Raw genomic sequence first — 72089 nt, 5'->3', positions numbered from 1 at the left:
CATATCACTCACTCCCTCAGTTGTTACATACAGATGGATTTTCAGTCACTCCTGTTTCTCAAGCCAAAATGTCCTCCCCCTTCTCCAATTTTCAATTTGTCCTAAATTGATTAAAAAATCCCCACGGGTCCTGTTCTTCCTCCACAGACATTACCGATTCATTTGTGGGGGTGGGACCCTTCTCTGTTGACTCTTTACAATAATTGCATTTTCAGATGGTCCCTCCATATGGGGCTTTTGTCGCTATCTCCCTCCAAAGGGAAATAGAAGAGTGCGTCACACAATGTCCAGCTGCTCTTTTAGTCTTTGGATTACCTAGAGGTGACCCTTGTGGCTGTTTTACATATTCATCAACAGTCAGCCATCATCTTTACCCCCCTACTTCAGGCAAAGAGCTATTCTTAGGCTACTCAAACTTGACATGCAGCAGCAGAATGAAAACAGACGCTTATTTGCACACAGACGTTGGTGTATGCTAATTTCGCATGAGCAGTCATCAAAATACGTGTTGTTCTCTTTAACTTCTGGGTTTAAAAAAGTTGCCAAAGACAAAATGTAACGTTCTTGTTCATTAGTCTGGAAGCTAATCCAACCCATTGAGATTCCATGGTGTATGGTTTTTGGGACTGAAATCTTGCCAAGGTAATGTTAGCGACGACCGAGATGTTAATCCTCTACTGTACAGGTGTGATGTGTGATTTGAAGAAAGTGGCCTTATTCTCTTGATGGGACACATTTCAAAGCACTGACCCGCTGTGTTCCTCTGTCTTCACAGCACCATCTGGTACGAGTTACACGCACGTGAGTGGCCTTACAAGAGTCAGCCAGCAGAGGTGATCATATGGCAGATTGGCAGCGGACTGAAGCCCAACCTCGCCCAAGCCGGCATGGGGAAGGAGATATCAGTAAGAGCGAACTCTTTTCTTTTTAATTTGTCACAATTCATGAGCGACTCTATTTCTCCAACTTAATTGAATGGCTGCACATTTTTTCATTTTGAAACGCTCATTGAATCCCGGAGTCATTTTGCTCTAACTCATTTTATAATCTTTGAAAAATGAACCTCGCACGACAAAGACAATAAGCAGTCTGCGGTGGGATTAACTGAGGTGCTTCCTGAAGAGGATCTCAACACGACACATAAGAACAAAGAAGAATGCTCATACATTATGTTGCAAACGGAAAAAAAAACTTTCTAAAGAAAGGATTAGAAACTTTTTAGCCACCATTATAAAACCAAGACGAGACATTAAAAAAGTTGCATCAAGACAGATGTTGAGCACTACAACACTGACATCAAGTTGTCTGGTAATGATCATAAGTCTTTTAGAATAGCAATTCTCAATCCGACCCCAGATCAGGAAAATGGTGACAACCAAACCTCTCTCCAGTTGGTATATTGATTTTTCAACATGGTTTCTTTCTTGAAGTATGTGATCAAATTTGAAAAGCCTGGTTTTTACAATCAATATCTCTTTCTTTTCTCCAGGACATTCTGCTTCTGTGCTGGGCGTACGAGCAGGACGAGCGGCCCAGCTTCTCCAAACTGGTGGATCTACTGGAAAAGTTGCCAAAACGGAACCGTCGCCTTTCCCACCCCGGGCACTTCTGGAAGTCAGCTGAGTATGTCAAATGAGTTAGGGACACAAAACAGAAAAACAATCAGCAACAATTTAAAATAAATTAAATCAAATTTGTTTTTAAATTAGCCGCCATAACTCTACATAAATAGCCCAGCCCCCTTAAAGAGTGCACTGAATCCAAATGCCAGCCCCCAGTGATGAAAAACTGCCCGTGCTGTGTGTGTATTTTCATGGAATGTCGGCATGTGTGTGTACAGATAAGTCGACTGCCCAGCTTTTTGTCCAAGCAGTCAGGACTCATATTTTTCCATGGTTTGCCATAACAGGATATTTTTCCTTTTTGTCTTTTACTATTGACTTGATCCCCTCATGACATTTGATTTATTCACTGGATGTATCTTGCTTGTTAACTTTTGAATGATCACATCATCCTGGACTTAAGAAAAAACATGTTTGAGTACAAATGTAGAATTGTTTTCCCCATGTCTTTTTTGTTTGTTTGATTGTTTTGAATGAATGTAACTGTTGTACACTGCACTCATTGTATATGTTTTACAACATTGTCTTTCCATTCCTTATGTCTGTCAACAATGTGTACCATTTTGTCACTGTTACCTCATGGACTTGTGTCATGTGTGGATGTCTGTACGGGTTACACATTTGTCTCAAAAAGCTTTATTTAACTTTAAAAATGTCCTCTTATTTACACCGTACCATTTGAATGTGAAGACACCAGCGCCCCTTGTTTGTTTGGGGATGTGTTGGCATGGTTTCTTTGATGGGAGACTGCTCTCTGGTCAGTCTGGGCTTTTGAATATTGCATGTGAACATAAGCGAGACGGTTGAACAATGACTTTTTTTGGGGCCGAAAAAAGCTGCTGATCAGACCAGGACTCCCTCACTATAGCGCTGTTATGTGAAATCGCGGACACTTGAAATGTATCTCATCAACAGAACTAAATACCCTTCAGAAATGCTATCACCAATTTCCTGAACAAAATGTATTTCATCTCATTTTAAATGATAATTACAGAACACAAAAGATACAGATACAAATCTAAAGCTTGCGACGGTATGGTCAGTGCAGTAAACGGGAAACACACACAGGAAAAAGAGGTGTTAATGTCATGTTGATGTGACTGTTAAATACGTAGAGGTAGAGCACACAACTTAAAAAAGAGAGGCGAAACAAAGACTTTGAGTTTGTTTTTGTCTACTTAAAAAAACAGTTTGAATTGCTGGAAAGCAGTGTCTTGGTCACTTGATTAAGAAATCTTCAAATTAAACTTTAACCCCCAAAAAAGACATTGATTAATTGTCTTGGTACAATTTTGAGAGTCCGTATATTTCATTGACATCTCAAAACACAACACACACAAGTTAAAGTTGGATTTTGATTTAAATAAAGGAGCCTGCACTACATTGTTAGCATAGAAAACACCACTGGATAATAACAGTAGTAAACACTCAAGGTCTACTGGTTTAAGCAGACTCCACACAGCAGCCTTCTGCATGTTGTTAGCTAGCTACACCTACTGTATGTAGCCTACTTATAAAGTGAGGTGAAACTTCGTAGTGTAGAACTTGTGAAATAGGAGATGACAAAGTGTCCTTTCCTGTCAAAAGTGTTATTGAAGGGAACTTTTTCTAGCTCCTATTTCTGCTGAGCTAAGTGCTACTTGTTAGCGCTGTAACCCTATATTATACTCTGAACAGATAATGAATGTTAGTTTTTCTCTTTGCATGATTTTTTTTAACATTACAACTATTGTTTAAAATATTAGTAATTTATTTGAACACAAATAGTTTGTTTTGGTTTGAACTGGGCTAGTGCTGACCACAACACTGCTGAAAGGGTGATTGTGGAGGGCAAATGAATCTTGACAGATATTTATTTTACACAAACCTAAGGTGTCATTTATCGAGTTCTTGGATCTGAAAGTCAACGTAATGAGCAAGTAACTTAAATCTGGCAGGAGTGTCCCTTTAACATATCATAAAACACATATCAGGATGCTGAAGACCACCCCAGGCCATATTTCTACTTCATACGTGTATATCATAAAATATTTTAAATGTGTATTTTAGAGATATTAGAAAAATCAAAGTCATATCGTCATGAATTGGATGATCTGTGGCGTCTTTCGATAGCTGTATACTGCTTTTGATTATCTCTTGCCACGTCGTATAGATAGAGACAATCCAATCATGTTAAATAGCCATTTTCCATCTCATTATATATACACCTGTGTGTTGGAAAATGCATATAAACAATCTGCTGCTGTTTTTTGGAGTCTTTTCTGTCTATTTTGGAATTGCTGGGATTCAAATATTGTAAGTGGATCATTTATATTTGTACTGTTTACAAACGTTCAAGTGCATGAGATGGACTATCGGAGATTGATTATTGTTATGAAAAAAAGAAAATCCTTCTACACTATATATATATAAAAAGGTTTGTGAGTATTTTATCGGTCCATCGAGCAGTTTGATCTCGATACCTAATGAAGTTTTACGTCAGGCTTTGCGAAACTTTTCAACAGTTTTGTTTGAGGGAGTGATTGTTTTAGAATATTCATAGATTATATAAATTATTAGACTAGCATTTAAAAAAAAATAATTGTATTGCACAGGCTAGAGTTGACAACAGCCTGACTTGACAACAATTAAAGATCTAACATTAGTGCCAAGTGTACATAACAGATTGTAGACTATGTTTTATCGTCACTTGCCGTAATATCGATATTCCCTCTGAAATTTTGACTTCTTTATCTTTTGAATGTACAAATTGTGTTGTGTTTCTTTTTGTTGTTTCTGTTCATTTAAACTATTATTTTTCCTCCATGTTTCCTTCTAATTGCATTGGCATTGATGCTGTGTTGTTTCTTTTCCTTGATTGCGTCCTTGTATTGTAGATGATAGCTCCACAAAGCTTGTATTTAATGATGCCTTATGGTTCATGGCTTAGTGATGAGTAGGTTTTTTTGATCACAAGCTCTTTTATTTGCACTCATCCTTTACAAAGTGTATGACAATAAAAAAAGATGTTTTCATTTTGGACGTTTTCTGTTTCTTTTATGTCATCAAATCAAAACCCTTCTCCATATTTTACTTTGGCCGAACATTTAAATACGTCTTTAAAGAGAAGAATAAGTGCCGAGTCTGCAGTTTCATAAGAAATGAATTGTGCCAAACATTTATGATTAAATTAATTAAAAGAAATCTGTTAATTCAAGTTTTATTCACCTCAAGTGATCCTCCCAACACATTCTAGTTAACCATGAAACACCTACCAGCTATAGGCTTCAACAGTGGCTATTAAAAGGCTATTACTCATCTTTTACAGAGAACAGTGGCTTTAGTTGATTTTGTCTCCCCATCATCACATGGCCAGAATAAACAATAACAATGATCACGGGGGCAACAGAGGCAACAATCCTGAGGTCTGATGAATGTTTGTCTCTAAACCATTCTGTAAAAGAGCTTGTATCCTGATGACAGTGTGTGCATCTAGATGTGTGTATTTGTGTGTGTGTGTGTGTGACAAAGAAAGAGATAGAGTTAGGACACGGACTGTGAGAAAGGAACGATAGATAGATAGATAGATAGATAGATAGATAGATAGATAGATAGATAGATAGATAGATAGACAGATAGATAGACAGATAGATAGACAGATAGATAGACAGATAGATAGACAGATAGATAAACAGATAGACAGATAAGAGATATGCCTGCAGTCTGCACAGACAGTTTTCTCCTTTATTTGTCTTCTTCATCTGTACCCTCCAAAGTCCAGCCTCAGCCACTGAGGTGTTAAATCTCCCCATCACCCAATCTCAGGGAGGCTGACGTCCAACAGACCATGAGTGTTTGGTTACTTTGGAGAGTCTGAAAAGTTTAAAAATGGTTGAGGTTCAGTGCATTTCTTGTTATGTAGTACAGACGAAAATAACAAACCTTTAAACTAGGGCTGTCAAGCGATTAAAAAAAGTAATCTAATTAATTACAGGCTCTATGATTAATTAATCTAATTTAATCGAATACTTATATGACACTTTTATGCCTGTTTATAAACAACTGTAGGCCTATGGGCTACCGTTCGTTTCTCTCTCTCTCTCTCTCTCTCTCTCTCTGTCTCTCTCTCTCTCTCTCTCTCTCTCTCTCTCGTAACTTCTGTCTCCTCCGCCTCAGCCAGGTTACATTAAATATATTTAGGAACTATAGCGCCGAAAAAAAACACACAAAAAAACAAGCAGGCTAAATGAGGCACACACACACACACACACACACACACACACACACACACAAAGGAGGAAAAAAGACAGGCATATGCTAGAAAGAGTGAGAGGGGGCGGGTGTCCGTTTGCGGGAGACGATCGCAACTAGCAAACAAAAGTGAGACACAGAGGAAGATTGAGAGATAGGCCTATACTGTTTGAACCTACATTGTTAATTAGGCACTCACTAAATCAATAATGCACAGACACTGCGGAGAATAACATAAGACGTATTCCTACCTTCATGCTTATGAGCCCTCGGCCCCTTTACCCTGCTTCTTTCTTTACTCTTTAATCCCGTGCGGGCCGTGTCAGCAAGCTACAGGTGCAGCTCCGCTATCGTCTCACCTCTTTTGCACCGGGTCAAAGGGCAATATAGAAGTGCGATTAATCTGCGTTAATTATTTTAATCGTGTTAATTTTTCTGTGATTAATTAATCGAAATTAACGCGTTAATTTGACAGCCCTACTTTAAACATTAGGGCAAATTAAACCAGATATTACAATAACAGGCTGAGTGTATACAGGGATACAAATGTTGACATGCTCCAGAAGAAATAAAAATACAAGTGTAGAAAGTAAGTTTTCGAACAAATTCCAAGGAATCAAAAGATTAAGTGGCTCCACAGTGTCCCAAATGAACGCTCTGGTTCATGGACAAACTGTGCTGAGATCTTTTCAGCTCTCGGTATTTACTGCTGTAGTTATATAATAATTAGAGGTCAATGAAAAAACTTAAGCATAAAGCAAAAAAGAACCTTCCAAATGAGAAAGAAAGAAAGAAGGAAAGAAAGAAAGAAAGAAAGAAAGAAAGAAATTAACTGTTCTTGATCATTTTAAAAGAAACTAAATCAAAGCAAAACACTTAAAGTTCATTCAGAATACATTTATTTCTGTTTGCACATGACCTTTTAGTTCAAACCTTTTCGATCTCTTTATATTATTTCTCCATCATCACCATTTTTCCTTTAATCCATTTATACATTGTTGAACTGTCTGAGCGGAAAGGAAACACAAAAAAGCAGCTAATCTCTGAATGCTGCTCATGTACCGGTAACTGTGGGTTTTTGGTCGTCGTGGCACAACAAAAAAGAAGTGTAACATTTTTAAAAGAGAATCGAAGAAAAAAAAGCACACAATACAGACAGCTGTCAAATACTTACTACAATACAATACAGTCAGGGATGGGAATCAGAATTTCAATCAAGGTAAACTGCAGAAAAAAGATTCTGATCTCTAAAATGCCAGTGGTAAATGGAAGCATTTTGGTGCTAACCATTCAATAATCTTTGAAGAAAACGAAAATGTCTGTTTGGCCAATGATGGAAAATCTGCTGCCGACAGTGAATTTAATTGACCAGAATGCATTGCTGCCACTGGTTATGTTGTAAAAAGATGTGACTATGGACGTTTTACAAGAACATCAGTTAAATGAGTTACCATACATTTTGTAAAAAACATAGAAACAAAGAAGTAAAACCATGTCTCCTGTAAACTCATTCTCAAAGTGATAGAAGAAATGTTGATTCAATTAAATTGTTCGCTGTAAAGCAAATGTTATGTAGTTTTGCTTTAATAACAATGATAGATTTAGCAGAATTCAGCAGAATTATTTTGCTGTTGTTGCAGTACTGTGTTTGGCCACTAGGGAAGCAAAGCAATTTTAATCGGCAGCTGTCCTGACTTATCCCATCAGTGTCTTTATGTTGCTCTTACTTTGTTGTGATTGTCGCCCTCTCTGCCTAACATGTACTGTAATAACTCTTATCTGAGTGCTATAACCTCTTGAAAAGGTTTTTAATGAGGTGTTCTGGGAAATGTAGTAAAAACCGCTATGTCATACAGAGGTAGGCAAGGCAAGTTGTTAGAAATGACACCTAAAGAAACCCAACTAGCACCACATCAGGGAATAGCCCAGTATGCATTGAACATTGAAGATAAAACAATCTCAGACTATTGTCTTCTTCCTCTTGGGCCTTGATGAGATTAGTGAGGCTAATTAAATCAACACAGTGTTCACCTTCACAAACATAATGCAGGTCATCGAAAACACACACAATGTATACAGTATGTCTTTGGAAATGGCCAATTTAGAGCAGCACCTAGCTCTGCCATACAGCCTCAAAGGACTGTGGGCTTCTCTTTATTCATTTAAAGACACCCACGTGGCTAGTTAAGCTGGAGATGTATTTCATTAGACCAGGGCTTTGGAAGGTAGACAGAGAAAGAGAGAGAGAGAGGGCATAAGCGCTATGGAGTGGGCCATATTAAGGAGGATATCCTAAAGGTTCAGCTTTACCGAGCCCATAGCTTTGTCTGTGGGGAAATGCCTGTTAAGCCTTGAGGCTTGGAAACATGTTGGCAACACCTGTACGCACATCGCAATAAATCCCACACAGCTGTTGGCCTGATTCTCGAGGAACAAAACAATATGAAACACTATTGTTAGAAATGTTATCAAATCAGGTGAAAAATGTCTTGACTGAGTGAATACATGAGACCAACGAGGCAGCCTGTGGGACATATTTGGAGGAGAAGTTTTTGGCGGTCAAAACCTTTGTCTTTATTTGACATCATGTTCAGGAGAATGAGAAGAGTGAACTGTCTGAACGCCACTTGGCAAACCCAACACTGGTTTGAACTGTACATCCCAAAAATAAACCTTACATAATGCAAGAGGATGGAGGCTGTGACCCTGTCTTCCCCTGCAGCAGGCCCTATGTCGGCCCATCTGGCAGAGAATGTGCAACGACACAACCACAGTGACACTCACACTCGCTAAGATCCGCTATTGTTTCCTTTGATGCAACGCTTTGAGCTCTGTTCTGCACTGACAGATACTGTAGACTTCTAACAGCAAGTCAAGTCAAGTTTCTTTTCTTTTAAGAAATGAATGCTACTGTATTATGTTCTTTGTTTTGTGTCATATGAGCAATTTGTTTTTGGTGATGTGTGAACCTCATTAGAGAGCTTGTGCTGCAGGCATCTCATCTTCTCACGTGGCTTTATTCAGACAACAGGCAAAAACTCTTGTTTCTTTTTCTAAATCTGACCTCAAAGGCCCTCAAAAAATAAGATATTCTTGGTTATTATTTATTAGAAATTTAAAGGAGCAGTTAAACATTTGAAGAAGTGTGCTTCGTTGCTTTCTTCTTGAGAGTTAGACGAGAAGGTTAGGTCCATGCACTATCATATCTTTCATATTTGATAGTAGCTATTGTAAATATTTTCATATTATCTAATATTATTTTGTGTTATTTTAAACCGTTTTTATTTTATTTAAATGTGTTTTTATGTTATTTTAAATTGTGCTCATGTATACAATATTTTATATTCTAGCCTCCTGCCCCTTCCGCTAAAGTGGCTTTTGTCACTACAGGCCGCCATTGCAAATGACAACTTGCCTCTTAAAATGAAGGTGAAAAATAAAAAATCAATTAAATAAAATAAAGGTTCAAATACAGCCAGGAGCCAGCAGGTTAGCTTGGCTTATCATAGCGGCTGAAGTGGGAAAACAGATTGCCTGGCTCCTGTTAGAAGGATAACAAATACGCCTACCAGTTTCTCTAAATCTCAAAAATTAACCAGTTACTGTATTATCTTGTTTGTTCAATATGTACATAAAGTTGCCAGACAGCCAGTGGAGACGCTTTCCGCGCCTGGCAGATTTGACAGGCAGTACTGGTGATATAAGCAAACAACTCTTCAGCTGTCAACAGATTCCATTCAAGTATTGCTAAATTGTTATTGGTACATACACAGTGACACAGGTTTCTCCAAACTGAGCCCCATCTCCTTCAAATCAGTGAGAGGAGCTCGGGCGAAAACAGACACAATACAAAAATCAGCTCTGACTGGCAGAATGTCAAGATTTCACTACTCAAGTATGGAGACTGATTAAGAAAATATTGTGTCTTTATAGGTGCATTGTGTAAATGGAGTTGACATTTTTCAGAACTTTGTAGAAATGGAACATACTGTACTATTCACAAGTAGGTTTAAATCAGTTCATAATCACTTGAAATGTACCTTACGTAGAATGAGCGTTTTATATTTAGTAACTAGCTTATTCTCCTTGAAGCGTGTGTCCGTAGCGTCTGTAGCGTCTGTAAATTATCTGATGGGAAGGGTGAAGATGGAGCGTTGCAACCTAGAACTTTCACCACTAGATGGTGCCAAAATACATCTAAATTTATATTACACACCGTATCTTTAAAGACGATCATATGGTTTGACAGTAGAGTATATATATATCAGTAAGGTTTTGAAAGAAATTATAATCACACTAAAAATCGTTTTTTCTGCAGTTCAGTGTCTGTGATCACATTTTCCACTCTCAGTGCAGAACATATTAATGTTTCATCTCCAGCTTTTCTCTTCACTTGGCTAAATTAAAGGACACCAGATGTTTTAAAGGTGCAGTCAGTGATTCTGGAGAAAGCTTGTTGTCCAAATCACTTTTTGTCAAAATCAGTGAATATCTTCTCACAATCCATTACTGTGTGTGTGCACTGAAAAAGAGTTCAGTGTTAATAACCAGCCTACGATTTCTTGCCACGTTGGGCCCGCTTTGTTTACATACACTTTGTTTACATACCAGTAAACAGAGCCTACTCTACGTACTAACACCTTTCAGCAACACACACACACACACACACACACACACACACACACACACACACACACACACACACACACACACACACACACACACACTGTACGGACAGGTAGCTGATCCTTAAGAGATATTTCAATGATTTTGACAAAAAGTTATTTTTGACAAACAAGCATTCTCCAGGATCGCTGACTGCACCTTTAACAGCATGGTGTCCTTTCGGGGCTGTGTGCTCTAATAAAACGGCTTCCAATTTAACGTTGTTTCTGTCTTCCTTCCCTCCCCCTCCCTGCTCCAGGCTGTAACGGAGGCATCGATGGGACTGTGTCTTTGCGTGAAGCTTGGTCCTCAGCTCTGCTCACATCTGCTCCACCGCCTGCCTTTCTCTTGCCCCACCCTGCTTACACAATCCCTCCTTCCCTATACCTATCTGCTTTACCTTCTCGCTCCAGCTCTGACACATGCCTACATGTCCCCCCCCTAAATGCCTGATTGGACCCTTTAGCGGTCAGTATATTGGCCCACTTTTGCCAGAGTGGGTGACAAAACACTACGCCGCAGACTTTCAAAACAGAGAGGCCTTTCTCCGCTCTATGCCTGAAGCCCTTCCCCCAAAACGAAGAATTTTTCAACATACACACGATGCCATTCATGCCCATGCTGCAACTCATCTGTGTTTTTAAAGACCATGATTGTGCAATATGTCATTCTCAGCTTCTTCTTTTTTTCTTTTTTTAGGGAGCCCTTGAGAGATATTTTCATAACAGCTACAAAAGAATGAATTCTGGAGTGTGCAAATTATGCAAAGCAGTCATTTTGACATTTAGATTTTGTTACAGCATGTTGAACACAGCATTTTTGAAGCCCTTGTATCTCCACAATGTTGATTTAGAATATTCTAAGAAAAGGCTTGTTTGAAGGTTGTGTCACAAAATCCATTTGGAATATTGGCATGATCCACAGTCTAATGTTTTTCTATACTTTTTTTCATCCCTGAAAGTATAAGATTATCCGAAAACATAAAAGGTCACCAGATTTGGAGATTCAAAGTGAAGCATGCTTACTGTGCTTCAAAATATGTATTTCTGTAAACACTGTTTATTTTTTAATTCATTTTAAAATTTTTATTTTATTTTTACGGCACCCTTGACCAAAAACATCCCCCCCCCCACACCAAAATTTCAAGGAGGAAGGGTCAACGTGACATTTCTGCTGTTGTGTGAATGCTACACATCATACACAGCTACACAGACAAGCTGACCAGCACATCAAGAGACTTCTAATGGTGGCCTCAGTTCGGTGGTTAAGTGCCTTGATCAAGGGCACCTCAGCAGCAAGTTATTAAGGACAAAAAAAAAACACTTTTTATTTTGGTCCCCGAGATTTTGTTCCAGTCTACTCCCAGAATTTGAACTATTTTTTTTTGTTTGTTTTTAACTTCTGAAATCGCTTAGATATGATTCTTTAAATTCTCTGCTTCCACAATGCCCCCAATTGATAGAAGACATGCCAGCAATTCCCTGCAGTGTTATCCGCTCACACTGAAAGTCATTTTGTCAAGTCGTTTTCTTTTTCTTTTTCTTTCCCCCAAGAGAAAGCGTTGAACTGGAGCAAAAAGCTGTTTATCTCACTCCATCTACTTTAAACTCTGAACCGAAACTTCTCGACTTTAGCGGACAAGCTCCAGCAAATCCTGAAGATGGAGAGGTATTTACTGCTGGTGGAGGGAATCAAAACCTTCCGAGGAGAATATCTGACTTTAATTGATTCTATTACATGGTCTGCTAACTCTAAAAATAGACACACCCCTTTTGTCTGGACTGACAATTTTTTATTTATTTACCATAGTTGGTGAAATGAATTCCCAAAACCCCTGTACCCACCAGACGAATGTAAAAAAAAAATATATATATATCTCTGTCGATATTGGCATCCTGTGAATGTGAGTTTTGTCTGAGGGATTTTGCTTCTGAAATATTAAGTATCGAAGTGGCAAGAGATGTTTTTGGGTGAATCACAGAGCGCATCCTGTTTGAAGAAAATTACACAGGGCCCTAAAATACAGATAATTAGGAAAGGAAATATTTGTATGCGTGTTTGAGAGACAGTCTGCCAATATATTATTCAAACTCTTACCCCACAGATGAACTCAAGACTATGCAACCAAAATAGATAAAGCATACAGTTTCATTACATTAAAAAAGATCAAATGTTTTACGTGACCTTCCAACCAGGTTCTATTTTGTTATGCTAATGAAGATGGAATATTAAAGGTGCTGTAAGCGGAATGGTTCTTTTAGCTAACTTCCTGTCAGTTGCTGCAGTTAGCAGTCCCCTAGCTCGTCCCTACGTCACCACATTAATGCACTGTGGTCTTCAAGCAGCGAGTTAACTAGCATCATCTCAGATCCATAAGTGTGATAAAACATGATAAAAACCATCAAAACAGACATTGGGAAGGATTTTTACCTGCTCCACCATTGTAGGCGCATACACATTCACCCATCTGTTGCTCTGGCGTGCACCAGGAGTGAGACCATGAGTGAGACGGGTGTCGGTTTGTATCCTTCTCTCTTGTGATCAGATGAAAATTTGGGGATCCTTCAATAAGTTTATTTGTCGATTACATGCAGAGCAGCTGACTGAGAGATCGGCTTTATGAGACGCTCACATTATGTAAGTGATCACTGTATGAATAAAGAGCGATTTAACACTTATATTAGCATAAATAAACCGCTTACTTCACCTTTAAATATATTAAACCTACGTAGACTTTTTTTTCTTAACAGTCGACAGCTATAGCCTACAAATCACTGATTTCTGAATTAGGGTTGGTCTGTACCTTTTAATTTACAGCCACAGTCAGTAACACATGGTGAAATACACCCACGCTGTCCCCTTTGCAGAGAATTCCCATGTAAACGTGCCAATGCTTGGACAGAGTGAATTAGAAAAGCTCTGGTTTTGTCATTGCCCTGCAGCTATTTGTTAGAACAAGCACACACAATAATGCAACTATATTACCAATAACAGGAAGAGCCTGACTGTAACAACTCCCTTCAGTTAATAATACCATGTTCACGAGGCATGTTATTTTATTTTTTATTTTTTAAATTGCCCTTCCTGACAGCATTCAAATTAAAATTGACTACAGCTTTTTATTTTACACAACAAATTCAAAATGTCTCATTACAGCTCAACAACTCTTAATCACTGGACATGGAAGAGGACATGTTGAGCGACGTTACCAAAATGCACCCCCGGGGATAAATAAAGTATCTGTGATTTTATGAGGGTTTTTTCTTTAAAAGCTCCAGGCAAGAGCACACAATACAGACATGGGGAGATTACTGCGCTTTGTGCTATTTCTGTAGTTTTAAAAACTCTTGCTACCTGCAGCCTAAACAATTATGCTTCACATGAGTTACTGGCTTTAAAAGATAAGACTTTTCTTTATTTACAACAAAAAAAAACATGAAAACGCAGCAACTAAAAAATGGTGGTAATCAGTCCCTCAAGACATGCATCTTTAAAAACAGGTTGGGAATAAACTTTCATTTTTTTAACAATGGTTTCCCCGAAAACTGCCGGTCATTGTATTTTTTCAGCTGCAGATTTGGAGGTCTTAAAATAAATGACAGGTCCAATGTTGATAGTAATGAGGGAACATGGCTCAGTGATTTGTTTATTACACTTTTCAGAAAACAATGGAGGTCTATGGGTCAAAGGAAAAGGATATACAGTATCAATACTTGTTGGTAGGATATATTCAATGCTGGCTTTGGTCTTTTCATGGGATTTGGATTGCATGTTATGTTAGACATTATGACATTTGTACATGCCCTGCTCACATAAGTGTCCCAATCACATGTTTGATGTGAATGTAAAAATGTTGTTGTAAATTGTGGCGGAAAGGAAACTTTTCTCATTTGCAAATACTACTTAATATTTTTGATTATGATACCAATATCATTTTACTTGGTGGCATATTAGTTTAAACATTTTTCAAATTCCTTTCCTAACTAGATTGTGCCTGATAATAACAGTTGTTTTCAAAGTGTGCATTCTGTATGAGTGTATACACAGAGTGGGCAGAGGGCAAACCCCCGTTAGACGTTTTTCTCTGCCATTCCTGTTAACCTGCCCACATGCACTTGGCCCCTTGGAGATCAAAAGCGGTGGCAGGACATAAAAAAAAAACGCAAGTAATTCAAAGCTCTGGACTGCTAAACGAGCTGTTCTCAGCTTCCCCTGCTTGCCTGATTCCCTCTAGCACAAAAACAAAATATTGACACAAGTATATGGTGTCACACAGCCCTCCGTGGGAAAAAACAGCTTTCCATGACAAACGCAGACAGACACGAGAGCGGTAATCGATCTTCACGTTTGACAACTGGAAGGAAGGAGAATAAGCACACGAACGTATTTGCCAAAATATCGAACTCCGTGAATCTTTTGTGCCAATTGGGGGCTAAGAAACCCCAACAAAATAGTTCACAATTTGACTGTTATACAAAGGAACGCAGTGAAAGGGCTTCTCACAAAGGTTTTGTCTGAATCATTTTTTTTCTCTCCCAGTTGTTTGGAAAGGTTTCAAATGTGACTTGTGGTCATGAAATCACAGTCATGAGAATGTACATGATGAGTTGATCCAAAATAATCAGATTAGCCTAAAATATACAGTACATTCTCCTTTTCCGATGACAACCTCTCCCAACTGCTATACATATACATATATATATATATATTGATCTACGGTCCTATTGCTGATTCAAGTATGCTCTGAATCTGCTTGCTTTGAATGAGTATTGTGTGCTGTGTACAAGGAGTATTTTTGGGCTCATCCCATTGTAAACCCATGTCAGTTTGTCCTCCTTCGTTGTCATTTTGATTCTACAATGCTTTGCTGCAGCATACTCATAATGCGACGCCATGATGGTTTCTCCCCTTTAGGTTGGCGAGTTTGATTTTGACCTTTCCTCAACCCTCGTCATCAAAATCACTTCTTCATCAGCATCCTCATCATCATCATCTTCCTCATCACAACACAATAGCGCTGTCTTTACTCAAAAAGTGCATATCTACCATTCAAGCTTGTGATGGACCTTCATTTGTATAATTTGTACAGTAAAGTTTATAAAAAAAAAAAAAAGTTTTCTACCCTTCCAGAAATGATTTTGTTTCTGCTGTTCAACTGAATGTCGATGACTTACGATTTGAAGGCCTTGTTATAAAGTTTGTGTTTTTTGTGCAACATTTGGGTTTGTTCTACTGTCCAGAAGAGAAGAATAATTGTCAATAAAAAAACTTTAAGTGATCATTTCATTTTTGTTGTTGTCGTGTGATGATTGTGTCCCCTCTTTTTGTGTTGGTAAACTCCAAATGGTCTGACTCAAATGATACATTTAGAAAAGTCAGAGAAGATAAGAATACCTGAGCTTCACCTAATGCAGTGCACTTTATTGACCTCCTTTCATATCGGTTCTGTGAGGACAAGATTGTTGTACTTTAAAAAAAACAGTTTGACTCATATTGTGCCGCGAGACATCATTAACTGATGTTGCTATATTAATGCAGTGCATGTTGCCTTCGTATTAAATTTAGAAAGCTGATTTATTATTCCCTTGATATTGACCAAAGGAAGGCCACATGAACTCATTTGAGGATTTTCTGTTGTCGCTCATGGCAACAATTTCAAGAATCGCACGCACTGTGCATCTTAATTTAGTTAGATACATATTGAACCACAGCATTCAGAACGTGCTCCTACCTTGGCAGAGGAAAAGATACGCTAACTTTTGAGATACTTTTTTTCTCAATTAGCTTTTTACCCATTTCTTCAGTGTTCCTTTCAGTAAGTCAACTAATCCCAAAGATTCTGTTTCAACTCTGTAGTGTGGTGACTGTGCAAGATTAACCGGGATGGCAGCCGGTGTGACGCTACATGTTGCACCTCATTCAGAAATTGGAGCCAAGATGGGGAGGTGGTCATCACACTTATGAGATTTGATTTTTTTTATTTATCTTGAACAATCAACATATTGTAAAAGAACAAAAACAAAAATCAAACAATTATGAGAAGTGTGCTGAAAAGAGTGTTTGGCTTATGAAAGTCCCTCATGGCTATACTCAGTGTAGTTTCAGATTTCAAAGGAGGTATCCAAATCAGTGGACATGAAAGAAGTCGATCCACATCCCCTCTTTTGTGGACTCCCATCTTAAATGTTACAATAAGTAAACATCCATTTGCCCTCTGACCAACAACAACTGATGGATCAATTTGCTTTTGAGTATAAACAATGCGGGTGGGTAAATTGATTCTAAATTAAGAACCTTTCAACTGGTCACTATACTTGAAAACAGAAGGGATGTATAAGAGAGCAAGTGCACTTTACTCATCATTTGACAGAAACTACAGAGAATTATTTTCAATTCGTCTGATTGTCAGTAATTGATTGTTAATGAGTGTAGCAAAAACACCCGAATGAGTGATCTTTTATATAAAGTACATATTCTCTGCTTGGTCTAGTTAAGGAAAGATCTTAGGAGCCAAATAGAGAGAGACAGAGAGAGAGACAGAGAGAGAGAGGGAAAGAGAAGAGAGAGAGAGAGAGATGCATAGGACGAGAGGAAAGGGTGGAGTCATTTATTTCACCAAACAGGACCCCCCAGCAGCATTTTAAGGAGTGTGCAACTACTCAACTGCCACATCTCGGCCCAAAATACATAGACATAACTACAGTAAATATAGTTTTGAAAAAAATACATTTGGGACCTGATGACTGTGAGCCCTCACACAGCAGAATAGCAGCATGTGTCTATCAGTGTAAAAAAACATACATTTTAATTATTTTTGTTTTTTCATGAAATAACAGAACGGACACATGGGAGTGATAAAAACAGCTATGGTCTGTCTAGGGCTACATGCTCTAAATAAAATGTACAGCCTTATTATAAGTTGTATTGTCTGATTTTTTTTCAGACTCAGGCTAATATTAACGAATGGATAATAATAGTGATAATGACGAGGTTATGTTCGTAAATGGTGGATGGCTGTAATGTTCTGGAATGAGTTCCGATTACTTTGGAATAAAAATAGAAGAAAAGCTAGACAATGTTTTTTTGTTATATACGTACAATATTGTACATTTTACAGTTATGCTGTTTTGTTGTATTTTGTTATATTCAATAAGTTAACACAGAGCACACTGAGATCTTTCAAAGCTGTGGGACAGGCGTCCACTCGCCGCAAAGTGGCCAAGGAGTCTGACCCTAATTCACAGTATCTATGTTTACACAATGTCAGAGGGTTTTCAGTTTAGTCATTAACCCCTAACAAAGGTTGCTCTTTATCTGTTAGGACCAACAGCTATTTACCACTCCTCTCAAACCACCCCCCAACAATCGGCCAAATAGCTTTAGTATACCTCATCCAACAAACAGCCTAACAGCTCACCCAACAGTTCTTACCAAATACACCTTCTACACATGCATGAACACAGAAAGACAACAAAATATATGTCAAATACGTAATATGAGTATTATAGAATAGAACGGCACTTGTCGCCACCCAAACACATTTAAATGATTGGAAAGTCTACATACAGCTCCGGAAAAAATAAAGAGACCAGTCTGGATTTTTATAAATCTTCATCTCTACATTACATATTGGATATGCTCATAATGACAAAAAAAGTATTGGAATTTGGTAGTAACGTTGTCAGTAGTTTATATTATAAAACCAAAATGTTCATTCTACTCAAACACATGCATATACAGTACATAGTCAAACAAGAGACAAGAGGCTGCATGGGGACAACTCACATACAGTATCATTCCCCACTGTTGACTTTCTTATAAAAAGCCATAAGATGTCAAAATAATATTAAAGAATACATTTTTTTTTTCACTTGCACACATTGAATTTGAACTATGAATTCCATTGAATCAACATTTAGGACTTTAAATGCTAACAATTCTGGCTTTATCATCAACAGTGTGCCATATGTGCTGTTAGCTACTTTAATGAAATTGCATTCACGTCATGTGTTAGCTTTCAACATAAATACACCCTAATCAGTAGGTGCTTCTACGTTCTTTTTACTTGTCAATATCTAGCAGAAATCATCGGATACTCTCGTTGGTAAGGCTGTACTCCGTAGTTTCTCTGATGCTCCAAAATTGTATTTTCTTTTCTAACACCTGCGTGTCTCTGAGTGAATGATGGAATAATGAATATTTAGAAACTTGACTTCGCTCCCACATGTCTACTGATTGAAACGGGAGCACAACAACGTCTGATGAAAATCTATTGTGGGGGCGGCGGTGGCTATACAGTTTACAGCTTTGATCACATTCACAGACGTACAAGGATAGACAAGTGTTTTTGTTTTGGATTAGCTGTGCCATTGTTACTGAGATTCAAAGAGGAGAAACCAGCAGCTAGCTCCTCCCCATGTCCCTGATCTCTGCTGGTTTTCTGTCCTACCACTCACTTAATTACAGTTAATCAAGTTTAATTATAATTAATTATGCCTAATCTCAGTTATTTAGGTTCACCTTGCCTTCACCTTGCGTGCATCACTCCCCCGACGAGATGCCTCGAGTGAAAACCAGCAGGACTGCTGAGTCCCAGGATTGGGGTTTGAAACACACTTCTATAGAAAACTGATACTGTAAAGAAAAATACAATATTGTTTACTTGAAAAATATAAGCTCTCGTACAAATGTAAAGGTACCGTGTGTGGATGAAATATATGCATACTAACAGATTGTTGAGGAATTTATCGGATATTAAAGTAATGCCAATACAAATTATGAATTAGTATTATTATATTAGTATTATATTAGTATTATTATTCTAAGTGTCATCATTAAATACCAGTGTTAAAATATGGTACACTTCACACTGTTTCACTGAAGGATTCAAACAGAGCATGAGCCGTTGTGACAGAGTCCAATCTCCTTTAAAGTCCCTGCAACATTCGGTTTTTCAAATACAAAATGCAGAGAAGACATCGCACACCTTGCTGACCCTCGGGTGAACCCACGCAGCAATTATTTTAGCAGACGGCTACTGAATTGTGTGAGACAATCCAGTGCAGAGCCTCACTGCTAATGACAAGGTTGACCTTTGAGGACGAAGAAGAGACCCGAGTCTTCAGTCTTTTTTCTGGCAGCATTTTCTAAAGGGAAAGACAGGAGCAGATGGGAAAATGCTAAAATACACAGGCACCAAAACAGCCTGCCTGTAATTATTTTCATATATAGATTAGGCTCGGCATGGAGCTTTTATGTTTTTGGTGTGAGTTTGTTGGTGGAGTGAAAATGTACGTGGCAATCAAGAAGCACAAGCAATCAAGAAGTATAGCTTTGGAAATACGATGCTAATATGCAGCGTTCACTGGATAATGGCAACAGCCTGTTCATATTATCCAAAATAATTTGTTTTTTCCCCACAGATTCTAACATATTCATAGATGTTTGCAGGGGACATATGATTTGTTGGGTAAAACTATCAAAAACAACACAAAATCTGAATTCTTCCCCCCGCTCGTTTGGTGAAAGTTTTTCGCAAAACTAATTTAAAGTTCCAGAGACCAATTGATTCAGTGGGCTCCATCTTCTGACATAGAAATTTTGAGTTTGGAATGAATTGACACTCCCATGAAACCCTTTACTGTGCTTCATTGGAAATATGGGAAAGTCATTCCAACACCGACTACGGTTAAGTTTTGAAACTGGGCCAGATCAAAGTGGTCTCGTATGGACCGTCATGTATCAGGCCATGTTGTTTTTTATTGTCATAGTCTCGTAGAAGTACGTATGCTTTGACAGAAGGTTTAGAAGCACAATCTCAGGGACCACATTAAAAGACCATTTTCACTCCTAATTTTTCGTCATGTCAAGCGATTGCAAATGTAAAAAAAGATTCCGCAGCCTTTGCTCAGAGAATTACTTTCCAATTAAGAATGAAACCTTTGGAATGGCTCAGTAGGCAAAGTAATTGCACAAAGGCCCCTTTTTCTTCTGTCACAACACACGTTTCTTTGAAAGGTCAAAGTGTTGTGCAGCATTTAAACATTTAACTGAGGCTGATTCATTTCCTCCCATGAGCATCTCCATAAACAGTTGAATTTATCTAGTATTTTACAGTTTAATTTCTTTGGTTTTAGTTAGTAAGTAGGACCAAAAGCACTCTCTGACATCTACATCACAGAGATGAATCTGTAAGCGATGATTTGTTTTAATGCAACGCTCTATAATCTTGATTTAATCAGTTTATACTGAAATATCTGTTCAATAACGAAGGTTTCTGATTCATGAAATTGTGCAACAGATCTCATACTGTAAGTAAAAACATGTTCAAAAATGTCAAGAGGAGTACAGTGCTTTGGTTTGGATAGAAGGCTTCCCACATCGGAAACACTGCACGCTTCTGCATAACACCCACAAGCATTTCAGGGTTGACATCACACACATCAATCATCATCCTCAACAGTCTGTTTAAGAAACTGAGAAAAAAGGAACAAAGTGAAGCTCATTTGTGGTGATAATATTTTTGCCCGATGACCCTGACCAAGTGTAAGCAGCACATTTCCATGTGCAGCGTTGCCCCATGGCTCTCTCAACTCTCTGTCTTTGCCTGTGCAGCATTGACCCTTTTAGCTGTGCTCAATTTGTTGGTTACAAGACGATCACGACCAACAAAGAGTGGGTGTTTTTCTTTTCAAGTGGGTGATTTTGCATGAAATGCCCTGGCTGTGTTCCTGCCTCACACTGGCCCACTGGTCTATACAGATTTTCAGTTTAAACCCAGGAGCTATACGGGGGAATCAACACTGATGTTATGTTTCGGATCACATCAAAGGGAAACCAGTTCTCCACATCATGGCCAGCGGCGGGCCTCGTCTTACATATTTTCCGACCGGTCTCATTCTATCAGCGTTTTGCCTGCACTGCCCACTTCATTTCTCAATCCTCCAGCACTGCTGCAGCACAAGTTGACAACTTCTGAGCCCCCAAACCGTCATGCTGGGGAGAAAATCTATTACAGCTCTTCTCTGAGATTTGATGGTGTGAAAAAGAATTTATCTTACCTTATGCCAGCTGGGAATTTCCCACCTGTGTTACTGAAACAAGTTTAAGGTCTTTGGGGAAGTGTTTCTTGGTACTGTACATGCATTTGGAAAATGCTTATAGATTGTGCAAATGAGACATGTATTTTATCAATGACACATTTTTGAAATGTATTAAAACTTAGGAAAGTGGTCTCATTGTGTTTGTTTTGGTGCAGTCATGCATACAGTAGGGATACACATTATTATTTGCTGGAGAGGCCACTCATTTAATCCCTTTGAAACAAAACACACAGCCATATGTAATCATTCCTGCCCATCAAGTCGCACAAGTAAGAGAGAGGGTTTTTGGGAACAAGCTTTGATGTATTAGTTTTTAGAGAACATTCAGTCTGTGTGTGATGAACAGGGTTATTTTCCACACAGCACTCTTTTTGGAACCTTGTATGTTCCACTAGATGGAATAGTATACTAAATCGCCTTTAGCCAGGACATCGGAACTTCAATAAAATGTATGAATAATCAAAGACAGGTTCAAAAAAACGTTAAAATTTGCGGTTTTACCTGTTAAAGTTTTTAGAAATGAAGGAAGTTTACACAACACACATTTTATCACAACTTGTATATATAATTATTGATATTTGCTGTGAAATCCCCTTTTGACCAGACAGATAAAGCATTTTTGGACTCATGCATTTGTTATACTCCTTGAGCCAGTCCTGACCACACCCTGTAGTATCTTATGAGTTAAACAGCTCAAGGCTAAATCATGGGATATCAAAAAGCAGATATACATTAAGGAATTCATCTGTTCTTTCAGTCTCTTCAGTTTGTAATGGGATTTAAAATTGATAAGCATACAGAAATTAAGTATTAAAGAGAGTGGGGTACTTACCCCGAGCAATATACCTGGCAGATCTGGAACATTATTAAATAAACTTAGAGTTCCTCCAACAATCAAGCTCTGGGAGAGTCATTTATCTCAAAATGACAAACGCTAAACATGTCTTTGGTGGCAGTAGTTACTAGTTTCCTATTCAAACGAACATTTAACATTTTTAAATAAGAAGTTGACATCCGAAATCCTCTTAAAAACTAGCTTGGAAACCTCCTATGAAGATCATTGTAGTTATGTGACACTGAACAAATCTGAAAGATCCAATTCAAGAGGAGTCAATTATTAGAATTAGAGCAGACATTAAATCTTGGATGGAAATACTGTAAGTTGCTTAGTTTGACTTACTTTAATATCTTTATATTTTATTATATAGGCTACTGTAGTTCAACATAAACATGTTATTACCTTTACTGCAACGATCTCCTGCAAAGTGTTGTCATGTCTTGAGAAGAAATTCAAATAATCCATGACCTGCCTCCTTCTGTCTCTGATTGGGTGGCCGAGAGAACCAATGGCATGCAATGCTGCCCTCAGAGTTGGCCCAACACATTACATTCGGGACACTTAAAAAAAGATATAAATAAATAGACCTACTCGAAGGCATGGTGAGAGATTTATATAAATATATCCATAACATTCTTTTAGGAGGTGAAAACACTGTGCAATCAGTAATTATCCACTACATTTAATCACTTCACGCAGTGATTTCAGTTGAGTGTTGTTGAACTTGCTTTTAATCATTCATCAGACTCTATTCACACTGGTGAACTGATTCCGCAATTGACAATACAAAGCGATTATATATCATATGGTTAAACATATTTGCAGTAAACACAGGCATTGAGAAGCAGGATTTTAAAATACTGTTAAATAGTCCCAAATAATAGACCAAAGAGGAGACACAGGATGTGAGAATATTTCATTAAATGTTGCCATAGAAACAAAAGTGGGAGCAGTTGTCCCAAATATGACTCACTAAGATGTCTTAAAAATGTTAGGAAAAGGTAAGATGGGAAGTCATTTAGGTGCTTAGACAAGGCCAAAGAAGATAAGACATGTGCCTGCAGTATAATGTTCATGCATCTTCATACTACATCATCATTTTGCATTCACAGATAAGCATGCCCTCCTGCTGCGATAATGCTCGACGTTCCTCTAGCTGTATATTAAATGCAGTTAAATCCTCGACAAATGAGATGAATGCACCACTCTGTCATTTGCTAAATTCACTGAATGACTCGCTGTTGGTTCAACAGGCTGAATACAATCACATGGAAAAGACTGCATTGAAATCTAAGACATGAATTACCGTTGTTCTATATCACGTGAGTTGAGGAAATCATTGGCTTAAGTGTTCATGCAGGCATGAAAATATAGTCATGCAAACAAAACATCTCCTAGCCCCACACACACACACACACACACACACACACACACACACACACACACACACACACACACACACACACACACACACACACACACACACACACACACACACACACACACACACACACACACACACACACACACACACACACACACACATGCACACGAAAAAAACACGTGCATACAACACAACTCATTTCCTTTCCTGTAATGTAAACACAAAAGGCTAAGGGTCTAAGGGTCTAAGGACAAACGGGAAAATGTATAAAAATAAACTGATGTAATTTCATCCAGGGAGTCTTAACTCTGGGACGACGTGCAATGTAACGGGGCTAAGCAGGGGCTTTGCACTGTGATCCACATGGTGTGTGGCTTTATGCGAGGGCAGATGGTACCACTCAAGCAGGAAGTGATTGACATAATGACATGGACGACCATGGACTGTGTGTGTGTGTGTGTGTGTGTGTGTGTGTGTGTGTGTGTGTGTGTGTGTGTGTGTGTGTGATGAATAAGTGTATGCGTGCCTAAGTGTCTCTAAAGATACATCCTAAAAGTGGATTCAAAGAAATCTCCTTCATTTCCAATTATATTTTGTTATTCCTACGTGTACGTGTACGTGTGTGTGTGTGTGTGTGTGTGTGTGTGTGTGTGTGTGTGTGTGTGTGTGCGTGCGCGATATCCAGGAATTGCACTCTGTTTTGTATGCATGTCAACAAGTGACAGCTGATGCAAGGCAAAGGCCCGTCTCATCTCACTGATCATGCATGAGTAACCACACACAGTTTGAACCCTTCCAGGTTACATCTCACCACACGGCTAAATAACTGTAGCGCTGCAGTTCAGTTGTGCTAGGGGGGCTCCACATCTGACCCCCTCAATGCCTGTGCGACATCTGCAAGACAACAGAGAAAAACACGAGGTGAAGGACCCCGACTTCCAGCCTGTCATGATAAATGGAGGTAATTATTTTCTCCAGTTCTGAGGTAAAGAGAGGCAATACGCTATTATACAGTTGTATGACATCATTGACTATCACTCAAAGTGGGGTAGACACAGTAATGGGTTGAAGGAGGTTATCTGCAACCAAAAGGTCAGGTCATTGATTCCTGGAATGGACAAAACAAATGAAGTGTCAATCAGCAGCTACATGTGCTGTCTAAGTGCTCTTGAGCACATGTAGCTGCTGATTGACACTTCATTTGTTCTTAGAGAGAGTAACTATCTTATCAACCAGGGACTTGCAGGGACAGTTGGGGGAGCAAGGGCTCATTATTATTTTAAAATAGTAGCACTTTTCTGACTTAGCTCAGCATACCTACCAATTTATTTTGATTCCCTTACATTCACACAATTGTTTAACAGATCAACAGATTTCTACAAAATAATCAGTTCACACAGAGACATTGTTCTTCTTTAGTATTCACTAAAGCAAAACGTTTTTTTTCACAATTTGCACGTTTTCTATGCTACTAGTTTCTGGTAAGATACATTTACACTAATTGACTGCACCAAATATTGTAGGGGAGAGTGGCCTAAGTTGTGCCGGTGGGGAAGTTGTGCCACCCCTTGTTTCTAGAAAACCATAGAAGAAATTGGAAATGTGACCACATATTTAAAAAGAGCCATCCATTTGACTCATCCTGTAAAGAAGGGAGAAACATGTAATAAGATATAAGCACATTTAAGATTAAAACACTGTTTTTTGCCTTTCAAAGTAAAATTTCCATGATCAAGGTTTTTTGATTATTGTGTCTGAACAATTATAAACACGTTTGAAAACATTTGACACATGTTTTAGTGCTTTAGTATGCTACACTTTGCGTCTATATAGTTAGCACAATGTCAGCCCTAAACTGTTGCGTCATGCTTATTATCCAAAATTCTGGGGTTGGGGTGATTTGTGCCAGAGGGCCTGGGTGAGTTATAAGTAAGTAAGTAAGTAAGTAAAATGTATTTATAAAAGCACATTTATAACAGTCCAAAGTGCTGAACATAGTGCATTCAGTAGGTAAAAAATGAAGGTAAAATAACAATAACCAAAATAAAATACATAAAGCCCATGCATCCATATAAAACAAAGATAGTAGTGCAGAGGTAAGATAGTTAATGGGGAGGAAAACCCAGGGTGTACGGATGGGTTTTAATGGAGGGGGAATCGCATATGCCAGGTGGCAGTTGGTTCTACAAGGGCGGAGCAGCTAGTGCAAAGTAAATTTCTGAGAGTTGTGCCATTGGCATGGCTGCATACGCTGGTCACCAAAAGAAAGTGATTGTCTACAGTAGCTCAGAAGAGAGTGGCATCTCCATTCCACTTAACGACACCTCTGATGAGAGTTCAGATGGCCAGAAAGATGATGATGGTGACTTTGTCATTGTGAGCTTTTGCAGGTAAAACCATTAGATCTGCTAGGACTTGTTTAAGAAAATTGTCTTGAATCTTTGTAAAATATTTACTTAATTTACTTTAAATACACCTTAAATAAGTGATTGTCTAATGGATTTGTCTTGCATTACAGTTTATGAGATACAGTCATATGAAAAAGTTTGGGATCCCCTCTCAGCCGGCATTATAATTGACTCTGCTTTCACAAAAAAAAGATAAAAGTGGTATGTCTTTAATTTACCAGGAACAGCTAAGTACTGGGATGTTTTCCAAACAAAGATTTTTTGAAAAGCAGTATTTGGTTGTATGAAATAAAATAAAATGTGAAAAACTGGCTGTGCAAAAATATGGGTACCCTTGTGGTTTTGTTGATTTTAATGCCTGTAACAGCATGTAAAACTGATGACTTTAAACGCAAAGTTGGTTGGATTATGTTGTTAAGCCTTGAACCTCATAGAATTGTCTGTTTAATCATGAGAAAATTTATTTTAGGTGCCTAAATGCAAGTTGCACTTCTCTTTGACTCTCTGCTGAAGTGAAACAGAATGGGATCATCAAAACAGCTCCCAAAAGATCTGAAAAACAAAGATTATTCATTGTCATGGTTTAGGGGAAGGCTACAAGAAGCTTTCCCAAAGGTTTCAATTGTCAATTTCGACTGCAGGGAACGTTGTCAGGAAATGGAAGGACACAGGCATAGTGGCAGTTAAACCCAGGCATGGCAGACCAAGAAAAAAACAGGAGCGGCATAGGTGGAGGATTGTGAGAATGGTTGCACACAACCCACAGATCACCTCCAAAGACCTGCAAGAACATCTGGCTGCAGATTGTGTATCTGTACATCGTTCAACAATTCAGCGCAATTTGCACCAAAACATCCGCATATGCCGCTCTTGTACTTTTCTTGGTCTGCTAGACCTGGGTTTAACTGCAACTGTGCCTGTGTCCTTCCATTCCCTGACAACGTTCCTTGCAGTAGAAATTGACAATTGAAACCTTTGGGAAAGCTTCTTGTAGCCTTCCCCTAAACCATGACAATGAATAATCTTTGTTTTTAAGATCTTTTGGGAGCTGTTTTGATGATCCCATTCTGTCTCACTTCAGCAGAGAGTCAAAGAGAAGTGCAACTTGCATTTAGGCACCTAAAATACATTTTCTCATGATTAAACAGACAATTCTATGAGGTTCAAGGCTTAACAACATAATCCAACCAACTTTGCGTTTAAAATCATCAGTTTTACATGCTGTTACAGGCATTAAAATCAACAAAACCACAAGGGTACCCATATTTTTGCACAGCCAGTTTTTCACATTTTATTTTATTTCATACAACCAAATACTGCTTTTCAAAAAATCTTTGTTTGGAAAACATCCCAGTACTTAGCTGTTCCTGGTAAATTAAAGACATACCACTTTTATCTTTTTTTTGTGAAAGCAGAGTCGATTATAATGCCGGCTGAGAGGGGTTCCCAAACTTTTTCATATGATTGTATATATCAATGGCACAATTTACCCCATGGTATTCTCTCCAACTTACACCACACCGGGGGCAAGTTGTGCCACAAGACAAGTTTTTTTTCTAAAGCTATCTTTCTTCAACAGTTTATTCCAGATCCAAAGTGTTCATTGCCAGGGATGCACAACACCCTGAAATATTTGTACATATTTGAGTTGGAGACTTTACTGTCAAGGCCTCACTTTAAAGTCACTTTGAGTAAAAAGTGGCACAACTTAGGCCACTCTCCCCTACTTTTTGCATTTCTGCACTTGACATTAAATCATTTGAAATCTTTTGGTGGTATTGTTGAAATAAATAACACTTAAAAAACAACATCAACAACCAATTCTTTACACACAAATGAAAAAAGGCGGTTCTCTACATGAATAACCAAACCAACCTACCCTCAAAACTGTAAAGTTGGCCTATGTTTGGTTGCAACATTTAGGCTTAGCTCATACTGCTCTCATCACTGCAAAAGCACTGAAATCATTACAAAAAAAGTTCTTAATCGTTGAACTCAAATCTGCTCCTTCAATTATTTCCAACTTCTTTGTGCCTTGTGTCTTTCTTTGCATTAAGAACTTGTTTAGGTCTATTTTTATTTTTTATTTTTAGAAACAATACAGAAAGCAGGACTTTGGTGGTTACGGCAATAATTAAAACAGGATGATGCTGCTCGTCAGCTTCATTGTGGTATGACCCAGCTGGTTGGTCAATTGGCCAAGTTTGTGAAAAACTGGTCAGACCTGGCTGGTCGTGTCAACCTGAAGACTTATGTCAAAGCCTTTAGAAAGTATAGTCCCCAAACGGAAATAATTTTTCACAAAAATGTACGTTATGGGGAGGGAGAAAACCTGTTTGTAGACTCAGGAAAATTAGTAACCCTGTCCTCTTTATAAGAATGTAGAAGAACTACAAAAGGTACGCAACCTGGTTTTTCATGGGGTCCAAATACTTTTCACAACCACACCCAGACACAAGTAGCAGGTAGGCCTACATGTGTTTTCCGTGAGCAGGAACGACTCAGGAAATATAATCCAGACAAAACTGTTTAATATCAAAACCCAATCTTGTCACCATTTGGCACACAAAGGGTTTAGAGGGTGGATTATGTTTGAAACAGTTACACTCCGCTGTGCTCAATCTGAAAAATGTTAAACATTTCTGCTTTTCTACTGCTTTTTAAAAGGCCTTAAGCGGAGCCGTGGCTCTGTGTAAACACCCAACTTTGAATAGATATTGACATAAATATCTAAAAATCTAAAAATAAAGTTTAGCTTAGTTAGGTTCTTGGCTTCCAAAGACCATGGGCCCCCAAGTGGCTGGGCCCTAGAAAGCCTTCCTACTTTCTACCCCTTATCGGCGGCCCTGATGACCTGTATAAGGTCAGGTCATTTAGGAAGGGCCTCAATCATGGCTGACGCAACCCATCCCCTGTTGCCTACTTTTGAGTTGTCCTTGCTGCCAGGGATAATAAAGAAACCTTGAACCTTGAAATCTCTTGCATAGATGGGGGTGTGAGATCAACAAAATCTCCATAAAGTCCTGTATTTGGATTTCAAATCAAAGTTCAAATTCAGTGCCCCCACACAAAAAAAACTTCAAGAAAGACCAGACCAAATCACAATTCTACATGTTGCAACAGTGACACACCTTACCTCCCCTCCCCCCCCCCTTTGGCCCCTTTGGAGGCCGGCAGTAGACTCGGACCTATTCGGAGTGTGTATGTGCAGAGAGTCGGTCTGTTGCATGCTGAGTGATGACGCTATAGCCGACAAAACTAAAACCCACCCACAGTTCATTTAAATGCCCGCGCACGGCTCTCTCTCCCCAGCTCGTCACAGTGTCTCCCCGTTGCTCTGTATATATAAAGCGCCCCGGTGCGCGGAAAGGCACAAGCATGCCTCGTCTCTAGAGAGGCAGAGCGCGTCGCTGACACTTGGAGACGTTTGTTTTCTTTTCTTTTGGGTGAAAAACCTGAACGGCCGCCTCCGCTGCTGCTGAGGAAGAGACTGAAGGGAGCGAAGGAGTTTTATCCCAAGTTCACTGCAGCAGGTCGTTGTGTGACAGCGACCTTGTTATCAAGGGGTGAGTTGAATTATTGTTCGTTCGTATTGAAAATGCTGTTTTCATTTTTGTTGTTGTTGTTGCTTTACGTGGGAAATTAGGATACGCATTCCCCTGCTGGAGGAGTATGTACAAGGGTTATTGAGAATGGATGGAGCGTGGACTAATGTGCAAACCTGTGGCCAAGACAAGGATGTGTGTCATTTTTACACGCACATGTGTGTGGGAGTTTTGAGCTTAATTTGGTTTTGTTGATATTTCCATTTTTTGGCAAAGAAAAGTGCCGCCAGAACTTGTTGCTCTGGAAAATGCCCATTACACAAGGCTCGGTAGGAACATCTTGTGCATTTCTGCAGGTTGCAACAAGGACAGCGGTGTAAAATGAACAGAGACTACACGTTTTGATCACCTGCTGAAGGTGATATTAAAATGCTGTCAGTCAGTTTTCTAAGCTGTACTATATGTGAAATAACTGGTTTTCTCTATCTTATTTGGACTTTGTTCCATAATGAGAGAGAGAGAGAGAGAGAGAGAGAGAGAGAGAGAGAGAGAGAGAGAGAGAGAGAGAGAGAGAGAGAGAGAGAGAGAGAGAGAGAGAGAGAGAGAGCGCAAACCTGTTCTCTCTGTTTGTTTTGGAGCTGATGATGAAGGACGAAGGTGTGTGGGATAAAGTTCAACCAGTTGGAGCTGACTCCCAGTTAATTTACTTTATTATAAACGCATACAGTACGTCTGCAAAATGCATCGTGTGAGCAAAATAAAAAGCATAACAAAATAAAAGCGTATGTTTCCACACAGGGCCCATCTAGGCTATAATACATGGTCACAGAGATAGCCAATGACAGGAGCCACTGCTTGGTTCCTGGACGGTTACCCCATTTTGTGAGTTGATGATCCAGCAGTGGCTTTATGTTCGATTCATCAGCACATACATTAGATATTTGTGAGGGATGTTCGCCTTTTGAAGAGAACCAATTGATAAAAAGGAAAAAAAAAAGTTTGGTTTTTTAATATGCAAATGATATGTGTGTCTCTGTGCACAAACATGAAAACTAAATTGACATCATTACAATCAGAAGAAATCATATGTAGGAACGACTTAGAAACTGATCAGTGATTAACTGCTAATCAATAAAAAGATAATGATGTATTTGCGAACACACTGACGGCTCAGTTGTTAATTGAATTCATCCATAAGGATGATTCAATATTCGTGAATCTGCATGTATAACGTTTCCCCCAATTAAACGTTCATTTAGCTCTGCATCGGGTCAGAAATATCGAAGGAATGATTAATAACTGCTTGCTTAAGCTGACAGGCTTCGTTGCAGTTCATCTGTATGATAGACAATCATCCCACCCAAACCAGACTTGTAATATTCGCAGCTATCTTCATATTCAGAGGAGAGCACACCAATCTCATCAATATTCACATCCCCGTTATTGGCAATTTATCATCCTGGTAGGGTGCAGCTACAAAGAGATGGGATTAAAGGGCCGCCTAGTTATTCCTGTGCCCCAAGACAGCTCAGTCAATAGCTATTAAAACGTGCGCAAACTTTTTATTAAAGCCACAGAATGACCTGGACCCCTTGACTGTGTGATCTCACCAAGTATCCGCGGAGGAGGCTTCGCACTGGTTGAACTATCGCACTCATAACCTATACTTGCACGAATAATGTGAACATTTTCCTGGGACAAACTCAAATCGGGCAAGTTGGTTTTGTATAGCTGGCAGACACATCATACCCCCAAAGGCATTTTCTTTGGTCCCTGGCTGTTTGAAAGAGTTTAGACGAAGTATAGAAACAAGAGAAAACTCGTTCATCTTTTGCAGAGGAGCAGAGGTAGCTAAATAAAATGAGGAGTGTAAACACAGGGAGCATTCAGAGGCTGCTGTAAAGGAGGAGCGCTGACCTTGGTGCTGAATGCTTCCCGCTGTACGCCTCGCGCCTGCCCCCACATAAACAGACTGCGTAGCGCGCAGAGCAGCTTCACATTTGTGTGCGTGTGTGTGTGTGTGTGTGTGTGTGTGTGTGTGTATGTGTGTGTGTGTGTGTGTGTGTGTGTGTGTGTGTGTGTGTGTGTGTGTGTGTGTGTATGCGTGTGTGTGTATGCCCGGCGCGTGTGTGTGTGTGTGTGTGTGTGCGCGCAGGTGTGTGTGTGTGTGTGTGTGTGTGTGTGTGTTACATACTAGCCTACGTTCCATGCGACGCCACCCACGCGACCAGATGCCACGACTTCAAAGAACAACTTACGTGCTTGTCACTGGTTTTTCCATCACATGCAGTAAATCGCATTATTCTAGCCGTCTTGTAATTGGGGCTTTTATTGTGAGTCTTCTGTTCCTCAGCAAATACATTAGGCCTTAAGTACAGTATTGTAATCAGTAAATGACAGACTATGCAGAATGCCACACATGATAGGCTTTTAAGACTATATTATTGGGTCATTGTCACAAATGCATTAAAATGTTAACAGATTTAGATATTGTTGGGTATAATGCCAGTACTATGGTACTAAGTACAATATTTCCCTCTGAAATCAAGTGAAATAGAAGTATCAAGTATAGCTTAAATGTCACATGAAGTACAACTCATTTGATCAAATTGGGCACTTCAATGCTGCATACCTGTTAACATTGCAAGTCTTCTGGTTTCATGCACTGTAAGTTAAACACATATTTGTCTTTGAGTGACCTCGGTCACTGCAATGTCAATATTGAGGATCGTCACAGAGGTACGAGTGGGAAAATATACTTTTTAAATGCCCACATGACGATGTTTTGCATCTGTCTCTCAACGGGAATTCATTTTCTGTGTAATATAGCCTAACCTTGTGAAGACACTCTTTCTATTAATGACTCATATACCCTCTCCCACTTGAAAACATCAACACACTGTAAACAAATCACGCGGTCAATGTAATATCCTCTAAAACTAATAGAACTTCTATCTCCCCTCCCCTCTCCTTCCCTCTCTCTCCTTCTGTTGCTTTTCAGAAACCTCCCTGGGGACACGAACACACACACACACACACACACACACACACACACACACACACACACACACACACACACAAACACACATACACCCCCCCCCACCCCCCTCACACACACACACAGAGCGGCACCATGCAGGAGTCAGAGCCCACGGTGTGCCAGCTGCAGCCCAACATCATCTCTGTGCGCCTGTTCAAGAGGAAGGTGGGCGGCCTGGGCTTCCTGGTGAAGCAGAGGGTGTCCAAGCCGCCCGTCATCGTGTCTGACCTGATCCGGGGGGGCGCGGCCGAGGAGTGCGGCCTGGTGCAGGTGGGCGACATCGTGCTGGCCGTCAACAACAAGCCCCTGGTGGAGCTGTCCTACGAGCGCGCCCTGGAGACCCTGAAGAACGTCTGCCCCGAGAGCCACGCTGTGCTCATCCTCCGCGGGCCCGAGGGCTTCACCACCCACCTGGAGACCACCCTGTCCGGGGACGGCCGCCAGCGCACAGTCAGGGTCACCCGGCCCGCCTTACCGCCCTCCAAGTCCTACGAGAACTGCTCCCCTGTCCTCAGCCCCTATGGCCTGGGCCAGCAGCAGCAGCAGCAGCAGCAACAAGGCACCAGGGAGCCCCAGCTGAGGGCTATAGAGAACCTGTCCTCTCCACCCATCACCCAGGCCCTCCTCCTGCAGAGGGGAGGGGGAGGCGTGCAGGCCCAGGACCCAGGACTGTTGATGAGGGAGGGGGGCCGCGGAGGGCTGCTGTGCAACGGGCAGCTGGAGGAGAACAACGAGCTGCTGAAGGAGATCGAGCCGGTGCTGAGGCTCATCAAGAACAGCAAGAAGGAGATCAATGGAGACGGCCAGAGGAACGCGCCGAGGAGGGAGGCAGAGATTCAAGTGGCCTGGTAATTATGTTGTTATTATGGTGATTATGTCATGTGGTGCTATACCTCATTGATCCCCCCACCCCCCTCCCCTAGTCAACGCTTGCTGTAAAAATCCCTCTTTGTCAAAATCAGTGAATATCTCCACCGGGTCCACTACCTGTTTGACTGTGTGTGCACTCGAAGAAAAAAATCGGGTGTTACAATAAACAACCTAGGATTTTGTGAACTGGCCTGTTGCTAGCTATCGTGGCCCCTATCTGTTTACATACCCTTTGTTTACATACACATTTTTAGAGGCTGTGAATTAACACCATATGTCTTGTCAGCGCACACACAGTACTGACAGGTAGCGGATCATCAGGAGATATTCACTGATTTTGACAAAAAAAGCGATTTAGACAACAAGTGTTCTCCAGAATCGATTACTCCCCCTTAAAAGTGTCCTTGTGCTTGCTCCCCCTCCACGGTACAGATTGGAGTTAGAGGCCAGGTATAATTAGCATCAGGATTTAGGTCAAGGTATGTTCAGCAAGGTGGTTATTATCTGGCACTACATCCTACACACACAACCTCCTCTGATTGAAAGATCCCCGCTCACTTTGCCAACCCTACCTACCTGACCCAGCTGTGTTGCATTAGCTCCCTCGGACAGGCTCTCATTCATCCAATATGACTCAGTGTACAGTGCCAAGTAATTACTGTCTGCACGCTGATCCCTAGAAAGATAGATAGATAGATAGATAGATAGATAGATAGATAGATAGATAGATAGATAGATAGATAGATAGATAGATAGATAGATAGATAGATAGATAGATAGATAGATAGATAGATAGATAGATAGATAGATAGATAGATAGATAGATAGATAGATAGATAGATAGATAGATAGATAGATAGATAGATAGATATTGGTTATTAAGGTTCAGTTCTATATATCTCTATATATTTCACATGAGTACTACTCACACATCTTACATGTAAATTGCTCGTTTGTGTTAAAGGTGAAGTAAGCGATTTATTTATGTTAATATAAGTGTAAAATCGCTTTTTATTCATACAGTGATCACTTACATAGTGTGCGCGTTTCATAAAGCCGATCCCTCAGTCACCTACTCTGCATGTAATCGGCAAATAAACTTTTGGGGGGATCCCGAAACTGATATCCAATCACAAGAGAGAACGCTACACACTGGCACCCGTCTCACTGCCGGTGCATGCGCAGGGCGACAGATGGGTGAATGTGTATGCGCCTACAATGGCGGAACAGGTAAAAATCCTTCCCAATGTCTGTTTTGATTGTTTTTATCATGTTTTATCACACTTACTTATCTGAGATGATGCTAGATAACTCGCTGCTTGAAGACCGCAGTGCATTAATGTGGTGACGTAGGGACGAGGGAGAGGACTGCTAACTGCAGGAAGTTAGCTAAACTGACCATTCCGCTTACTGAACCTTTAACCTTAAATTGTCTGCACAGTGTAGATGTTGATATTGGCTCCCCAGTTATCTGCTATTGTCCTCCCACGACCAATTAAAATCAAATTGAGGCAATAGTCTCCTCGAATCAATATCTCATTCTTGACCTATCCGAGCACATCATCTACTCTTTCATAAATACACTTTTAGTGATTCATTGAATGCTAGGGGGACGTGTGCTTAGAAAAAAATAACTCATGAATGGGTAAAATGGCTTTTCATAATGGGGCATCTTATGTGGCCAATCATTGGGGTTTAAGCTTATGAACAATCTTAAAAAGTAATCCGACATTTTGTCAACACCAGGAATTGGCCAATTGGCTTTTTCTTCTTGTATTTTTGCTTTGAAAAAAGGCCTTTTGAAGAGTTTGAGGTAGCGGCTAATGTGAGCGGTTATTGTGAAGACAATAGGCCATTCTATCTGTTTTGTCTGGGTTCAGTTGTGCAATAACATCTTTGAAATTATTTCATGATGACTATTTCCCTGGAATAGAAAGTCACATTATGACTGATCACTTGTTTTCAGAGCGAAAGCAGTTACAATTCCACAATACAACATGGGGCTGATGACTCTCCACGTCAAAGTCGGATTTAATGACAAATGACACATCCGTTCAACTTCTCCCGTTGTATCTGCATGGCTGAACTCCACCTCGGAATTGTGGTGATAAATACGATCTTGCAGACAAAGAGATACTGTGTCAATACAGCGTTTGTATATATATACAGAGAGATAGATAGTGTAAAATGAGGATTTAGTATTAGCATAATGTGTGTACATGAGAAAGAAAAAGGGGATGGTTGTGAAAGACAGGACGATATGGGTGCGGGTGTTTTTCGCATGGTGGAATGCAGACTTGAAATCACATGCCGATGAGATTGCTGTATTTAGGATGAGGACTCGAGCATAGGAACAGTCCAGGGACAAGGCAGAACCAGAAACAGGCTCAATAAACTGAAAACAGCAAGTAGCAACGATACAACAAAACAATCAAAAGTGTGGCTGAAATGATTGAAATCCTAAATGCAATGTCGACACCTTTTATATTGTAATTCACTCTTAAGCCTTGGCCTCCAACTTGTCACTCATAAGGGGTGGTTTCTTTGTCAGTTTTTGTGGCTTAATGTATAAACCCACTTCCTGTAAGAATTGGATTTGGTGCAGGGTTGTGGTGATAACTGAAGAGGTTGACCTATCTGAAGGAGAAAGTCATGTGACTGGGCTGGGAGTTAACATGATTTTTCACCAGACAAGAGTGTATACCTGACCAACAAAATCTGTTATGGCTTCTAGGGACCATGGCGTGGGAAATGGCACGTCTCCCCAGCTGCCGTCAGATAACAACAGAATGCTGGATAACATGCCGATGGTGCTCAACAACAACGCTGACACCAACAAGGTAAAAACAAAACCGTTGACATGATTAACGGTACAAGACCTCCATTGTACGTTTACGTTTGTTCAGCTCAACTTTATAACTTGAAGATCCTTTTGCCATTTTTGTCTGTGTTTGCAAGTGTTCATGCGAAGGCTTGCTCTCTCTCTAATCTCCGTGGCTGTATACATGTGCATCCATGCCTGCCTTTGCCTGTGGTGGCCCTTTAGCCTCGCGCAATAATCCACACTATTGGCACTTTGAGTGCTTTCAGAAACTGAGCACGCACATCTGTGCTGCTTCTCAGCACATAGTAGCAAAGCCTTTTTGCTGAAGATCCCATCACCTATAGGCATTAGATCTTTCCGGGCAAAAGCATGGCGTAGCATTAAATCCAGCTTAAAGGAGGGTCTGGTCCCAAGTCTGAGTGTCAGTGACAGGGATATAGTGTGCTAATGTGCACACGGTCCACGTTATATCCACCCACTTGTGACGTCTCTGAAGCCCGAATCAATGGGGACCGGATGGGAGCGAAATCATTCCAGGAGGCATAATGAATGCGCGCAGCTGCTGATCATCTCACGCTCTGTCAGATGTGGCCCCTGTTGAAATGATCCAGCCCCTCAGACCTGCACAGAAGAGAGTGTTAATGTGCACGCTTGTGTGAGCATATTTGTGTATGAGTGTTGGAATGACGGATGTAGGGGTGGTTGTGGTTGATCCATTCTGTATGGCGTTGAGAGAGGCTATGTATGTATGATGGGCTGAGAAGAAGCCATATGGGTTTCCTGCTAGTGTGTGCTCCAGCTGCAGGAAACCTATGAACAGGTGTGTCCGCAAAGTGTGTGTTTGTATGTATGTGTGTGTGTGTGTGTGTGTGTGTGTGTGTGTGTGTGTGTGTGTGTGCATGTCCAGAACGTGTGTTTGTTTGTATGTGTGCGCGTGTCCATATATGTGCATGTGTACTGAGTCATGAAGCAAAAAGTTCCCCTGCAGGCATTTTGCTGGGCAGTGATGCTAACTTTGATGGCTCATGGCTGAGTGTAATGCAATAGACTCAAGTCAGACACTCAGTTTATGTTTAAAGAAAGAAGAAAATATTTAAATTGGTTTAGATGGTTTGAAAACTGTGCTCACGATAAAATACAAGGAAGTGACATGTTGATGGCCTGCAAATTACTTTTCTCATTACGAAGAAAGTATTGTCCGCGAGCCTTCAGCTTGAGTTTATGCATAATGTAATGTTTTTTTTGTTTTTTTTTGGCATTTCTATGCTTTATTGATAGTGTAGAGACAGAGGTGAAATGGGGCAGAGAGGGGAGTGACATGCAGAGAACGACCGCGGGCTGGAATCGAACCCGGGTCCACTGCTGGCCGAGGCCCATGGGGGGGACGCTCTACCAACTGAGCTGAGGGCGCCCCAATGTAATGTTTAATAAGCCTGCATAAAGCATAAGGTGTCATAATGCTCTGCCCAATTCCACCAACTAGTGAGTTTTGGAGACACCACCTTTGATGATCCAAAGCATATCATATGCCTCTGAGCAGTGTTAATTTTGGCAGCAAATTCTGATTTAGTCTTAGTCTTTTGAATATCACACCATTTAGTCTTAGTCCTATTCTAGTCATCTAAAATATTTTAGTCTTAGTCTAGTCTAGTCTACTAAATATAAGCAGATTTTAGTTTGACTAAATCTACAGCGGACTTCGTCTACTAAGTGTTTTTCTTCATTGAATGGTATTAAGGTTTGAATATGCAATACAGACACAGATTTAATGGTTGTAATACAAAACATGTATTCTATTTCATTAGTAAAAATCTCACATAAAATCAGTGTACCTGACTGGATAGGGGGGAGGGGGGGCTTTAAGAGCCTGTGCCCGGGGGTCCATTATCTCATGATCTGTCTATGAACCAACTGGATTCCACAATCTTTTTGCTTTTTGCGGGGAGCATGCACAAGCATTATTTATAAAAATAAATAAAATAAAGAAAATATTTTAAAAAAGTGGGGGGCCCCACACTAGGTCTTGAAACGGGCCCCGAGATCGTTAAGGCCGCCCCTGGGCAGCAGCAGCACGCAGTTGAGGTGCTGATAAATTTGAGCAACTGCACCTTCCTTTAAGCAACACTGCTGCCGCTGTGTGTGTTCGGACTTCTTTTGCATCAAAGCCTTTTTGATAATACAATTAGAGGTTTTAATTGAACGCTGTCCATGCGTCGGAGTTGATTGTAACTTAAAAACAGAAACTAACGGACGGAGGTGGCAGTTTCACATGGCTCTGTGTATTCAAACTCGAGACAGAGCCTACTACAAACAGATCGCGGAACTTAGCCGTTCCCCTAGACATCGTTAACGGGCAGGATATCCCTGACTATCATTTTTGTCCATCATACCGCAGAGTTTTTCAGCACAGCGGCTCACTCCACCCGCTCACACTTGCGCGGTCTCCCGTCGATTTTCACCGACACAGGGTTGAATTCGCTGCTTTGCACTGATTGGATTTCTTCCCAACTTGTCCCACAAAAAGAGTAGTTCTGATTGGATCTCTTCTCCAATCGTCCCGCCCTAACAGTTTCGTCTAGTTCCTATTCGTAGACTATAGTGTCAGTTAAATTAGTCTCAGTCTTCGTCATCACATCTGCCTTTTTATTTAGTTTTTATTTAGTTTACGTCCGTGAAAAAGGTTCGTAGACGAATATTTTTCGTCATAGTCTTAGTCTACGAAATTAACACTGCCTCTGAGCCTCCTTTATACACGCAATGGACTTAATCATCACTAAAGAAGAGGCCATTTTGTCAAACCATGAATTTGCTGGACTATGACTAAACATGAATAAACTGCATACATATTGAACAGATAGAATATCTTAACATTTCTCAGGCTGTTACTCTCACTTTCTCTTCTTTTTTTTTTTTTTTTTTTGCCATCTACCCCCGTGTCTCACGCTCTTTATCATTTCCCATCAGAAGTTTTAATTGAGGAGTGAATGAGGAAGTTTCGGTGCATTCACCAGAAAGACTGTGTTCATTACGCCCCATTATGAAATGATTAGATTAGATTCAATTATCTTCATTCCCAGCTCCATGGATTCTCTGCTCAGTCATGTCCACACCTTATTCCTGACAGTGAAGCCTGGTGATTGATGCATAATAACCACTATACATTGCAGTAATGTCTCATTTTTGTATACATACGTTGTTTGAGTAAACTTGGGACCACCTGGGACTTACTTCCTTTAGGGAAACACTACAAAGTGGATGTTGAAAGCATGTACACTTGCTATATGCACAATGCAAAAGCTCTGTTTTTACAGATGTGAATATGACCATTAAGTGTGTCTACAGCTGTCAGTAAAGAGGATTAATCATGAAATATAATCAAGATAGTGTCCGGAATCTCAATTTACTGTTCATCCTTTAGTCAGCTATTAACCGTCCAAAGGGAGCAGTGAATGAGTGAAAAAAGGAGTGACAGCCCTTTGCACACCTGCTGTGCTTATAATGGACACAGCCATGATTGGATAATCACTGCTCATCAAAGGGGCTAAGGGGGCTTGTAAAATAATGGACCCTATTTGACTCACAGATCCCTCCATTTGTCTCCTGATAGATTCATCTCGTCTTGTCCAAATGTTCACTTTGTGGTGATTCAATATCTGCCACTGTTCTAAAGCAGGGTTTTTAGAGGCAAAATGTTCATCTTTTTCAGTCCGACGCTGTCGCTGACATGTAACATTTAAGTCAGTGCTCATGTATCATTTATAAATAAATAAAAACTAAGTAAACTGACATTTACAGGTTGTTCACATAATCGGAACTTCTCTCAAAACCTGCATGTGGCATTAAAAGAAAAGTGCCTGTATTAAATGGAAAAATGCCAGAGCTATGGCATCCGGTCAGCGGGCGACGAGCATAATATTAATACGCATCTGATTCTCTTTGCCTGTTCTACTGAGAGTCTCTTCATGGTACAGTGGTCTTTCTTCCTGTCCGCAACCTCAGTGATAACGACGTGTCACAGTGGAGGGTTACTGCTGTTGGAGCATGAACAAATAGGAACTGGGCTCTTAACTCTCTGTGTTGCACAATCAAATTCAATTCAACCCTCCTCACTTCATTCCTCTCTGCCGTTTGAGGGGGACAGGAAATGACAATGAGACTCAACTGCCGTGACTTTGTTTTTTTTTATTTGCCCCCCCCCCCCCCCCCCCACGGCCAGCATGATGATTATCTCACTGTTGTTCGGATGCCGCTCCGCTGCACAATTAACAATGCAGAGGGAGATGATGACAGAGCTTCACAAGGTGTGGGATTGATTACTCTGATCTTCAATCTCTCGGTGCCATTCCCCCGGAAATGCTTTGTTGTTGAATTGCTGGCATTCATCAGTCAATAGCTAGTATCGGGAAAACATAGTGAGCCAATGGTGAGCTTGCCATCAAGCTGCTATTACATGCCGATTGCCTCTACCCTGGAATGGGATAAAAAAAACAGAATTGGTGGAGGGAGAGAATGGAAGTCGATCCTTTGCATGGGTACTTGTGTGACAGACACAAAATCTGTTTATCTTTTCCCCAAGAGTCCACGAGAAAACTCTTGGCATTAAAATGACTGTAAAAGTCCTGTGAAAAAATGCCTCTGCATATCCGTCATGTTATTCCCATCGTATACTTACTAATCAATGTCCAATTGTGACAGTCAAACTGAGTCCCCCACGGCGACAGGGCTCCGTCTCTAATCAAGCTGTCCTCAGCATGACTCCCAGTCATAGAAAGTTCACACTGAAAGGTGTCTCAGAGGTCACAACTGATTAGCCAGACTGTATAAAAAGGCAGTTAGAAGTACTGATGACTCATGTGTAAATGTCTGTGTGCTCTTTTCACCAGGCCCCAGCCCAGGGCAGGACCTCACCCACCAAGTCTCTGCACAATGGAAGCCCCTCCAAATGCCCCCGCTTCATCAAGATCAAGAACTGGGAGACAGGCACCGTCTACAGTGACACCCTCCACCACAGCTCCAGCAAGGTAAGGCGTATGGAGATCAGCTCATTTGCATGTGTGGCAAGGATGAGACAGAGTTTGATGTGATGATTCAAGTCTTTTTATGATAGGCAGAGTTGCTGAAGCTGAATGAAGGCAGTGAAGGGCTGTGGTTCCTTTTTGACACCCCTCAATACATTATAAACGATTTAAACTTCCGGCAACAAGTCACCTGTGTGATGCAATTGTAACGCAATGCAATACATCTCTCCATTAAAAACAACTTTAAGAATCTGCTGACGCTCCTTTGGTTGTAGCTTCTAGGGCTTTTCTTCATCAATGAATCTGTTGACTATTATTTTGCTCTCTCTATGAAACGTCACCAGACTGAGGAAAGTCACAATGTTTCATAATCACTAACTTTTTATAAGGGATATTTAAGTTTATTGTCGGATAAATTCAAGAAAATCAGCAAATTCTCATCATTTAAAAAGATTACATTACATTTAATTTAGCTGGCACTCTAATCGAAAGTGATTTCCAAGAAGTTCAATCAAATTCCATGGATATTGATAATACTGCATATGAATCAGGGATGATCTGATTTTTCAATCACGATACAGGTACACATAGGATTCGATTGACTTCACGTGTCTATAGGCTACAACACAATAGAGTAAACATGATAGCTGATTGCCATTGTATGTGCAACATCGATCACAAGTTAAAACGACTTCACATGCTAAGACGAAACATGTGGCGAACACTTTTTGAGTCAGCTTTTGTATAAAGTCACAAATGTGCAAAGCTGTCGACTAACAATGGTGACCGATATGCTATCACTGCCTTCAGTATCTTAAAAGGCACTGATGCAAATGAAACACAGTGCATTGGTTGACTGAATAAACATTTAGCCTGCAGAATTCAATTAAAGAATAATAGCACAGCGTGGCGTGCCTTTACACTGCTTCACACTAACACTTACTAATTCACACATAGAGAGAGCCTGAAATGTTGGTTATTCAGCTTGTTACGTTTGAGCAAGAAAGCAGGAGGGGCTGGGACATCTGGGTAAAGCTTAACAATACACCCTTAACTATCACTGGCAATATGAATGGGGACAGCTCATATTGTCATACAGTGACTCACATGGTCATAACGACTCAGCATTTCAAGCAAACCAAGAAATAAAACATGACATTTGTCTATATTCTTATCCAATGTTGCATGGTAGAATCAAACAGGGCAAAGAGTCTTGAGCAATGCTCTGTAAGCTTGTAACGAACTTGGGCAAAGGGGTGCTGTGATCTACTAACTACAATCAGCATGCTAACTTGCTCATAATGACAATGTAAACGTGTTAATGTTGCGTTAAATTTGGCAATCCATTGGAAACTTTTGAGACATGTCACTCAAAACCCCAATGTCACTCAAAAAAACCCTACAGGAAGTCCTTTTGAATTAAATGACACAGTAGGCCTACATTGTAATGCTCCAGTAATGCTTTCTGACTCCAATTCTAGTTTGGGTTTTAGCTCGTTTAGAAACCACTGTTGATTGTTGGTCGGAAACAGGGAAATGAATAGCAGTAGTATACATGCATGTCTGTTTCATTGACCCATCCTTTCACCCATAATGCCTCCCTATATGCAAACTTTGTGGCTCAATAATGACGTCACAATACCTTTTTCCTTTGCTATCGATGCACAGCTGTCAGAATTACTATGGGTGCTAGATGGCTTTGTCACTTGAATGTAAACACATGTTGTTTTGGTTAGGGTTAGGGGTTAGTCCATCTATTTTATCACGCCAAAATGTCTTCATCTAATTAGTAAAACAGTTTATCAACCTGTAAGATGAAGCTCGCTGTTTAAACATTCCCCCCCCCCCACAACACACAGTTGGTAAACACAGCAGCCTAATTACTTTGGTGACTTATCGGACAGGCTGTGCATTGCAATGAATGACCTGTAGTAGCATCTTCAGATGTATTATATATATCAGACGCTGCTGTAGCCAATTCGAGGATGATCCATCTTTTTTGCGAAAAGGACAGCTGGCTGGCATGAATGCCCAGAGCGCTATGATGAGCGGACGTGCTGGAGCACAAGTGATTTCTTTGTTTTATTTTTAACACTCCCTGCTCCCTACTCATCCATTTCCCCCTTTTTACGCTGTCACCTCTTACTCTTCATGTTTTTCTATCTCAGCTTTGTTGTTCTGCTTATGCTATAATTATATGCTTTAGCTTCCTCTTTTTTCTTTGTAATTATCCCTTTATTTTTATCTTGGTTTTCTCAAGGACTTTCTTGGATTCTCATGAAATATATTTTCCAGTTTAATTTGTTTTTGGCTGTGACTGTGTTTGTGTGCATGTGTGCGTGTGTGTGTGTGTGTGTGTGTGTGTGTGTGTGTGTGTGTGTGTGTGTGTGTGTGTGTGTGTGTGTGTGTGTGTGTGTGTGTGTGTGTGTGTGTGTCTGTGTTTGTGTTGTCGAATTGCCAAGTTGTCGAGTGAGGGTCGGATATGTCGGAGGGAAGTTTATTTTCGGACAGGCGGCCGGTTCACGTCTGAGTGTTTGGACAGTGTTAGTGTGTGTGTGTGTTTCAGCGTAATATGAGACAATTTTAGCAGCGCTCGGGTCATTGTCAAATTTCCTCTCCGACTGCACGCCGGCTCTATCGTATCCTGTCGTCCCCTCATGCTCACTCATTCTATGGCTCCCTGAGCTCCCTAACCAAAGTGACAGCTGACTTCAGCTCCTATCATATTAAGCTGACCACACAGGGTTGCTCTCAGCTATGAGCAATATTCTATCTGCATACTTGTTTTGTTTTCTTATTTTCTTTCTTCCTGTGTCTCCGCTTAATGGAAGGATACCAATCCATGACTCACTGACTGGAGTTCAGTCATTAATGTGCTTGCCAGCCGCGTGTGAGCGCTATTGTGAAAGAAATTGTAAAATAGTTATGACACCCTGTGTGCATTTAGGGTCTGGAACTTATCATAAAAAAACTCACCTTGTAATTTACCCTTTTATTTGAACCAAGACTTGATGGATAATAGGCCTTGCATATCGAAACACAGATTTTTTTCATAGTTAATTTCATTTTGACACCTTTTTGTATGTTACCCACCTTTTTACAAAGAGCAAAGAAGATGTACTGATTACCACACACAACAGGTTATTTTTCCTTTTCCCTTTTTGACAAAAGCCAAAAAGGGAAACAAAAGAAATTTTGGAAAATGTAAGATTTTTCGTTGCTTTGGAATGATCCCATTTGCATTCAAGCCCTTGCAAGGTCTGTTTCATATCAAGTACCACCAAGGACCAGCCGCTTGATTTGAAATGAATAGAAAATTAAGGTAATTTGATAGATCTGGCTTTTGTCTATCAAGCGGATGCCATGCTTCTCTCCGTTTGCAATATTTCAATCGCAACAGAGACGGATGCAGAAACGGTCTCATGTGTGAGTGAACAGGGACTGTAAAGGCTACAGAAATATATTGAATACATTCTTTGTTTGATTAAATTAATGAAGACCTCTGTTTTGTGACCGGCATTCTCTTAGTGTTTTTCTTTGCAGGAAAAGTAAATTGAGAGTAAGTTGAGATTTGCAGCTATATTAGCAGAGAACCTTACCTTATGCCATGACCACCCATGCTCTTTAGTGGCATACAAATTGTTTGTGTCTTTTCAGATGCCAATTTGCACTGAGAACGTGTGCATCGGCTCTGTGGTGATGCCCAACCAGCACGTCCGCAAACCGGACGAGGTCAGAACCAAAGAGGAGATCCTTCCACTGGCCACTGACTTCATAGACCAGTACTACACCTCCATTAAAAGGTAAGCACTAGACTGTGACATCATGTAAAGAGTCAGAACTCAATCTTCTAGGGCTGGGTAACATTAGACTGCCTAATACCATGCAACAGAACAGACACAGAAGATCAAACACGTATTAGTATTGTTGGTATTGTGTTATTATTAGGGTGTGTCATTTTTTATTTAGTCACACAGCAAAAGCTACACATTTAATTAGCTTTAACTACTTAGCCTAGCGCACCATTAGCTTAAATCTATAATAACATTGATGTTCTCCTTCGGGGGTAAATTACTTCCATCAGTGAGTTGAATTATGTACTCGCTTGTCTGAATGGCATTTTGTGAGCTTTATGTATCTCAAAATCTTTCACGATCCTCAAGATTATACTTTTGAGCCTAATCAGTGCTCTGTCATGACAAGCAAAAATACCTCACACATCTGACTGAAGATAAAAGCTTCCAGGTTAAAGTTTAAACTGGGGGATGCACCATCAGCACTTTTAGAAGCAGCGTCCACCTATTGGTCAACATTCACAACATAGGCCAATGCCTGGCCAGCTGACACTGAATGTTAACATTAAGAACATGTATCTTGAACACACTCAAACGGCAAGTGACACTAACAAAACCACACAATTGACATTACTGTACATGTACCTCTTGTGGTGTGCTGTGCTTTGATGTAGCCTACATGTTGACTCATTCTGTTGTTGCTGTGGCCCTGCTTCTGTCTACAGGAATGGATCTAAGGCCCACGTGGACAGACTGGAGGAGGTTACCAAGGAGATCGAAGCTTCAGGATCGTACCAGCTGAAAGACACTGAACTGATCTACGGAGCCAAGCACGCCTGGAGGAATGCTGCCCGCTGTGTAGGCAGGATCCAGTGGTCCAAACTCCAGGTAATGTACAGTATGATTATGCTGATATTGATTATTTGACCGAACGTGGATAGTTTTTAACTTCCAAAAAAATATAAATAACTATTGTGCTATATTAAAAATGCTTGAAAAATACAACATGCATAACCTTGGTTACGAATTCATTTTCAAGTTTTGCTTTCCAGGTTTTCGACGCGAGAGACTGCGCAACAGCTCATGGAATGTACAACTACATCTGTAACCACATCAAGTACGCTACCAACAAAGGCAACCTGAGGTAAGCGCGCGCACACACACACACTCACACACACACACACACACACACACACACACACACACACACACACACACACACACACACACACACACACTCACGCACACAAACACACACACACACACACACACACACACACACACACACACACACACACACACACACAAACACACACGCACTGCTCGACTATTATTAACACAAGTCTTGTTTCCTTTTGTTCAAATTTGCCAGTGTTCATTCGTTCCAATGCTCATCTGTCACTCCAAGTTTCCCTTCCTCCCCTCTCCATCTCTGACTCCTCACTTGACCCCCTACAGTCCCATCTGTCAATATGTGTTGTGTCTCTTAACGCTGTCTGTAACACTATCTGCTGCCTGTCTATCCGTCAGTCTCTCTGCACCAACCATTACTGCCCCTGTCAGGGAGGTGGCAGACCTTGCTAACAAGCAGTCATTTTGTCAGACCTGCGCATCGCTCTCCCACTTTCTGCCAAGTCTCTAATCACATGTGACACCTCATATTGGCTTCTTGGATGATGGATAGCTTCTGACTCATTACTACACTTGGCCTGTGCTTCAGAAGGACACAGCTCAGACTGACACACATGTTTGATAAGAGCCAGCGCAACATATAGACCTGGTTTTTTGGTGTGATTTTTCCAAATAATAAATTGTCGAATGAATATAACCTGCGTTTTCACCACCTGGCAAACCCCATACCTGAAAAGTCTTAAAGCTGATTTATAATAAAACATTAGTACATTATTAGGCATTAATGAATCAATTTATTATAACGTATAACCCCTTTATAATTCAATATTTGGAAGCAATATCAAACTATTGCTGTACAGTTGGCATTATAGTTACTTGGATCAAAATAAAAATATGAAATGAATTGTTCAGCAGCATAGTAATTTACAGTCTCAGCTCTTCATCTTCCTGCAAATGTAGACGGCTAGCGGAAGTGGCCCAGATTCACACCAGCTGCTGCGACTAACCACCAGCTTAGCCGTATTAATATGTTTTACCCGGTCATGACATTTCACTGGGTCATAGATCAGACCAAAGGTAGCTGAGCTTTGGAGTCCTTTGACATTACATAATTAAAAACAGCCTTTGGGCAGATTATACGTGCACGACACCACCAGTCTGTGTTATCAGATTAATGTACTTACATTCATATACTGTACATCATCTAATGCTTTGTTGCAAAGCCTCTTACTTTATAAAGAGTGTTCACAGTGATACAGTGGTAGGAATGTTGTTCTAAAATGTTTAATTTTTTTGCCAAAACTAGTAATAAAATAATTAATGCTAACATTGTTATCCATACACATTATTGATGTGCTGTATTATTATTATTATAAAAAAAAAATAATAATCTGTATGTTTTTCGCAGGTCGGCAATCACCATATTCCCGCAGAGGACAGATTGCAAACATGACTTTCGAGTGTGGAACTGTCAGTTGATTCGTTATGCAGGCTACAAGCAGCCGGATGGAAAGATCATGGGAGACCCTGCTAATGTCGAATTCACTGAGGTACACGAGTGGAGCTGAGCAATTTGAAATCGATGAAGACAAGCTACAAAAAATAATGTTCTATTTGCACTATCTTGTTTTGCATTTCATTCAGCTCTCATGTTGCTTGTGGTCCCTAGATCTGCATGCAGCTGGGATGGAAGGCTCCCAAGGGTCGTTTTGATGTCCTGCCTCTCCTACTGCAAGCCAGTGGGAATGACCCTGAGCTGTTTGAGATCCCAGAAGACCTCATCCTGCATGTGCCCATCACACACCCAAAGTGAGTTATACTTTCCCTGTTCAGCATGCATACAACATACAGAATCTAGGTTAAAAAGGAAGAAAGGGGGAGCGGGGGGGGGGGGGGGGGCTGCACAAAAAGTTATCCACCCACTCACAAATCTCTTACCAACTCTTCTTAAATAATGGGTTTCTTTTCATACAACATTTTGTATTGGGTTATTGTTACATTCCAACTGGGCTTTATACACACAGGGAGCCATACTTTATCTGTTGCTATGCCAACTTTTGTGGTAACCATGGGACACTGAGGTTTCAAGCTTCCTCCTGTGTAATTCTTCTGTGTTTACTTCTTAGAAAACTTTTCTTGCTTTGGAAGCTGCTGCACACGTCACACTGTCCTTGAGATATTAAAGGTGGAGTCAGCGATTCTGGAGAATGCTTGTGGTCAAAATCATCTCTTGTCAAAATCAGTCACGATGCGCTACCTGTACATGCTGTGTGTGCGCTGAGAAAAGATCCATTGTTAATGCACAGCCGAGGCTTTGTAAACAGGCATGGTGTTAGCTCTGGTGGCCCCTCTTTGTTTAAAGACCTTTTCTTTTACTTAACAGGCTGTGTATTAGTCTTAACACTATATCTTTTTTCCAAAGCACACAAGAAGATATTCACTGATTTGGAAGAAAGAATGTACCTTTTCCACAAGTTATTCTAGTATGGAAGACGAAATGTTATGGAGGCAAAATAGCAAAAATCTATCCCATCTATATCTTTCTCATAATCACAGTAGAGCAGTGGATATTACTGCTACACTCGGTTTCACACATAGAGACACAGATGCCAACAGACAGAGCCATCGCCACATCGCTACACGCTGCACAGAGCATTTCACAATCCCTTGACACACTGATCTCTCTGTCAGACTCCAAACGACCACCAGAAATTGGCATGTCTTGCTCTGTAGCCTGCATCCACTGGCCCTCAGCTCTGAGAGTAGCTTGGCACTGGCTGTGCGACCACCAACAGCGTGTCTCATCTTTACACAAGATTACACTGAGCGCTGCCTATAATACACTGAAGGCAATGTTATCAATCCCCCCGGAGGGTGCAAGGCGTGAGTGGTGGGGGGTAGAATGCGTCCCTGCCTGCACTGTCCAGCAGCCCTGAAAAGCTGCCATTGAGTGGTTTCTTTTTGTTAATGTTGGTTTTGGCTGCACTCCTTTTTTGTCATACTATGTGTTTCAGGGATTAATGTCCGTGCCCACAAATATAGTCAGTGATTGATTGTGCATATTGCCAATAGTAAGTAAGGATTATTTATATAGTACTTTTTCAAACATACATAGACAAAGTAAACAAATAAAAACAATAAGGCAAGACAGACAGGAAGACAGACGTCTATAAAAAGGCTTGCATGAATGGGTTTTTGAAAAGCAGCTGAAAAGATTTCAGAGGATCGGCAAATCTGACAGATTGAGGGGGAGATTATTCTCCGGTTTTTGGGCTAAAACTGGGAAAGCACGATTTCCTTAAGTTTTGCAGTGGGAACGAGGGATAGATAAAGGGCACAGGTTTGAGGAACAGAGCGATCAGGGACTGTAATATGGTCGGGATGTAACTAAGGTGCAAGATTGTGTAGTGTATTATATAAGTGATCAACAGGATTTTGTAATTGATTCTAAATGTAATTGGGAGTATATGGAACCCAATGTTGGACATTTCCCTGACCTCAGCAGGGATTGTATTGGAATGAGTTAGTCAGGTTACCTGCTGGTTCTCAAAAGCATCAAAGAAGAATTTAGTTTAATATTCTCAAAGAGAGGAATATAAAGTATTGAATTCCGCTGCAAAGTATTGAACTTCCTTTACAAAGGTCCTACATTTATTGATTGCCCTTTTAAATACTTGGAGAGGGCCCGTTTGTGACAAATATTTTTGATATACACATACTTCTCAAAGCTATTTTCACAGTGTATCAATGTGAGTTTATAATAATGATAGTTATTTAGAATTCAAATTTTTACGTGGCATTAAAAAGGATATATAAAGTATTGGAGGTATACAGTGACTTAGTTCAAATAGCTGCATTTCACCACAGGTCTTTTCCCCCTTGTTTTTTGCTGTGCCCAGGTACGAGTGGTTCCAGGAGCTGGACCTGAAGTGGTACGGCCTGCCTGCGGTCTCCAACATGCTGCTGGAGATCGGGGGCCTGGAGTTCACCGCCTGCCCCTTCAGCGGCTGGTACATGGGCACGGAGATCGGCGTGAGGGACTTCTGTGACAGCTCGCGCTACAACATTCTGGAGGTAAAGTGTGTGTGTGTGTGCCGGGCCAAGAAAAGACACAGAGCCAGGCTCCGTAGAATGTGGTGGAAGATAATCAAGAGGCACAGATTGACTTGAAGCCCTTGTACGTGCGGGGAGAAGAGCATGTGTTGTGTCACCAAATGACCCAATCAGAAGGCTTTTGTTCGTCCAATGTGCAACACTGAGGAGAAAGCTGATTAACCGCACTTGACAAGAAACAAAGGCACACACAGACTCTCTTAACATAGATTACAAGAGTATGATTTTGCAGTGTAATCATGCTAAATTATGTGACTTGCTATGCATTTATATAGGCAATCGTGTATTGCATGAATATTGGTATTTGGTGAAGCAAATGTGAGCCCTCTCTGTCGCAGTAATCCCCAAATTACTTCAGGGGCTATGATTTTTTTATTTTTATATGGCAAATCATTTGGGCAATCATACTATCTTTGTGTCCTATTCAGACAAGTGGAAGAGAGTTACAAACTCAGTAAAGAAAAGAGTGGTCTCATTGCCAAGGGCACTGCTTCCACCGAAGCTGGCAGCATGAGAAGGATTTGGTGGATTTGAGTCATTTTAGCCACTGAGGCACAAAAAAAGTGTCTTCTTCAGCGAGTTTAAAGATTAGAGGCGACTGAACTTTATCATACGCTGTCACGGATGCTGGAAGCTTCACATGCGACGGATCCTCGGCCTGTAACTTCATTACCAAAGCTCAAAGGACATGTAGCAGCAGTGGTGTTTATACATTTAATTATCCTAGTTTGTGTTGCCAACATTACCAATGTTCCCAGTGTTCCCGATTCAAGTTCAGTCACAAGTCAATAGAGAAAGAAACATTTCAACAGTTGTGGTGGAACGGTGACTTTACTGTCACACTAAAATGATTCCTTCTATATTATCTTAGGAGGTTGCTACCAGGATGGACTTAGACACAAGGAAGACTTCCTCCCTTTGGAAAGACCAAGCACTGGTGGAGATTAACATTGCTGTTCTCTACAGCTTCCAGGTTGGGGTTCACCTTCATGTGTTTGTTTTTTTATTTCTATTTTTTTTTTTAGCGTTTTACTTCTGGCTAAACATGTTTCTCTTTATTAAAGTTAGTTATTTATTTCTGTCACTAATGAGTCACATCCAGTGAAAAACAATCTCAGTGGAGTATCCTTGTAAATGTTCTTGAAAAACATATCGTATTTGTTTGTAAAAATGAACCCAACTGTGACCAAGATACATATAGGAGCTCATTGTCTGTCTTCTACTTTCAGACATGCAAAGTGACCATAGTGGACCACCACTCGGCCACAGAGTCCTTCATGAAGCACATGGAGAATGAGTACCGGGTTCGGGGTGGATGTCCTGGGGACTGGGTCTGGATTGTGCCTCCCATGTCAGGGAGCATCACACCGGTGTTCCACCAAGAAATGCTCAACTATCGGCTCACTCCTTCCTTTGAGTACCAGGTCAGTAGGGGGTTGGAGGCTGGGCATCAACGCAATTATAGACATGCAATCATTTTTACAATCTGCTTGACTGCTAAGCGTTAGCAAGCTATGTCATTAAGTCATTAACTTCTTTAACTAAGTCATTAGCATTGGAAAAATCCTACCTGGAGTACAATTAGAGCAGGCTAGTTCAAACTGAAAGAGTGCACAGCAAGTTGTGAATAGAAATACACTGAATATCTCAGATGCAATTTCTCAGTATCTTGGACTGGATTTTAACCTCACACAAACACAACCTCTAGATTGTCATTTGTTTATCCAATATGCAAATAGTCTGACCCCTGGAACACCTACGTGTGGAAAGGAGTCAATGGGACGCCCACAAAGAAGAGAACCATCGGATTCAAGAAGCTTGCCAAGTGAGTGTGCAGTCATAATGAATGTATTAGACAAAAATGCTTGAATTTTAAGAAATGAGTCATTTGTCTTCTTCCTGCGTTGAGAAAAGTTAAGGTTTAAATTGCGTCCCAACGATGTCAACAGTGATACACCTGTACTGTAAGATGTGTGTGTGTGTCTGATAACTTTTCATTTTAAACAAGTAATCAATTTCCTGACTAAAGTTAGACACAAGGGATGGAAGCTGGTGAACTCAGCTGTGAAATTCATCCAATCAACCCCTCGGGGAGTAATCATAGCTTTGTCAGTGTGTTTTTGCTTGCGTATGCATTGCACTTGAGCTTGTGTGTGTTGTGCTATTAACGTAATTGCATTCAGGATATAACAAGCTAGGTAATCACGATTGTCATCCACCCGCTACCTCGACACCATGTCTGCTGCCTGATGAAGTCAACCACACCAGCCTCATTATTTAAATGTGTTGTCAGATGTATCAACATACATAGAGGGGTCCTCTGATTACGGAATAAAGGTTGCAAACTGTTTTTGCTCAAATGACCAACTCTGGACAATGCAATTCTTTGTAGTGTCTTTAATAGCGTCTCTTATCGTTTTGCCTCTGCAGAGCTGTGAAGTTTTCAGCCAAGCTCATGGGCCAAGCCATGGCCAAGAGGGTGAAAGCCACTATTCTGTACGCCACGGAGACGGGGAAGTCGCAGGACTATGCCAAAACTCTCTGTGAAATCTTCAAGCACGCTTTCGACGCAAAGGTAAACACTAATGCTTGCTCCTACCTTGCATCATCACGTCCCCCGAAATGTTGGGACACAATGGGCCATTGTAGGGGCATATAATTGGAAAAGTAAAAGGAATTCAAAGACATGGTTCCTATATCATCCCTCACTCACCCACGCACCCCCACCTGACGCTCTCTGGCTGACAAAGTCGAGCAGATGCCAGCTGAGCACATAGCGGGCGGCAAGGAGAAGAAAGTGTGTCTTTTGTCACATTTTCTTCTCTCATGCAGCAAAGCGCCCGGGGTCGGAGGCAAAGATTTAACCAGTGGAGCGTTGAGCGGAGAAGTAGTTTAAGACAAGATCCTGAAGCACCGCTAGCTGTGCAAATCAGTTCAGAAGGATGAGAGAGAGAGAGAGAGAGAGAGAGAAATCTAAACATGCTCCTCTAAATCATCTCCCCCAGTGTGATCAATCATACAAGAGACTTGTGCATGCAAGTGTGTGTGTGTGTGTGTGTGTGTGTGTGTGTGTGTGTGTGTGTGTGTGTGTGTGTGTGTGTGTGTGTGTGTGTGTGTGTGTGTGTGTGCGTGCATGCGTGCGTGCGTGCGTGTGTATGTGTGTGTGTGTGTGTGTTTGTGTGTGTGAGGAGTGGGTATCAGTAGATGGATCGCAGGGCAGATGCAAACGCCCGGGGGGGGGCAAATCCTCGTTGTTTTTGCGGGGCTGAATCCTGTCTATTCCTTCCTTCATGCCTTTAAATTGTGTGTGTGTGTGTGTGTGTGTGTGTGTGTGTGTGTGTGTGTGTGTGTGTGTGTGTGCGTGCGTGCGTGTGTGTGTGTGATAAAATGCGAGAGTGCATGCCATTCCGTGGCAGACGAAACACCATCGTGTTGAGTGGTGTGCACCACGGATGCTTGTTGTGTGGCAGCGGCACATTATCATCTCGTTAGAGGCGAGGACAGAGCGGACATTACAAACTTCCTGCTCCGCCGGCGGCTGCGTGTTCAGCCTTAATTCACACGCTCCAGTCATCTGTCATGTGGGCCTGTGTGTGTGTCTGGGAGACCACAGAGAGATAAAGACCGCACAATGCAAGTGGAGCCTAATGCTAAAACATGATGCTTTTTTTTCTTTTCTTGTTTTACTTTCTTTGCTGTGCTATCCGTAGGTCACGTCAATGGATGAATACGATGTGGTGGACCTGGAGCATGAGACGCTGGTGTTAGTAGTGACCAGCACGTTCGGCAATGGTGATCCACCTGAAAATGGAGAGGTGTGTGTCTTAATATATCAAGTGTGCTTAAATGTGCACTATGTAACTGTGGGTGTGTCAGAGAAGTGAATATTATCTTCTAATAACTGGATAAACAAACTTTACTCACAGGAAAATTGGATCCCTAGAACACGGTTTGAAGTTAGAAAGCTACCTGACAAGTTACTGTTTCACTGTCTATGTTTACAGCAGCTGGGCCCACAGTTTTCTCTCCAAACATACTCCAGTCTTAAATTTGGACCCAGGTGCCTCAAAATTGTTTTGTTTTGTTTTGTGATGATAGAATTATTCAATACTAAGAATTACATGCAGACTTAACTGGCAGCTGGGCCTGCAAATGTAAACAAATAACCCTTCCCATAAAACTACATAGTGCACCTTTAATCAAGCACAGGGCAGATGAGCATGTTACTAACAACTTTTCTTTTGGTTACTGTAGAAATTTGGAGGTGCCTTAATGGAGATGCGCCACCCGACATCCAACACAGAAGATAGGAAGTGAGTTGTGTCCCTCGACTTGCCTGTGCTGGTGTGTGTTCCCATTGACTTCTTGCCTTCAGTTACATACATGTGTGTGTGTCTCATCTCTTCCCTTTCCCCACCTGCACCAGGAGCTACAAGGTGCGCTTCAACAGTGTGTCGTCTTACTCGGACACTCGCAAGTCCTCCAGTGATGAGCCGGAAGTCAAGATGCACTTTGAGAGCACCGGACCGCTCGCCAATGTCCGGTAAATAAAACCATAAGAGAAAACAAGATATTGGTCATCTGTAGGTTATATACTGCTCTTTTCAATAAAGGTCAGTTTCTTCTTTTCCTTTTCTTTTCTTTTCTTTTACCAAGATGTGACATGTCTTTTAATCTGCAAATCACAAATGCCTGATGTCTAATTTATCGATTGATGTATTGGATAATCATTATCAATATATACATTATGTCATTATTATTTGTATGCGTCATGCATAGTGTTCAAAGGAAAAAAAAAATCTGCACCCAGAATTAAAAAAAACTGACAGATATAATTGAGGTTGTTTTGCAGAAATGGCTTTGCATTTGGAAGCAGTTACAAACAAATCAATTGGCAGCACAAGGCACATTTAAACAGCTTTGTACTTACGGGGGTCATACAAAGTTATTACACAAGTTAGAGATTTGTTTAGCTGTGTGTGTGTGTAGCTTGTGCAAAAAAGAACATAATGAAGTGAAGTAGCAATTTTAGAGGTCAAATAATCGTCACTGATTGATTTCCCACTGGGTTTGCCTAATCATTTTTCCTACAAACACAATAATCTGAAATGAGAACTGTTCATATTTTTCACAAATTGTATTGTGAGCCGCTTGGAAAGGGGAGCGTTTTTTAGACCTTAGTTCAAATTTGAACCAAACTCATTAACCTGGATTGACTGCTTAACAGCAAAACAGCAGAAGGAGGATGCGTCCATCCTATTGCATGTTTACACATATCCTAAATCAGACAGGAAGTATTTTCTAAATGTGACGTCTGTTTTGTGCAGAAAAACCGAGTTTCTAACATGGGCTCTGTGTCAGTGGTTTTCCGAATGTCAGTGTTTTTTTTCTCACAGTCTCCATTTCTTTCTCTGTGCTTGTGTGTGTGCTTGTGTTTAGGTTCTCAGTGTTTGGCCTTGGCTCGAGGGCCTACCCACACTTCTGCGCCTTTGCCCACGCTGTGGACACACTGTTTGAAGAGCTGGGGGGGGAGCGCATCCTACGCATGGGAGAGGGAGATGAGCTGTGTGGCCAGGAGGAGTCATTCAGAACCTGGGCCAAGAAGGTTTTTAAGGTGGGTTTTCTCCAAAGCCCTCTGAGCTTGCTTTGGTTAATTGTCTCCTTGGAATGGAAAAAGGTTTAAGCTTAAGCTCATTATTCGCATGATGGTCTTTGATATTAACATGGTTCATATGCAACAACATGCATTAAAGGTTCTGTAGATTGCTTGTTGGCAAAATAACTTTTTGACAAAATCAGTGAATATCTCCTCACGATACGCTACCTGTCCGTACTGTGTGTGTTCTGAAAAGAAATCTGGTGTTATTACACAGCTTGGGCTCTGTAAATGGGCATGTTGCTAGCTACAGTGGACCACTTTAGTTTGAATACCCTTTGTTTACATGCCAGTTTACAGAGCCTAGGCTATGTACGTATTAACACTAGATTTTTCTCAGCGCACACACAGTATGAACAGGTAGCAGATCGTGAGAAAATATTGACTGATCTTGACAAAAAAAGTGATTTTGACAACAAGCATTCTCCAGCATCACTACCCTTACACCAGAAAGCCCTTGTACTGCTTATAAATAACACGTTAAAGTAGCATTTTGAAGGTGTTTACATGACTTACATGACAGTAAAGCTTGTGGAGGTAGTCCTTTTTTAGAAGAGTAGAAAAGATCATCTTCCAAATCTCTTGTTATTCCTGTGTGGGTGTGAGGGGGAGGGGGGGGGCTTTGAATATGGGTTGTGCTCTTTACCTCTGGTTCCGTGGTTTGCATGTGAAGGCTGCCTGCGACGTGTTCTGTGTCGGCGATGATGTCAACATTGAGAAGGCCAACGACTCCCTGATCAGCAACGACCGCAGCTGGAAGAAGATGAAGTTCCGCATGACGTACACAGCCGAGGCCCCGGCCCTCACAGAAGGTAAAGTCATAATCCTTCATATACTGTATATATATATATATTTTTTTTTTCATTTAACCTTTATTTATACTCGAGAGATCAATTGATGGGTGACTCTCATTTGCAGTGATGTCGAGTCAAACAAACACACAATAATGCAATATACTGTAGATCAAATACACACAAAACTGATAGAGAGACAAAAACAATTGAAACAATTGAAACACTTAAACAGCGATGTAGAATGGCTGCAATTAAAACGAAATGGGTGAAATTGCAATATAGCCTAATTCAAACAGTTAAGTAGAGTTTGGCAGATTTAAGATAACATGTCTACTTTCGTTAAAGGATATGAAGGTATTTATTTGAATTTGTTGCTGTACGTTGTTCCGTCAGGAGTCAAAAAGCCAAAAGTTTTTAGATAATGAGATATATTCTGTGCAGTGGTTAACTTTTTGGCTTTTGCATGGTGCAAAAAACAACCATACAAGCTGTTATGAGCTAGTTAAAGCTGATATTAAAAGGGCTTAATAAGCACTGCAGCACTAAATGAACACAATATCTCTACGGAGGGATGGTAATGTTATTGATCAAGACCAAATGACTCATTCGTTATAGTGCCTGAAGCTGAGATGTGTGGCTCTGTTGCAAAGTGAAAATTGATAATGCAGTGAAGTCCGTTTCTTACCCTAAAAAGTCTTGAGTTCTAGTGTTCAAAATGTCGGTCTGAAATAGCTCTGTCACCTCATTTGCATAAATTAATTTGGTAACTGATAGAAATTGAAATGAGATAGAGATTGTGAACTCATCTTGATGCTAGGCGGGCAGCAGCATGCAATATGAGTGAATAATGACTTCCAAGATAGTGCATTGACAACACACATTCAAAAATTAAAGGGGAAAAAATGTAATCTCCTTCACTCAGATTTTAAAAAAATACAAGGTTTACTGAAGCCTTTTTGCTGAAATCTGATGTCAGAATATACCCTTTACACGGGATCAACCACAACAGTTCACATAGAGCAGGCAGTACTGGACATTTAACATATGAACTGTAGTTTTCATTAAACTAATGCAGTATCATAAAACAGTCCTGCAGTACATCATGCCTTTGTGAGGGGTATAATGTTCAGTTTTTGTTGAAATTGTTTTGGAGTGGTGCTGATTCAATTTGGGAAAGTTCTTTCTGTCATCTAGCCTACCCTGAAAGACATGCATAGGGTGAACGGAATTATAGAAACACCTGAAAGAAATCTGTTATTTTTAGTAACAGTATATTTCATAGATAAATGTATCTCTCTAAATAATGTATGTGATGTGTTTTTTTCTTCCGTCTGCCAACAGCATTGTACGGTGTTCACAAGAAGAAGGTCTATGGAGCAAAGATGCTTGAAGCTCAAAACTTACAAAGTTCCAAATCCAAGTAAGTGTGTTCTGACACCTGAAACACTTTCACAGGAAGTAAATAAGTCACATATCGGTCTATTGTCGTTTGTAAGCTCGTGAAATAATGTTTAATCGATCTAATGCACTCATCTGCTGTACAACTCCATCATTGGGGTTTACTTTGGTGTGTAAACTAATGCAGAACAGACTGAAAAATGGTGATGTTTGTTCCCCCTAAATCTCCAATCTCCTTTCACAGTCGCTCCACCATATTTGTTCGACTCGACACAAACAACCACGACAGACTGAGCTACCAGCCCGGCGACCATCTGGGCATCTTCCCTGGCAACCACGAGGACCTGGTGACGGCTCTCATAGACAAACTGGAGGACGCCTCGCCTGTCAATCAAATCATCAAAGTGGAGTTCCTGGAGGAGAGGAACACTGCACTGGGTGGGTGATGCTACTAAGGGGTTGCTGTTTTGTCAAAATCAAACCATGAAAATGTAAACAGTCTCTCACGACATTTTTTGGGTGATGCTGCATATTGGCAAACCGTTGTAGTGCCATAAGTGTGATTTTCACTGTGACAAGGACGGTAGGTGTGCTCAATCAATCAAAGACAGAGAAAAAACAATCTTGCTAATCACTTATTGCAATTCCTGCCTTCCTCTGTAAAATGCTCTCTCCTGTTGTCACAGACTACAGTAGATCGTCTGGATCATCCCAGGCTCTGTAAACTGGCATGTTGCTAGCTAGAGTGGCCTCCTTTTGTGTGCATACCTAGTTTACAGAGCCCAGGCTGTGTATCAACACCAGCTTATTTTTTAAGCGCAAACACAATACGGACAGATAGCAGATCATTAAAAATATATTCACTGATTTGGAAAAAAAGTGATTTTGACAACAAGCATTCTCCAGAATAACTGACTCCACCTTTAAAAAAAACACAAACTCTGTATGTCGGTCTGTTGGGTGCTGGGAAGATGGCATACAGTAAGTGTATCAGTACGTTCTCAATGTAAATGGAGAAATAAACTGAAAAGTGGTGTAGACCTGAGTGGGACTGCGGAGTTGGGTGATATAACTATCTTCCATGATCACTTCTGGTCATGTTTCATTGGCTCCACTGATAATATTAAATATGAATAATTGTAGCTATAACCCTTCCATCTTTGTTTTTCCTCAGGTGTCATCAGTAACTGGATGAGTGAGACCCGTATCCCTCCCTGCACCATCTACCAGGCTTTCCAGTATTTCCTGGACATCACCACCCCACCCAGCCCTGTGCTGCTGCAGCAGTTTGCCTCTCTGGCAACCAATGAGAAACAGAGAAAGAAACTTGAACTCCTCAGTAAGGTAAATTCACTCAGTCTTAAAGGCCTATTTCACCGGTGGGAATATGAAGGTGTATTGAATTCTGAGATCCTATGTAGTATAAATGTGCAAAAAAAATGAAATTGGTTCATCCTAGCCTGAGAAAAGGCAGAAAGAGTGTTTTATGGTCTCACTGTCTAACCCTACATTTCTCTTTCTGTGATGTCACAGAAAGTAGTAGGGTTAGACAGTTAGACTACATAGGATCTCAGAATTCAATACACTGACCTTTGGAACTATTGAGCGGCTTAGCCTGGATCATGACCAGACACACAAGGGATTTGTAATTTATGTGCGTAGGCTGTGTCCAAAAATAAACCATACTATCTTTTTTTTGTTGCTATTTCTGAGCCATTTACTTTACACTTTGCAAAGCGCAGTTCTATAAAAAGTCGCCATATGCTTGAGGCGCAAAATAACAAACATGTTTTTGCCATCAAAATATGGGTAGATAGTTTTCTGTGTCAGGAAGCAGATTTGATGCACTTTGCACTGATGGCAATATGTGCAGTAGGAGTGAGTTGGCTCCAAATTAAAGCTGTTGATCGTTCTTCTTACCCTTCCCCCCCTCGCAGAGCCTCCCGCAATTCACTCTCCATTTTTGTCAATGTGTGTAAAAGGCAAGCTGAGGCCAAGCAGTGACTCACGTGCTAATACATCAAAACATTGTCACCCAAGCAAGAGGGAAAAGATGCAAGGCTGAATTCAGAAAAAGAATAAAACCTGTAGAAAAGGAACTGCAGATCATCCTTTATCCTGTGTGTGTGTGTGTGTGTGTGTGTGTGTGTGTGTGTGTGTGTGTGTGTGTGTGTGTGTGTGTGTGTGTGTGTGTGTGTGTGTGTGTGTGTGTGTGTGTGTGTGTGTGTGTGTGTGTGTGTTGCATCTGTGGACAAAAGGAGGGATTTGTTTTCACTCATTGTATTATTATATTTATAACATTTGAGAAACAGTCAAATGTGTTTGTTTTATTGCTGTTTCCAAAATAGAGAGAAGGAGCAATCCAAATGTATCTCTCATGTCTTCAATACATAATCAGACTATGCACAATTCCACAACCCCATCTGTTAATCAAGGTTGAGAAACCCAGGCCAAATTAAACCTATGCTGTTGGAATCATTCTAATTGTGCATACGGTGCTTCAAAGTTTGCCCCAGGCTCCGGCAAGGGGAGACCACACCGCACTTCTTAATGTCCATGCGCTCAATCATTAGCAGCTTGAGAACAACTGAAACATTGGGGACACATGGGTTTCTTTGAGCCTGGTAGCAGTGCTTTTAAATCCATCTCATCCAAATGTCAGTGATGACGCAAACAAACAAACAAACAAACAAAAAATCTGTTCTGCAGTGTATGTTGAATGGCTGTGCTTTGTCCTTCCTATCCCAGGGCTTGCAGGAGTACGAGGAGTGGAAGTGGTACAACAACCCCACTCTGGTGGAGGTTCTAGAGGAGTTCCCTTCTATCCAGATGCCCTCCACTCTGCTGCTCACCCAGCTGCCCCTGCTGCAGCCAAGATACTACTCCATCAGCTCCTCTCCTGACATGCACCCCGGGGAGATACACCTCACCGTCGCTGTGGTCTCCTACAGGGCCAGAGGTAAAAAGGACCTGTTAGTCGTTATTTTGGGCTTATTTCTCTGTTATGAGGAGAACTGCTCTGATCAAGCCATGCATTAAAGCTATAGTGCGTAACTTTTTTTTCCATATTATGAATGACTGTTACATTCAAGCCATCCCCAAATGAGTTGACACAAAGTTGACTAAGTCTATATCAGCTCCACAAAACACTCTCTGTTTTTCTCAGTACGGCATGCTGAGAAATACTTGCCATACTGGTGTCACCCACTGACACTAGTGCAGGAGCTCAGAAAAATCCCAAGAATCTCCAAAAAAGTGTTTCAGTTGTTGACCCAACTGCTAAGAAAAACCCTGGATGTACAGTTGAAGGTATGAAATCCAGACGCGATCACAGAAGGCTTACCTCACGTAGATGCGTTGACAGTGTTGTTGTAATTCCTCAAAATTCCTCATGGGGGCGACAGAAGTTACACACGCTTTAACGGCCGTTTTCTTGATGTGCTGTATCATTATTACCCTTTGGTTTCTAGTAAAATGTATTTAGCTCTAAATTATTACTCATGTCGTGTGTAGATATTTTACTTTGTTTCAGTTTATGTTGTGGATTAAAGGCATTGTACTGAGGCTACTTCAAGGTTGCTGCAAAGACGTGAAAAGTCTAATGACTCAGCCTCTCTCAAAACGCTTTAGATGGCTCAAAGAACATTTATAGGACGTTATCTTGGATAGACATTCTGCTATATAGGGCAGCCAGACCACGGCTGTGATTACAAGACACTGACGTAGAAACACCTTAAGAAGAGTATTTATCTGTAGAGATACGACACAAACACAAATGACAGAAACACTTAAGTATATCATGAGGTTTGTATATCTTCCCTTTTGAAATTGATATCTTCAGTCTTGGCATGTCAGCTAATCTGCACACATTACGAAATGCTATCACTACACAATATTTTCTCTAGTAATGTGTACTTGTGCAAACATGTTACTTTGATTTAATAGCCATGGTTGAATAACTATAATTTCCCTGTGAAGAGAGAGAGAGAGAGAGAGAGAGAGAGAGAGAAAGAATGGCCCAAGCCTAGGAAAATGTGTCAGGGCCACTTTTCTCCTGTTAGTGAATGCACTCAAAGAGAGTGGGAGGAAAAAAAGGTAAAGTGGTTGCTTGGTAATCATCCCTTTCAGATGGAGTGGGACCCGTCCACCACGGAGTGTGTTCGTCGTGGCTCAACCGGATAGAGAAGGGGGAGACGGTGCCCTGCTTTGTCAGAGGGTAAATATCACTATAGTTTTTCCAGGGAATTTCTGAAAATGTTGGATGCAGCACTTGTTGTTTGGGAAAGTGGCCTAAGTTGTGCCACTTTTTTCTCAAAGTGACTTTAAAGTGATGCCTTGACAGTAAAGTCTCCAACTCAAATATGTACATATTTTTCAGGGTGTTGTGCATCCCTGGCAATAAACACTTTGGATCTGGAATAAATTGTTGAAGAAATATAGCTTTCGGAAAAAAAGTTGTCTTGTGGCACAACTTGCCCCCGGTGTGGTGTAAGTTGTGCCGTTGGAGAGAATACCATGGGGTAAATTGTGCCATTGTTATATATCTCATAAACTGTAATGCAAGACAAATCCATTAGACAATCACTTATTTAAGGTGTATTTAAAGTAAATAAAGTAAATATTTGACAAAGATTGAAGGACAATTTTCTTAAACAAGGCCTAGCAGATCTAGGTGGTTTTACCTGCAAAGCTCACGATGACAAAGTCACCATCATCATCTTTCTGGCCATCTGAACTCTCATCAGTGGTGTCGTTAAGTGGAATTGAGATGTCAGTCTCTTCTGAGCTACTGTAGACAATCACTCTCTTTGGGTGACCAGCGTATACAGCCATGCCAATGGCACAACTCTCAGAAATGTACTTTGCACTAGCTGCTCCGCCCTTGTAGAACCAACTGCCACCTGGCATATACGATTCCCCCTCCATTTCTGCCTTTAAATCAAGGCTCAAAACCCATCTGTACACCCTGGTTTTTCCTCCCCATTAACTATCTTACCTCTGCACTACTATCTTTGTTTATATGTGGATGTCTGGGCTTTATGTCTTTTATTTTGGTTATTGTTATTTTACCTTCATGTTTTACCTATATGCAATATGTTCAGCACTTTGGACAGTGCAAACTGTTATTAATGTGCTTTTATAAATACATTTTACTTCCTTACTTACTTATAACTCACCCAGGCCCTCTGGCACAAATCACCCCAACCCCAGAATGTTGGATAATAAGCATGATGCAGCAGTTTAGGGCTGACATCGTGCTAACTATATAGACACAAAGTGTAGCATACTAAAGCACTAAGACATCTGTCAAATGTTTTCAAACGTGTCTATAATTGTTCAGACACAATAATCAAAAAACCTTGATCATGGAAATTTTACTTTGAAAGGCAAAACACAGTTTTCTTAGCTTAAATGTGCTTATATCTTATTCCATGTTTCTCCCCTCTTTACAGGATGAGTTAAATGGATGGCTCTTCTTAAATATGTGGTCAAATTTCCAATTTCTTCTATGGTTTTCTAGAAACAAGGGGTGGCACAACTTCCCCACCGGCACAACTTAGGCCACTCTCCCCTATCATGTAAGAACAAAAGGTCGACATTTTGGGGTGACTTTGCTTTCTTGGCCAGTTAATAGATGAAGAGATTGAGACAACACTGATGTCTATATGCTTAATGTATTAAGGTACTGCCGGATGCTGGCTCTTACTCTTGTAATGAGAGCGAATATGTGCATTTCCCAAAATGTCAAGATATTAATTCAATGTGCATTTGCAAGTTTCATTGTCCCTTAAACATTTTTTTTACTTCACTTATTAATTAATTAATATTTCTTTGTTTATTGCATTGTTTCAGTGCACCATCATTCCAACTTCCCAAAGACAACCAAGCACCTTGTATCCTGGTGGGTCCAGGAACTGGTATCGCCCCGTTCAGAAGCTTCTGGGAACAGAGACTATATGACCTGGAGCACAACGGTTGGTTCCCTTCTCAGTCCTGATGTTTTTATTTCCACCTAAAATAATTGCAGTGGATTTTCACTTCTGCTTGTCGACCTGCTGAGAGAACCTTCAGTTTGATGGATGTGTGTAAGAAAAATCAGGATGAGCTCATGAATGTATTCTTCCATTTGAAAAGCTGTCACATGCATCACCGTTCATAATTTAAAGATTCAGATCCAATCCCTGTCAAGAGATTTCGATGATGTGTAAAAACAGCAGACGTATACCATAGTCTAATACTACTACTCAACTCCTGCCTTGACCCTGGCCTTATTCTTTTAGGATTTGAGCTGTGCCCCATGATCCTGGTGTTTGGCTGTCGGCAGTCGGAGATGGACCACATCTACAAGGAGGAGACCATCCAGGCCAAGAACAAAGAGGTGTTCAAGGAGCTCTACACGGCGTATTCCAGAGAGCCCGGCAAACCAAAGGTACATACAGGCTGCTAAACGGACCCTTAACTGTGCATGAGTCAGCTGCTTGTCACAACTCTCTCTCTCTGTGGACTTCTGTGTGGGTTTGACATAACAAATCGAGTAGAGAAAGGGCTGGATATAAAACTGCTGTGGTTATATTCTGAGGACGTACACTCGCTCAAATTGACATCATAGTTTTCCATTTTATGACTTTTTTTCCACAGTTTTTATTCAAGTACGATTTCTTTCTTCCTCTTTTATTGCAGTCCAAAAAACAATTTTCCATACTCGTACATGTATTGAGTCCCTGGACACACCAACAAGTCATTCAGTTTGCAGTTTGCAAATTCTACATCATTTCATTGTTTTCCCTCGTGTGTCGCTTGTATCCTGAATGCACACTCGTCATATATCTCCTCTGCCTCTCCGTCAGAAATATGTCCAGGACGTCTTGCGCGAGCAGCTGGCGGAGACGGTGTACCACTGCCTGAGGGAAGAGGGAGGACACATCTATGTGTGTGGAGACGTGGGGATGGCCGGTGATGTGATCAAGGCTGTCCAGCAAATCATCAAGCAGCAGGGCAACATGAGCCACGAGGACGCTGGCTTCTTCATCAGCAAGCTGCGGGTAAGAGAGAGAGAGGGGAAACGGTGCAGTGCAGTCCACGGTGCATCGTCGATAGGGTTGCAAAGGGGTGGAAAGTTTCCGGTAAATTACCGGAAAGTTTCCAGAAACTTTCCACGGGAACTTTCGCTCGGGAATTTTGGGAATATTCAAAATTGGAAATTATAGGAATTAACAAAATGGCGGTAATTTAAAAACATTTTTTTCATAACCAATCATAAATCTAAACTTTTAAACACTATGTTTGGTCATAGGCAGACATCCATGCAAAATAATACAATCAAAAAACATTACATTTGAACAGATTTATTTGTAAGAAGAACTTTATCAAGTTGATTATTTTATGAACAATCAATAATTTCACTGAACAACAAAAAGATGAATGTTGAGTTAAATATTACTCATCTGTCTGACCCCACCCATTCAATAAATAAAGTCAAATGTCCCCCCACCATGTGATGGAGGAATGCACAGAGCATGTAGAGGACATGGCCTCAGTACCCCTGCAGTAGGATGTGTGCTATGTGCAATTTGCCAAGTGTACTTGCATAAAATCTGGTTGTTTTAGTCAAGATTATGCTAAAATGTATTATCCCCAACTATATTTAAAATCAAAGCTTAAGCCTCTGTAAACCTGGTCTAGTAAAAATCAATTTATGATATCAAGTTGGGTTTCTCAATAAACTTTAAAAAAAAATCTGATTTGAAATTAAATGTTCATAAATATATTAAAACTTAGTTGAAAAAACTGCTTTTTACAGTCTAGAACGTTTGCCTGGACTGAAATAACATAGTTAGAAGAATTTAGTGCATTTGGGCTGCTTTAAATTTTGTAAATTCCCGTTTATTCCCGTTAATTCCCATAAATTCCCGTTAATTCCCATGGAAAGTTTCCAACTTTGAAAATTCCCGGAATTTTGCAACCCTAATCGTCGACAATATGATGTTCACTATTAAAGCCCCTGTAAACCCAAATCCACAAGATATCTCTGTCTATGTAATCTGGGGAGTTTGTTGCATGATAGTAAGTACTGAAAAGAGGTATTTATCAATCAAAAAAGTAAAGATATTGTGATTTAAGTTCAAACTACTTTACAGAAATTCATGAGGCGGCCTATGCTCTTGTTCTTATGACACAATTGCCATTATGAACCAATCACTGCAGTTCTCTGCCTGAACATTCTATAAAAACAATGACTGTTACCATGGAGTTTATAAAAACCACACCCTCACAGTCCTGTCAAACAGTTTCGACAGTAAAAAAGCAGTTTTTTAACTAACTAACTAGAATCAGTGTGACTAGAAGTTTAGATCTTAAGCTATCTAGTGAGGCAAATGCTGTAAACAAAGAAATAGTCTGAATCTAGAAACGGTTCTTTAATGTTTCTATGTACAGTATTCACTATTTCACTTACTGTCATATACTCAACAATATTCCAAACAATGTCACATTTTCCCCTATTTCTCTGTCTCCTTTCCCCACCCCACTGTATCCAGGATGAGAACCGGTACCATGAGGACATCTTTGGTGTCACCCTGCGCACCTATGAGGTCACCAACCGGCTTCGCTCAGAGTCCATCGCCTACATTGAGGAGAGCAAAAAGGACTCAGATGAGTAAGTGGTTTGTGTCTTTGATTTACTGCCGGTTGATTCAATAGGTTTAACCTATTGCCAAAATGAACATGAATAGTAAGTTTATAGATTATGAGATATCTTCTGTGCAGTGGTTCACTTTTTGGCTTTTGTATGGAGCAAAATACAACCACAGAGTTTTAGAAAAGTCAGATTTTGTCATTTCTTGCCTTCAAGTGGATACTTTGCATTGCAACATATTATATTACAATATAAAAATACATTTGACATTATGGGATGCTATACCAAGGACCACAGAGCCACCAGAATTGGAATCATTAAAGAGTACCCCAGAGATAATAGCATTGCACCCCTGTACCGCTGTCAGACTCACAATGGAGAGGTAAAAAAAGAATCGATGCAGCAGAACTAGAGATAACATCTTTTTTATTACACACGTCTGTCTTGTCATGCATCGCCTCATTACCCACCATGTAGCGTGAACACTGAACTGTCAGTGTGATGCCACTGTAGTATTGGCTAATGTAGCATCGAGCAGAGAGGGGGAGTGTGACACATGTGACATCACATGAGGCAATTTATCAGATTCTGTGCATCTTCCACTGAAGCCTCAAAAGGCATAATGCAGGCTTTATAACATATGCTCTCCCCGAGACCTGTAAACTAACTTTGAAGTGTAAAATCATTGCACATAAGTCTCAAACCATAGCATTCCAGAGACCAGATCCAACCCAAGTTCACAAGGCCTTTCATTTGGGAGGGATTGTTTCATTTAGATGAAAGGCTGAAAAATCAGAGCATGAAATTTGACTTTTCATTTTGCATTACGCCCGAACTTGCAACATTAATATTTTGGCTATTCTTTTCAAATTTCGTTTTACGAGACAGTCCAACTTTCAGTCCAATGCTGTTACGGGCTTCAACATTTAAAATGTTGTATTATATTAATTAAATCAGGATTTTCTGTCCAGCTGTGAACAAAACCCCTTGCTGAATATTCAAACAGGAAACTGCTATGCTAACCGGGATAATATATTTTTCATATTTATTAAACAAAAAATTAAATAGCATGGCATTCATCAAATGAAACCATTAAATACTGTATAACTCTCATTCATGTATTCCTTTTTTCATTCATACAGTTTATTGTTATTCCCAATGGTTCATTGTTAGGAGGCTTGGTAATGTGTATCCACACAACACATAAAAAATAGGATCATTCAATTTTTGTCTACACCACCCCCCTGAATTGTGTGGGTTGCCTTAGATCTTAGTTGTGTTTGAACATTCATTCATCTATTTTACCTCTTAGAGCCTTCCTTTCCATTAAATATTCCCGCTGGTTTGCTCAAATTTTAGGGGGAAACAAATTGTTTCGTAACAGCCCATTGAGATGTATCTCATGCAAGTCATATAACCGACGCATGAGAGATGTTTGTATGAATCCAATCCCAATGTGCAACCTGTAGTTGTTGGCGTTGCTGCTGATGTGGTATCACCCTGAGTGTCAGAAGAAAACAGAGTGGGTTGCCATAGGAACCTGTGGAGGGGGGGGGGGGGGGGCTTTAAACTAACAGGATTAGCGTGCAAGCGAGTGGCTCTGTTCCATTTTTTCTTTTTCTGTTTTTGTTTCCGCCCGTTATTTGTGCATATTCAAGATTAGACACTCCATATACCCTTTGCCGTGAGAGCGAAACAAGGGCCCTACAAAGCCACTATGGCTCATTAAGCACCAACATAATGCATCACAGACGATGGGTTTTCTGTGTGGATTGTCACTTGAATTTCACATTTGGCCATCAGAGCTCCTGCTAGCTGGATGAGTAATGACTGTAACATGTCTATTTCCATGTCTCTGTTTCTCTCTCTCACTCTCTCCCTCTTTCTTCTCTCTCTCTCTCTCTGTCTGTCTGTCCATTTTTCTGTCTTCTCTCTCAGGGTTTTCTGCTTGTAGGTTGTCCGTGAATCGGAGACTCTTCTTGACTCTAACCAGTCTGGAGGACACAGCAACGCTGGTTAAAGAATACTGTGCCAATTTTTTGTACTGTAAAAAAAATAAATGGGTTTGTTTGTTTTGTTTGTTTTTATACCACTTTAATGTATTTGTTTGGGCTCTTTGCGATTTTGTCTGTAGCAAGTTGGAAATGTTCCGTTTTTCTGAGAATCTGTTTTTTTTGCTTGTCGATGATACTTCCAAGACTTATAAATTGATCATTTTGGTTCATAATGTGTGCAAATAGTGTAATGACCTGCCTCATTGTGAATGCATGACCAAGACAAGAATATACTCAAGAAATATTATATACTGTCTGTGTTGTTGTTACAGTTAAAAAAAGGCTTTTATTGAGGTTTTATATTTATGAAGGAACGTGTGGCATTGATATATCGAACTCACAGACATTTCTGACATATGACTTTACGTCTCGTTGAAAGAATCAGGGCTGGTCAAATCGATTCAAGACTGTTTTTTTAATTTATTATTATATTAAAGGCTGTTCAAATTTGAGAGATGAGTGACAGATGTACAGGAACGCAGATAGAACTGTTAAGACTGATTTTGTTTTTTGCATAAAAAGATTGCTGCACTGACTGGTCACCATGAATTATGAAAAGACTATGATTCTGTCCAAAGCCTCAACAAACATGCTATGTATCTAGCTCTTCACTGGCAATTCATCTGAATGCATCAGCTTCCGTGCCAGCTATCTAATTTCCTTTTTTAATGGCATGTCCATTATCTCATATCATCCTAATGTTGCATATCTCAGCTGGTGCTCGGCCCAACCCACAACAGCTGCATAGGAATGAGAAGGGCAGCCACCAACGACTAAGGCTGTACATACAGTATTAAAATAAACTCCAACTGTTAACAAATAAAAAAATATATACGTATATAACTAAGAATTTATGTTTTTACTATAATAAAAGACAATAGCTCTTTGTCGGACGGGAAGGGGACATTGCTTTGAAAGGATTTCTTGACTTAATGATGACAATTCAATGTTAACCATTGAATTGTAAGGGCTTGTTTAAGATTTTTGGCAATTATTTCTTGCAGAGAGTTGGATGAGAATATTGATAGCCCTGTCAGGTCTGTGCGGTTAATATGAAGCTACAGCCAGCTGCCAGTTAGCAGGAATTCAGACTGGAAAAAGATAGCCCCTTGTTAATCCAATGCAATGGGGTTTGTGTTGGTATAGGTGCATGTTGTTACAGGTGTTGGTGAGACATCCAATATATTCCAGGAAGTTTGAGAAACGGATCCGTGATTTTTAATTATTTTTTCATACATTTTGACAAGGTTTTTTTGACAATGCCCGTCTATGTTTGCACCCACGCATGTGTCGCTGACTGGCTCCATTCAAATTAAGCTGGAAGAGGGAGAAATGTAACAATATCTCCCAACCAGGGCTGGAAATATGAAAACCCATTCGTTTAACGATATACGTGGAAGGTAGTGACCTATTCAAGGGAGACACTGCAAGTGAAAAGGGTCAAACTTTTAACTTATAGATATCGTCATGAAACTTTGTCAGTTGATTACTTGTATAAAAAAAAAATTGACAATTTGTTTCATTGCTTTAGAAGTTGAGAGTTTTGGTTTAGGGTAATGAAACAACTGTTGAACGGTGTTTTAAAGATGGTTGTAGCCTATAGGAGAAATATATAGACGCAAGCCGAAAAGGTTTAGTAAAGTAAACACCTAAATGTAAATTGTGAACCTTTTATTTATACTAGCATGAAAGAAAGCAATATTTCCAAAAATGCTTGAAAAACAGTGTTTTCGCCTGCAGTGTCTTGTCTTAAGCGTCCAAACAATATGGAAGCCAATCCCTCATCTTACTCTCAGCAAGAAAGCAAAGTATTCCTAATGAAATAAACACCAATTTACAGCAAATTACTATTAATATAATTGCCCTATTATAGCATTTATTTGAGCAGCATAACCCTTCTGCCTCTTGCCTTACATTAACTATCTGCCTCTGCATTCATAAAGCACATTCATTTTTTCTCTGGTAACCCTGCATGACTTTGTCCAGCCCCGCGTTTCGCACGCCACCCTTTCACTGTGACCTGACACCTGCTCTGTAGCATCAGCATGCATGTGTGTGTGTGTGTGTTTGTGTAGGTGTGTTTGTATGTGTGTGTGTGTGTGTGTGTGTGTGTTTGTGTGTGTGTGTGTGTGTGTGTGTGTGTGTGTGTGTGTGTGTGTGTGTGTGTGTGTGTGTGTGTGTGTGTGTGTGCACACTGCATATGAGTGTGTAAAAGACATGCATGTGCTAAGGTGTGTTTTGACATGATTCTTCTGCTTGTTGTCTGTTACCTTGTCAAACTTTGTCTGTTTTTGAAATAAGCATGAATTAGTTGCTCTGTGAGTCCCACAAGCCTACAGATGATGTTTTGCGGTGACAGGAAAAACCTGCCCACATGCACATGGCTCATTCCTTTTGATCTCAGCAGTCCAGTTCTATTGTTCTAAAGTTAGAAAGGGACCAGAGGCAATCGCTATGCCGCTGTGGTAATTTGCTGGTTTTCCAAACGAGCCCATGGGTTGTCATTTGAATACGTAATTGTGCAGGAGCCGCATTGTTTACTGATCACCCACTCTGCAGTAACCTCTGGCTTTTCCTTGTCAGCTTCTGATTCTTGCTTGTTCCACTTTGCTTTTGTCTTTGATTCAAATGAACGCTAGCTGTCGGCATGATTAACATTATTTGAGTGTGATTTTTTTCAGATGTCCGTAACAGCTGCCAAGAGAAAATGTTTGTTTTATACATCAAATGTTACTGTCGGGAGAAAATGGGTGATCTCCATTATCCCCACCCCACACCCCACCACCCATTGTTGTTCATTCTGGATGAATGTCATCTCTGTATCATTCCTCTCAACAGATTAAGTTGTAGGTGGAATGAGAGCCGTCAAGAAAAAAAATGTCTGTGATGTGCAACAAGAAAAATCAATTGATACAAGATATATAGCTTCTATATATAGCTTCTATACATATACATATATAAATATATA

At 40.4% G+C, this 72089-nt stretch overlaps 2 protein-coding genes across 4 annotated transcripts in view; both read left to right on the top strand.

Annotated features, from left to right (window-relative positions):
* The window catches only part of ksr2 (kinase suppressor of ras 2), a gene marked incomplete at both ends in the record, with an annotated part of 74933 nt that extends 73297 nt beyond the window's left edge, over positions 1 to 1636 (top strand). For both annotated transcript variants that reach the window (XM_080043552.1, XM_080043551.1), the window contains 2 exons: positions 776 to 905; positions 1490 to 1636. In XM_080043552.1, the coding sequence (XP_079899678.1) occupies positions 776 to 905; positions 1490 to 1636 (277 nt within the window). The remainder of the gene's footprint in view (positions 1 to 775; positions 906 to 1489) is intronic.
* A 31291-nt stretch (positions 1637 to 32927) lies between these two features.
* Positions 32928 to 67092, top strand: nos1 (nitric oxide synthase 1 (neuronal); the record flags this gene model as incomplete). 2 transcript variants are annotated; one of them, XM_080042148.1, is made up of 27 exons in its annotated part: positions 32928 to 33682; positions 36439 to 36544; positions 41412 to 41549; positions 45204 to 45349; positions 46066 to 46228; positions 46393 to 46484; positions 47880 to 48021; positions 48141 to 48280; positions 50371 to 50545; positions 51456 to 51557; positions 51814 to 52008; positions 52324 to 52409; positions 53015 to 53159; positions 54295 to 54399; positions 54839 to 54897; positions 55011 to 55127; positions 56024 to 56198; positions 56914 to 57052; positions 58376 to 58454; positions 58677 to 58870; positions 59607 to 59776; positions 61181 to 61391; positions 62561 to 62648; positions 64286 to 64407; positions 64714 to 64862; positions 65281 to 65475; positions 66970 to 67092. In XM_080042148.1, the coding sequence occupies 27 exons, from the start codon at positions 32928 to 32930 to the stop codon at positions 67090 to 67092; spliced, it is 4311 nt and encodes a 1436-aa protein (XP_079898274.1). The 2 variants fall into 2 exon arrangements, with proteins under 2 accessions (XP_079898274.1, XP_079898273.1); XM_080042147.1 differs by having other exon boundaries at positions 54960 to 55127.
* Between the last annotated feature and the right edge of the window lie 4997 nt (positions 67093 to 72089).

This window comes from Ammodytes marinus (assembly GCF_949987685.1).
Source record: "Ammodytes marinus genome assembly, chromosome: 2".
In the NCBI taxonomy this organism is placed as follows: domain Eukaryota; kingdom Metazoa; phylum Chordata; class Actinopteri; order Uranoscopiformes; family Ammodytidae; genus Ammodytes; species Ammodytes marinus.
The sequence above is the reverse complement of the archived record's forward strand: the minus strand, read 5'-3'. Positions and strand labels throughout refer to the sequence as shown.